Raw genomic sequence first — 68034 nt, forward strand, 5'->3', positions numbered from 1 at the left:
TGAACCACACGGTCACACTGAATCAAGGAGGGGGAAGCTTGATGAGAAGATGTTCACCTTGTCGTCTTCCACCACGCAGCCGATCTGCAGCTTCTTGATGCCGTATCCGACCGGGACCAGCTTGGCTGAAATGACATCATCTCCATTAGTGACGATCGCATTGGCCCGCGTGTCAAACACTGAATCTGAGCGGTTTCAGATCTTGAAGAGTCCATCAGAATTCAGTCGAAAGATGGTGTGTTTAATCATCATCAACATTCAGCATCGGTCAGAACTTCATGTAGAACAACGTACATTGTCCCCAGAGGAGTCCGTCCATCTGAATGCCGCGCACGCACTCCTCCAGCTTGGCCATGTCCGTCTCGTCGTCCCACGGCTTCACGTCCAATAGCAGCGAGGATTTGGCGATGAGGGCGGGCTCTGAGGAAGGAGATATATTGTTACCAAGACAACCACAGAGAGACAAATGGATTCTGATCGAGCGAGACGTCTCAGGTAAAAACAAGTGTCCATCAGGCAGTCAGCCGAAAGATGGTGATTGGTTACTCATCAATGATCCAGTCATCCGATGGTGGAGCGCTCCGGCTGGTTACTCACTTTTGGATTTCTTGGCGGCGTACTCGGCGAGCCGCTGCTCCTTCAGCTTTTCGGCCTCGGCGTCCTGTCACACACGGCAGCACAGTGGTCAGACACACGCACACGTCACTCTCGCCTCACAGGACGCCACAGCAGCCTCACCTCCTCATCAGAGCCGAACAGGTCGATCTCGTCATCATCGTCCTCGTCGTCATTGGCTGCAGCGGGGGCGGGGCCCGAGGTGGCGTCAGCGACTCCAGCTGGTCCGTACTGCCCCAGAGGCTTCTTCACACCTGGCAGACTGATGGACGAGAGGCAGTTCATTCACCTTGCTGGTCACCACCGGCAAGTCATCACAAGTACAGTGAAGCGGTGATGGGGCCTCACCTGCCCTTCTGGTTCTGGTAGGACCGGATGTGGTTGTACCAGCGGAGCGCGTGGCACAGGTCTGTAGGGGGCGGGGACGAGATGGCCTCAAAGACCGCCACATCAGCCTGAGATGGGACAAACCTGAGGATGAGGGAGAAAAAAAACCTCATTACCATCACAACCACATTCTCTCTACAGGGGTCTATGGACATCACGTTACCATAGCGACCAACAGGCAGGTAATTAAGGCCAATTAACGTTCACAGAAATAATGACGTATTTCACTTCTTTGTAAAACAATTGTGTCGGTAAGCAACATTTATATCTGCAGGTGAAAGAATCAATCGTATAAAGTAAAGTAAAATGTACAATCTCGTTCATGATTATGCTTAAACAACGTCACGTGGCAACACGAGCTGCATGCTGCTACATGCTAACCGGCTAACAGCTACCACGCAGTCCTCCTTGATGAAACGCGAATCAAATAAACCTCGTCGTTTGTCTAACACCCGTCACTACAACTCGCGGACGTTTCAGCGCTGCGGGAGTTTTTATTTCAATGTTTACTGGGGGATCTGCAACCGCAGGCTAACAGCTAGCCACGCTAGCTCAGCGCGGAGCCAAGATGGCGGCCGCAGCTGCGAGCGGAGCGCAGTTTCTCGCGTCCGCGTTCATTCGTGCGGGGGCTTCGGGTCGTCCGGAGCCGGACTGTGCTCACTGACCCCTCGATGTAGCTGCGCTCCGACAGGAAGCCGTTCAGCACCTTGAGGCCGGCGGGGGATTTCAGATCACCGAAGCCCATCGTCGAGGAGATCCGGAGGAGCCGTGTGAGGAGGGAGAAGGAGGAGCGGGGGCGGGGGGAGCCGCATTTATACCCGGGCCAGACTCCTCCTTAAGGGACACTTCAGCTGCTCCTCCCAGGAGGAAGAGGAGGAGGAGAAGAAGAGGGGGGCGGGGGGGGTCTACTTTATTATATTAAATTGCACTTTATAAAAAAAATCCAAGACAACTCTGTTATTTCTGGACTGGTGTGGTTGTTTAGGTATTGTACAATTAACTTTAATTTATTTATAATTAACTAAAAGTAGCATTGATGGGCTGACAGAAGATGTGAGTCAGGTGAATCAGTCTGAGGTGTGTTTGGTTTCAATCTCAGCCCCGCCCCTGTGACAAGAATGCAGTCCAACCTGTGTGCAGTCACGTGACCCGTCCTCCTATTGGCTGAACTGGCATGAGAGGAATTAAATTGGTGAGTTTATTGAGCTGCTTCAGCACACTGAAATAATCCCAGAAGAAGAGTGATGGGTCAGGGTCGCCCCTCCTCTCCTCAGGTAAACCACACAGACAACCAGCCGTAGTTCGTCTTCAGGTCAAGAACATCTGTATCCAGCTGTAGCGAGTCCTCGGGTAAACCACACTAAAGTTGTATTTGTCCAGGTAATCCTCATGGGCCTGGACTCGGCCGGGAAGTCCACATTGCTGGCACACCTGCTGACTGGACGGGTGAGTTTGCTCTCGGGTGAAACCGTTCAGAGGCGAGTCTTTCCTCGGGTGAATGTGATTCTGTGTGAACTTTCAGGTGATGGACACGTCGCCAACCATTGGTTTCAACGTGGGGACGTTGGACCTGGACAAGAAGTCATCCATGACGGTTTGGGACGTTGGAGGACAGAAGAGTATGAGGCCAAACTGGAAGTGAGAAGAGCCGCCCCACATGAGTCAACGACACGACACACCGACGACCAAACAATCTGCTGGATGTCAAAGGTCTGTGTTTCAGGTACTACCTGGATAACTGTAAGGCGCTGGTGTTCGTGGTGGACAGCAGTGACCGAGCTCGCATGCACGAGGCCCACAGAGCTCTGAAGAAGGTCCTGAGTGACGAGAACCTGAAAGGAGTCCCTCTGATGGTCCTCGCCAACAAGAAGGACCTGCCCAACTGCATGAACATCCGAGAGGTAGACCAGCCTGGACCGCTCTCCGGTCTAATGACCAGACTTCTCTGAAACTTTCATTTTATTTGAATATCCTTTATTTATACGGGCAGTTTCATAGGACTACTTTTTGCTTCTGGTTTTGGACTAAATTTGGACATTTGGACAAGTTCACCTGTGTGTTTGGGACCAAGCTGGATGATTAGACCAGTTAAGCTGCAGGTTTTGGAGTCTGGTTTTATGTTTAGTCCAGTGAATCTGCTGGCTTTAGTCTCGTTGACCTGCTGGTATTCTGCTTCTGACACGGTTCCACTCACCTGGTCCTTGGTCTCTGTCCTGGTCCTCAGGTGTCCACCCAGCTGGACCTGCCCAGTCTCCTTGACAGAGAGTGGCAGATCCAGGCCTGCAGCGCCATGAGAGGACTCGGCCTCCAGCAGGCCTTCATGTCCGTCAACAAACTGATCAAGAAGAGCTGATGAAGGGCGTGAGGATTGTTTTAAAGACTTTATTGATGCTGGTGTAGAAAGAAGGAGGTTTTAATGAGAAATAAAGACCATGTGGACTCGGGTCTGATGGTGTTGTTTGAAGCTGCGCTGATCCGGCCTGGAGCCTCACGTGAGGCGAACAAACGTCTCTACAGCCTCTTCCTGTCCGGCGTTCTGAGCTCGCTCAGGCTCCGGAGGCCGAACCAGGACTGGACCAGCAGGAGGACCGGCACCAGGACCCAGACGCCGTTAAAGAAGACCAGGTAGACCCACAAGTAGAGCCAGCTGGACGTGTTCAGGTGAGGACTCCCCGACAGCCAGTCAGGACAGAAGGTCATCCAGCCGCCGTACAGCTCACACACACACAGAGTGATCTGCAGGAAGTGTCTGTCAAAACAAGTCAACACCGAATTCATCGTATACACACATTTACTGTATACAACTATTTAAAAAAATGGAATAATGCTAGATAATAACATATTAATGTTGAATTTATTGGGAGATATCAGCAGAGTACCTGCAGTGGCATTGCCTGAGGTATGTGTGGCTGTATTACCTGTAGTATTTGTCCTGCAGTACTGCATGTATCAGCAGTACGCCGAGCAGAGAATCAAGGACCACAGTCAGAATCTCGATGGAGACGATTGTCGGATCAGAAACTAACCAGCGACTGTCGGCTTTACTGTACTCCTTCCCTGCAGGTGAGACACAGACGATAAAAACATGTTATCTAGCGACTACGTGTAAAAAAAAAGTAAAATCAGAAATCATTTGTACTAAATTAGTTGAGTGATTTCACATAACGTGGAGTTTATTTACTCAGATGAGCTACAACAAACTAAAATGTATAGGAATTGTGATGGGAGTCGAAGAAACGTACAGAGTTCGGCCAGGGGACCTTCAGATGTCTCCACCGTCCCTCCCAGAGACATGTAAACAAAGGGTCCTTCCTGAGGACAAAAACAACCAGAGACTCGATCCTCCTTTCTCTCTGCAGCAACCGTTGATTCAAACTAACCAGGTTTGTCTGAACCAGACCACGATCTATACCATACAAACTCAACCAATGCATGTAAACAGAAGAAGAAGAAGAAGAAGCCCCGCCTACCAGCGTCAGGTGAACGATGACGTCATAGAAGAGCCACAGCAGGACCCACCTGTCCACCGAAGAGCACCGCCCACCGTACCTGTGTGTGAGCAGCACAGCTGCCAGCAGCTGGAAGCCGCATGCCAGCAGAGAGAGGAGGGAGACCAGAGAGACACCAGGGGGCGCCAACGAGTCCATCGGCACCACGAGCAGACAGACTGAAGAAGTGTACTACAGTACTACAGTGGTGTGGCGGCCATCCTGCAGGATTACTGTGTGTCACTGTGAGGATTGAATGTGGAGCTTCGCCTGCCTCCGCCTCCAAACTCCGCCCCCTGTCCTCCTGATTGGCTGTTTTTTTCCACCCACTGTCTTTCCATTGGCTACTCAGGAGACCACCTCACTCACTGGCTCCGCCCCCTCTCCCTCAGCTGAGGTCAGAGGTCACTGGTAGAATCAGGTTGGTGACGAGGGAGTAAAGTAACTTTAATTGAAGGTATTTCTACTTTGTTCCTCTTGTGCAACACGAGGTCCTTCGGTGGAAAGTAGCACAGACGTGGTTTCATGGATTTATTGATTAAATGTCATCACACAGAAAACAATCTTTGGCAGCAAGAACGACAATCAAATGAACAAACACTGACCAGACGAAGGAGCAAGCGGCAGACTTGCACGTCGGTAAACGAGAAGCAAGAGACTGAAATGGTAAAACGGATGAGAATGTCGTTGGAGCGCCGGAGAATTCCCGGGTATGTGAGGCGAGGGGCGTCAGGAAAAGGTCGGGGGAATGTCGGGAGAACACAATAACATGGAAAAGAACCAGGAAGTGTGAAGCAATATTCCTGGATTGATGGAGAAACTCCTGGAGAACGTTTGTGGTCTCTGGTTTCTTTATAGCACCCCGTTCACTACAGCGACAGTCTGTTGCTTATTTTTAATAGAACTCTGGAATAGTAGAACATAATGAGAAGACGAGGTGTCCCACAGAACCACAGGATTTCGTCAGGTTATATATCAGTCGAAGAATTAAATTCAACATCATTCAAACTCAAATCTGCTGAGACCTGGCGTGGAGGAACGTTTTGAATACATATAAAGTTTGAAACTCTCGATATCAGTGTGTGAAGGTCCCCCGTCGGAGACGCCGTGTCTCCAGCACAAAACCAACCTGAGCTCTAATGTTAAAGGAACCGTTCTGCCAGATCCATGAGACTCTCTCTGTGCTCGGTTCACTCAACATCTGCAGATGTTCAAGAAACCCAGAGGTCAAATCTGTGGAGGAATTTGGGAATGTTTAAGGAATGCTGAGTGAAAATAAATTCTCCTCAGGAATGTTTTGGGCAAATGTGAACAGAACTTTAATGAGCAACCTAAAGGAATGTTGTTCTGTCCCTTTAAGAAGATGCAACTAAGATTACAGCTCAGGTTTGTTTTGTTAACCGCCGTTCATCTAAAGGAAGTCTACTCCTCTTCCTCCTCCTCCTCCTCCTCCTTGCGTTCCTCTGCTCCTCTGGGCTCCTCCTGAGGGAGCGTGTCGGACAGAGCGTACTCCTCTGAAGACATGGAGACCTCGGCCTCCACCACCACCGACGCTTCCCCCTTCTCCACCTCCTTCTCCACCTCCTTCTCCACCTCCTTCTCCTCCTTCAACTCCTCCTCCTGATCAGCTGGAGCCAGCTGGGCGTGGACCTCCGTGAAAGGCACCTCTTCGCCGTCGCCCCCCAGTGCTGAGAGCTGGACGTTGGCCTCCTCGATCTGAGCGGCGCACTCCGGAGGCTGAGAGTCGGAGCTGCTGCGAGGCTGAAAACGCAGCAGAGGAAAATGAGCGGAGTCCCCTGGAGCATCGGAGGAATGTTGCAGGGTTTCATTCCGTTGCATTGACAGAAACCTCCGGATCACGTCTGGTACCGTTTTAAACACAAGTGAATGTTAACAGAACGACGAGCGGAGCACGTACCTTCTTCAGGCCGAAGGTCAGCGGTGAGACTTTCAGACTGGAGGTTCTCTGCTTGATCTTCTCGCGTTGTTCCGCAGAAACGATCTTTGTTCCAATCTTTGTCATCTTCTTCTCGATATTCTGCCTGGAGAACGCCTTCTTCAGACTGTCCACCTGCAGGAAGACAGACCGTTACACTCGTCCGTCTGCACACTCGTCTGCCTGCACACTCGTCTGCCTGCACACTCGTCCGTCTGCACACTCGTCTGCTTCACCTTCTTCAGACTGGAGCGTTTCAGCTTCTCAGCTCTCGACTTCTCCATGTTCTCCAGATCATGAGGCCACGGTTCCTCGTCCTCCAAGTCCGCTTCAAGGCCCACGTCCTCGTCAGATGATAGGTCGATGTTCTGGAGGCCGCCCTCCTGCGACTGGTTCCCATCAACGGTTCCAAGTGCGGGATCCTCACCCTCCTCTGGAATCTCATCACGAGGAAACGGAGGAGGATCCTTCACAAAAACAGTCGCTGGAATCTCGTTCTCCTCCTGAGTTGGAAAACAGAAGGACGTCGGGATCAAAGAAACCAGAGAACATGAAAACAACAAAAGACATGAGGCGCATGCCAGAAAAACAGGAAGTCATTACGGCAACCTTGTGGAAAGCATAATGAGAACGTAAGAAGAACATTTGGAGTACAGGAAGTGGAGACGTCATGTGAATGTCCGAATAAAGATGATTAATGGGAAAGTTGTGGGACTTTCTTCTTTCTTCATTGGTGTGTTCAGATCAGTTGGTTTTGGTCTCGAGAGCAATGTTTGTGAACACACACACACACACACACACAGAGTGGGAGTGACGAACGCTGGTTATTTTAGGAGAACAGGAATGTTGAGTGTTGCCGAGAGAGAAAAAAATCTGCAGCACGCGCATGATACCGTGTGTGCGTGTTGTAGTTTTTAACCCAACTAATGTCAGTCCCTGATACAGTCTGCTGACTGTTGCCATAACAACCAACTAAACCCCCCGATCCGTTCCCGTGGAAACTTTCCAACTCCCTTCCTGCTGACGACCAAAAAAGGCAGCGGACGGGGACGCGGGGGAGGAGGGACTCCATGTCCCAGCATGCCGCTCTCACCTGGAAGATTAGCACCTTGAAGTTGTTCCTGTGGATCAGGTGGGCGTGGTTCGCCTCCAGCTTCTTCACCTGAACACCCTGACGCTCCATCCTGTCGCGGACCTGCGGGAGACGCCAGTGGAGGGTCAACGCTCGTCCACGGGTGACCCGGGCGGGTGGTGCGTTCACTGACCTCCTTCATGGTGACGGACAGCTTGCGGCTCTTGTCCAGCAGCTTGCTGACCGTGTTGGAGGTGTGGCTGTGGCTTTTGGAGAGTTTGGTCATGTCGGCCTGGATCCCTCTGACCACGCCCTCCATCTCCACCTGGTGCACCTAAAACGCCAACCCAGCCGCCAGCATGTCACTAACCAGCTGGTGAACAACACTCACCAGCCACTGACCAGTCAATAATAAGGGAGTTACCAGGAGATATAATTTAACTTTCCAAGCGGTTAATGAGATTTCAGCAGTCATTACTACTATCGGCTGGATAGTCAGTACTGCAGTGTGTATTACAATTAATAGTACAGTGTGTACTACAGTCATCAGTAGTACAGTCTGTACTGCAGAGTACACTACAGAGCGTACAGTCAGTAGCTGTCAGTCGTAGCCTTTTCAAGATCTGAGACTAGATTCAGTCGACCCCCTAACCCGATCCCTGACCCCGCCGTTCACCTCCATCTTGTGCTGGTTCTCCTGGACCGCGTCAAGCATGAGGACCAGCTTGTCGAGCAGCGTGAGGACCGTGATGGCGTTCACGGGACCCTGATTCATCTTCTCCAGGTCCAGTGCTGACAGCAGGGCCGAGGGCGACACTAGTTCCTCCTGGTCCAGGTCCAGCACTGGTTCCTGGGGCTGGTCCTTCTGGGGGACCAGGAGGTCCTGGCTTTGGTGGGTCTCCGTGGTCACCATGATGACACTCGAGCCTGAGACTTGAGACTCCCAAAACTCTCCAAACTTCAAGCTGCTGGAAAAGAAAGACTGAGTTGCCCCACCCGCCCTGTGCGTGTGTGTTTCTGTGTGTGTGTGTGTGTGTGTGTACTGCATTGTGATTGGTTGGCTCTCAGGAAAACTTTCCAGCCAACAACCTGGAAACATTCACACCTTTAACCCTTAGACTGCTGAGACTTGCGTGCCTCCATGTGAAAACATGTAGGTAAACACATGTACACACACATACATGCACATGTTGATGCACAAGCAAGAACCATCACAAATTAATATAATATAAACAACGTAATCCAAAGCAAGAAAAACAATTAGTTTGATAGTCAAGTTCAAGTTTAAAGTTTTCATTTCAATGTCCCATGTAAAACTGGCAAACACTGCAATTATTATATATGTTTAAAAAAATAAACTCATCATAAATCACAAAATGGAGCTGTAAAAATATTTAGAAAATAAAATAATCAGATCATCCTGGAGTGAATTGAAATCAAATGGAGGAGCTTAAAGGGTTAACATTCGCTCTCTCTCTCTCTACACCCTGAAGCTGGTGTCTCTCCACCACACCCAGAGAGGAGGGGGGGGCTGTTGCCATAGGGACGGGGTAGGAAGGCTGTTTGTGCTGGAAAGAGAGAGAGAGAGAGAGACACGGAGTCACTGTCTCTTGATCATATTTTCAAGGTGAAGTCATGTGGAAGGGAAACTCTCTCCCCCTCCTTTCCTCTCTTTGTGTGTGAAGCTCACTCGCTCTCCTGTCAGAGGAAAAGCAGCTGCCAACATCACAGTCCACGAAACAAATGTTAACTCCCTGAGTCCTGGTAATAAAAAGTAAAACTCCCAGAATCCATATTAGAGCCACTTAAAAAAAACAACAAACCCTACAATACATAACATTGGACAACAATAAGGAATTTGAATAAAAACAAGGATTGAAAAGCAAATGGTCGCGTTATTCGAGTAATATGTAACGCTAAATGACCGAAAAGGAATAAACAAGGGAAGTGGGTGTAATGTGTCTTCCCGGCCAGCAGGTGGAGCTGCCAACGTTTGAGGTGGCGCTGCGTGCATCACGTGCCAGAGAAGAAGCTGTCCTCTCAGCTGACTGAGTGACGGGGACCTGAGCTAAAAGCTAACAGAGCGTCTTCATCCTCCTCCTCCTCCTCGGCCCAGGAGGAAACATGGCCTTCATCACAGCCAACTGGAACCCGCTGGGAGACGCTTTTTATCGGTCAGTTTGTCTCCGGTGTTCAGGATAGAAGCGGCGAGTGGCAAGTCTGCTCGAGCTCACCTGACAACGGTCGTTCGCTGCTAGCTCACTGTGTGGCATGTTGTTGTTTACAATAAGATGGAGCTGTGTGACATGTTAATAGTGTGATGGAGCTGTATGACATGTTGTTTAAAATAGTATGATGGAACTGTGTGACATGTTTACAGTAAGATGGAGCTGTGTGACATGTTGTTTACAGTAAGATGGAGCTGTATGACATGTTAATAGTGTGATGGAGCTATATGACATGTTTACAGTAAGATGGAGATGTGTGACATGTTTACAGTAAGATGGAGCTTGTTTACAGTAAGATGGAGCTGTGTGACATGTTAATAGTGTGATGGAGCTATATGACATGTTGTTTAAAATAGTATGATGGAACTGTGTGACATGTTTACAGTAAGATGGAGCTGTGTGACATGTTGTTTACAGTAAGATGGAGCTGTATGACATGTTGTTAATAGTGTGATGGAGCTATATGACATGTTTACAGTAAGATGGAGATGTGTGACATGTTTACAGTAAGATGGAGCTTGTTTACAGTAAGATGGAGCTGTGTGACATGTTGTTTACAGTAAGATGGAGCTGTATGACATGTTGTTAATAGTGTGATGGAGCTATATGACATGTTGTTTACAGGAAGACAGAGCTATATGACATGTATTGGAGCTTGAAGGATGGACTGAGAGACAGTTTGGTGGCTGCAGCACCGTATGGAGGACCTATAGGTAATAAAAACACACAAACACACACACAAACATGTACCCTATCCCTTTGACCTGTCTGTCTCTGACCTGTGTCCCCCCCAGCTGTCCTCAGAGAGCCTCTCCGCCGGTCCCCCAGCTCTCGCCCTCAGTTAGAAATCTTCTCCTCATCCGGGGTGTCCATTACAAGTTTCCCTGTGAGTCCACACTCTGGTTACATTACTGGCTGGAGTTACTTTATTGCCCGTCTCACCTCCCTGTCCCTCTCACCTCCCTGTCCCTCTCACCTCCCTGTCCCTCTCACCTCCCCGTCCCTCTCACCTCCCCGTCCCTCTCACCTCCCCGTCTCTCTCACCTCCCTGTCCCTCTCACCTCCCTGTCTCTCTCACCTCCCCGTCTCTCTCTCCTCCCCGTCTCTCTCTCCTCCCTGTCCCTCTCTCCTCCCTGTCTCTCTCACCTCCCTGTCCCTCTCACCTCCCTGTCTCTCTCTCCTGCCTGCCTCTCAGTGGAAGAGCGGCCCGGTGGTCCAGCTGGGCTGGACGGTCAGCGATGAGCTGTTGTGTATTCAGGAGGACGGATCGGTCCTCATCTACGACCTGTTTGGGTCTTTCAAGAGACACTTCAGTATGGGACAGGTCAGTCTTAACCAGCTAACTCACCACTCCAGTATGGGTAATGCTTTCACTAATCCTCCAGTTTCCTGTGTGTGGTTGGAACAGGAAGTGGTCCAGTCTCAGGTGTTGGAAGCCAAAGTGTTCCACTCTCCTTACGGCACAGGCGTTGCCATAGTAACGGGCTCTGCCAGGTTCTCCCTGGCAACCAACATAGATGATCTGAAGCTCCGCAGGTTACCTGAAGTTCCAAGTAAGACCGGTTTGTCCCACTCATTGTTGTCTCTGACCCGACTGTCTCTGACTCATCTGTCCTTCTCAGGTCTGCAGGGGAAGCCGTCCTCCTGGCTCGTCCTCTCTCAGGACAGACAGACTAAAGTCCTCCTGTCGGTCGGGCCTGAGCTCTTCATCCTGGACAACACGTCCTGCACTGCAGTGGTGAGACGGGCAGGTCCTGCTGAGACGTGACAGGTGAGTTACCTGTCCATTCGACCAGCTGATTGTCTCTCTGTCCTCAGTTTCCTCCGGGTCTCAGTCCTCAGACGGGAAGCATCGTCCACATGTCTGTGTCCTTCAGCTATAAATATCTGGCTCTCTTCACCGACACTGGACATCTGTGGACCGGTACTGCCAACCTGCAGGTGAGCTCCTCCAATGAGCTGCCGGACTTCTGCCCTGAGTGGGCGGGATTAGAGCGCATGCCTGACAGGCGCTTCTTTTTGTGCAGAAAAAACTGAGTGAAGTTGAAACCAAGAGGCCAACCAAACCCAAACAGATGCTGTGGTACGTTTACCAGTCGCACGAGCCGCCTGCCTGTCTGTTGACTCATCTGAACCCGTCTCGTGCTTCCTTTCCATCCAGGTGCCGGAGACCGCAGAGCCAGCAGCCGTCAGTGGTGTTGATGTGGGACCGGCTCCTCCTGGTGGCCGGAGTGTGTAACGACACCATTCAGTATCCTTTCAGTCCACACTGGAGAAACCACCAACTCCTCCTTTTTCACATAAATGTGGATGTGTTGAAGTTCTCCTGGGTCTATTAAAGTGTGATCTTTGACCTGACCTCAGATTCCCGATCGAGGACCCGTGCGTCCTCGTTGGAGAACTGGACGGAGTGCGGATCATCAGTTCGACCACTCAGGAGCTGCTGCAGGAGGTCCCTCTGGTGTGTCAGGACATCTTTAAGATCGCCTCCATGGCTCCTGGAGCGCTGCTGCTCGAGGCCCACCGGGAGTACGAGGTACCGTGTCACAGCGGTGGAACCATGCAGTGGTACGGCGGGACAGTCCCGCCATGTTTTCAACTGTCTTCTGTCTAGAAATCCAGTCAGAAGGCTGACGACTACTTGAGGGAAATCAAGGAGCAAAGCATGCTGGGAGAAGCAGTGCGACAGTGCGTGGAGGCCGCGGGCCACGAGTACGACTCCAGTACCCAGAAGTCCCTGATGAGGGTGAGACGGCTGTCGTCTTACGTGGTTAAACGTTTCCTCGCCTGGTCTGGTCTGTGGTGTCACGCTGCGTGTCGTCCACCAGGCGGCGTCCTTCGGGAAGTGTTTCCTCACCGACTTCAGCCCCGATGCCTTCGTGTCCACCTGCAGAGAGCTTCGAGTTCTCAACGCCGTCAGAGACGCCGCCGTCGGCTTGCCGCTGACGCACACTCAGTATCCTCTCACTGCACCGCGGCATCATGGGAAATGTAGTCTGCATGTGTCCTGGAGTGAAGCAGTATTCTTTAACCTCCCACTTCAGGTTCAAACAGATGACGGTCCAGGTGCTGATCGACAGGTGATTCAATCGTCTCTCTCTCTCTCTCTGTGTGTGATCACCTGTCTCCCTCTCACCTCCCTCTCTCCCTCTCCCGCTCACCTCTCTCTCTCTCTCTCTCTTGGCGTCTGTCTCAGGTTGGTGTATCGACAGTTTTATCCGTTAGCGATCGAAGTCTGCCGCTACCTGAAGATTCCTGATTATCAGGGAGTGAGCCGGGTCCTCAAGCACTGGGCGTCCTGTAAGGTAACCTGTCTCACTCCGGCCTGAACCGCTCACCTGTCTCACCTGTCTCACCCGTCTCACCTGTGCGAGGGCTTGTGTGTGTCCAGGTGCAGCAGAAGGACTTGTCGGACGAGGCCATCGCCCGGGCCGTGTGCGTGAAGGTGGGAGACTCGCCTGGAGTCTCGTACTCGCACATCGCCGCCAAAGCCTACGAGTGTGGGCGGACTGAGCTCGCCATCAAGGTGCCACGACACGCAAGCCATGCTGTTTTTAGTCGCGTGTCTGAACCCCGAAGACGGCTGACGCTAACGCTGACGCGACCGATCACATGCTTGTTTGTAGTTGCTGGACTTCGAGGCTCGATCTGGAGAGCAGGTCCCTCTCCTGCTGAAGATGAAGAGGAGTCAGCTGGCGCTCAGTAAAGCTGTGGAGAGCGGCGACACCGACCTCGGTGAGTCCTTTAGCCCCGCCCCCTACATGTCTGTTGGCACCATGGTCTCAACCTGATGTGTGTGTGTGTGTGTGTGTGTGTGTCAGTGTACACGGTGGTGAGTTACCTGAAGAACGAGATGAACCGAGGAGATTTCTTCATGACTCTGAGGAACCAGCCAGTTGCCCTCAGCCTCTACAGACAGGTACTCATCTTCATCACGCTCGTCATCACACACTTCCCAACATGTTCAGTTTAAACCTTCACCAGGCAGGAAGTGAGGCTCAGCAAGTCGGAAGTAACAAAGAAGTTAAACACATCAAACGGGAAAATATTCTATTGTATAAATATATAGTATTGTGACGTTGCTGGTTGCAGAGCGACGTAGGGGTAAATCCATTTTATATTATTTACTTATTTTATATATATATATTATTGTGGGTTTTCATTTGAAGGAAGGTCACACACAGACACACAATAGGTTGTATTCTAATCCCAGGTTGTGGTTTTCAGTTCTGTAAGCTGCAGGAACAGGAGACTCTGAAGGATCTGTACAATCAGGACGACAATCATCAGGAGCTCGCCAACTACTACGTCAGCGCCAGCTACAGAGAAAAGGTACCAACAACTTCCAATGAATGGCGACTTCACCAAACATCCGCATTACTCACTGTGTGTGTGTGTGTGTGTGTGTGTGTCCCCTGCAGAGGTTGGAGAGCCGTCTGTCGCTGCTGCAGAGCGCCGTGGACGAGTACAACAAAGCGAAGAACGAGTTTGCAGTGAAGGTAAAGTGTGTGACAGAGACGGTGAACGCAGGCCGAGCTGCCACTTTGCTTCATGCTCCGTTTTGCTCTTCAGGCCACGGAAGAGGAGATGCGACTCCTCCGATTCCAGCGCAAGCTGGACGACGAGAAGGGGGCGGGGCTTCTTGGCATGTCGCTGCAGGTTTGTGCGGATGTCGGCGCCGTGAAGGAAACGTGGCTCGGCAGTAATTAACGTGTGTGTGTGTGTGTGTGTGGTCTCAGGACACCATGGAGGTTCTGCTGGCGTTGGGACTCCACAAACAGGCCGAGCAGCTGTACAGAGACTTCAAGGTTCCGGACAAGAGGTGAGACGGCGACGCCACGTTTCTCGCTCTTCTGGAGTGTTGTGATTGGTTCACCGACGGCCCGCCTCTCCTGAGCAGGTACTGGTGGTTGAAGCTGAGGTCTCTGGCAGAGAAGGAGGAGTGGGACGAATTAGAAAAGTTTGCCAAGAGCAAGAAGTCTCCCATCGGCTACCTGGTAAGAAGTCCCGCCCCGTTAACTTTAAACAGGTAAAAAGCTACAATTCCCCGACATCTTGGCCGTTTCTTCTTCAGGCATTTGTTGAAGTTTGCATGAAATCCAACAACAAGTATGAAGCCAAGAAGTACGTTTCCAAGGTGACGCCCAAGCAGAAGGTCAAAGCTCACCTGGCCATCGGGTAAAACACGTGACGTCATCACACAGGTGAGGTATCGCGATGAGACCGGTTGGCTCACGGCGCTTCGGTCTGTCCATCAGAGACCTGGAGGGCGCCGCCGACGCCGCCATCGAGCGCCGGAACGAATCGGAGATAGGGGCGGTCCTGTCCAGGTGCTCCGCCTCCGACCGCCTGCTGATCGACAAGCTGAACCGAGGCGCCGCCGCCAAGAAGTGAGCTCGATTCGGCGTACCGTTACCATGGCAACGCGTCTTTCTGCTTCGTCACTGTTTTGTCTTTCTGTGTTTGTGCCTCAATAAAAAGCTCCACGAAGCTGTGCTTCTTTTCTAAAGACTTTGTCTCCCTGTTGACATTTTTTTCCTCGTGTGGTTTAAACTGAAGACATTCAAACCGTGAAGGAATGTGACATTTTGTAGTAAACGGAACAGTAAACAAGCCAAAATTGGGAAATTTCTTTCTTTTTGTGCTCATGACCATCTGCGATGCTATACCTCAGCGTGACATTGCATGAGGCATGACATTGCAGTGCCACAAAGGTCACAAGGCACAAGGGTCGTTTATCCAAAGAACAAACTTCGACTAAGGTGTGTCATGATGACTCCCCCCAATAAGTACAGAGTTCATCTGACTTATCAGCCTCTTAAACATTATTTCAGACATTCAGAGACTGAATGAACTCACTTCTGAGGAAAAACCAAAAACATAGTTTCTTCGGTCAAAAAGCCTGTTGTGGGTATCAGACCAGTGGAAATCCTGCTGTGGTCTCTCCACCTTATCCATAAATTATTAGATTAAATAATGCTGTTGTTGAACTGTGGCCTGGATGTGGTGTGTTTGGTCAGGGTGGGCCGGCGGGGGGGGCGGAGCTATTAGCTCTTTAATAACTGGGGAAGGCGGTTTGTGCTCGGAGTTCAGCAGGAGCCGCAGCAGGTGAGTTTAATCGCTCAGAAAAGTTTGAAGTTTCAACATGCATGCTGTCCTGCACGAGCCCGGTGAGTTTTGGCACGTGAAGGTAAGTATGACGGCACGTCACTGCCATGGAGAGGCGCGTGCACGTTCGTTTTTGGTGGAAGTCTCTGTGCAAGTGAAGCGCCTCTGCTCACGTGACATCCTGGGCATGCGCAGTAGTGCGGTTTGTTTCCGGAGAGTCGGTTGTTTTGGCTTGTTTTGTTTACTTACTAAGATACACAATGTAGAAGGTTAATAGAATAATAGAATAGAAATAGAATAATAAAAATAAATTCCAGTTCAACCCAAAGGTACAATTTGATCCCTACATTATTTATAGTCAAAGCTATTTTTTTAATGCAGAATCACACAAAATATAATAAAAATCAGCATTAAGGTACAGGTTTTTTTTGTTTTTTAAATCACATGCAACAGTCTCCATTGATTCTAGTCTGAAGTAACTTCACCTGTCAATTCTTCCAGTGTATACTGTATATTATACAGTACTTTAAGTACCATGAATTGTAAAAGCTGTCTGTCTTGTTTCCATGGAAACAGTATAACAGTGGACGTGGTTCTTCTGCTTGCCGATTGGTCCAGAGCCGCGATGTCTTCGGTGAAAGTTGAGTGCGTTGTGAACCCGGGCACTGTGCTCGGCGAGGGCCCGGTGTGGGAGGAGTCGGATCAGAAGCTGCTCTTTGTGGACATCCCGGGTCAGAAGATCCATCGCTGGAGTCCCTCGACCAATCAGATCGAGAGTCTCGGAACAGGTGGGCCAATGAGCTCTTTGGTCTGTGTTGCGCCCGACGCTGTCTGCAGCTGACCCGTGGTACTCTCACCCGTCTCGCATCAGATGACATGGTGAGCTTCGCGATTCCTCGCCGGTCGGGTGGTTACGTGGCCGGTGTGGGACGCAGCATAGTGGCGGTTGATTGGTCGACCAAGAAGACGACAACACTGGCAACGGTCGACGAGGACAAGCCCAACAACCGGCTGAACGACGCAAAAGTGGATCCTGCCGGACGCCTGCTGGCAGGTGTGTTGTCTGTTCTCTTGTTCGCCTGCTGCTGGCCGTACAGCTGTGTTGCCATGGTAACAAGGGTCATGTGTTCAGGTACGATGTCGAGAGACGAACTGCTTGAGGAGAAAAAAGGAGCATCTCTGTATTCTCTCACCTCTGACCTCACGTTGACCAAACTCCTGGGCCAGGTAACCTCACCTGTCTCCGTTTACCTGTCCGCCTGTTTCTTTCCGAGCCTGTCTCACACCCCGCCGGTCCGTCCCTTAGGTGGACTTATCTAACGGGATGGACTGGTCTCCGGATCAGCGCACCATGTTTTACATCGACAGCTTGTCTCTGTCCGTCGACGCCTTCGACTACGACGTGGTCACCGGACAGTTGGGTGAGTTGCCGTGGAACATCACGCAGACCACAGGAGGTGCGGAGCACCTGTGTTCACATCACCTGTTGCCCAGGTAACCGCCGTGTGGTGTACCGTATGAAGGAGGGGGAGGGGCTTCCCGACGGGATGACACTGGACGCAGACGGCCGTCTGTGGGTGGCGTGCTACGACGGAGGACGAGTAATCAACATCGATCCTGCTACTGGTCAGTGATGCTGGTTATCTCCACGCTCCATATGCACAGTCACACCTGAGCATGCATGTGTGATTTCCTTGCAGGTGTGCGACTGCAGACCATCACTCTGCCGGCCATGAAGACCACTTCCTGTTGTTTCGGCGGTCCAGATTACTCCGACCTCTACGTGACCACCGCCTCCCTGGGCCGCAGCGAATCAGAGATCAAACAGCAGCCGGATGCCGGCGCCACCTTCAGGGTGAGTGCAGCGCTCACCTGCTCACCACCTGATGTCCTGAATGGGGTGATTGTGATGGGTTTGTGTGTGTGTGTTTCACAGGTGAGGGGACTTGGGGTCAAAGGTCGACCTTCACATTCATTCGCTGGGTGATGAGCAGGAGTCGAACCATCAGCAGCCAATCAGAGCTCAAATTGATGAACAGTTTTATCTTCGTAACCAATCAGAACACATGAAACTCAATAAAACAAGATATGTTGACATCATTGTGTGTTGTGGAGAATTGTGGGTAATGGGCAGGAAGTGGGTCACGTTCCAGCCACTAAACTGGTTTGATGCTGTGTGTGTGTGTGTGTGTGTGTGTGTTCAGCATGCTGACACTGCAGAATAATTGAAAAACTCCATTTAATGCACTTTTACACTGGAAGACACAAAGACGGGGTGCATTTTATTTATACACCTGAAGTGCAGAATCACCACCAACAAACACAGAACGAGCTACACGCTTCTACAAAAACGTCTGTACACGTACGAAAAGGTTGTGCTGACTTTCTTTCTTTCTTTTTTTTTAATTGGAGGAGGGGAAGGGGGGGTGCATTGTTGAAATTAGACTGCAGGGACAGTTTTCTGTTCGCTCTCCCACATGGATCCGCCCTCGTGAGCACGAGAGTGTGTGTACATGTGGAAATGTGTGTGCGTGTGTGTAAGATGTCGGTTCCGTAAACAGTCTTCAGAGTTGCAGCTCTGTTAGAGACGATAAATACAGTGGAACACAGTAGAATAGAGTAGAACCCTGTACAAAGATCCAGTTAGAGCCGAGGACCAGAAGCAGGACTTAGATCCAGATGTGCACGCTGCTTTTCAGGTGTCCTGGTGCTCCACAGTGCCACCTGCTGGAGCTGATTGAAACACGAGGCACTGAGTTTTTTGTTTTTTTTGTGTTTTTTTTTTAGCACCATGATGGATTTAGTGTTTGCACTGTGACCAGTGGTCTTCTTCAGCGGACATCCAGCTTCAAACGAACTCCAAAGTGTCTTTAAAGTGCTCTGAGGAACTGTTCTCTGGACACAAACCGATGATTTAAAAAAAAACCCGAAGAAAAACAAACAATCAAACAAACCCAAAACAAAGAAATTTGTTCAATCAGAAATGTTCAAAGTGCCGATTGGTCCCGTTGATGTGGAGCAGCGGTCGCCGTCCCCCGTCGCTCAGTAGTGCTCCTCGGCGTGGGCGGGGTCGCAGAAGAAGCGCGAACTGCGTTTGGCTGATCGGGCCGTGAAAGGGACGGTCTTCAGAGCTGCAGACACACACACACACACACACACACACACACACACACTCAGTCAGACACCAGCTCAGACAGCTGCTGAGACGCTGACCCATGACGTCACGTTTACCAGTGATGATGTCCTCGATGGCGCCGTCCTTCCCTTCGTAAACATGGCGGCTGTCTTTTCCCTGCCGTCGTCTGAGCTCGGTGAGCAGTTCCTGCTGCTGACGTTTCCCCCGGTGAGACGGAGACTAGAGAGAGAGAATAAGAATGATAAAATAATAAATAACTCAAGTCAGTGTGACGACGTCACGTGACGACGGGTGTCTCACCTTGGTCTCCTCCTCCTCATGCTGTTGCTCCTCCTGCTCCAGTTTCTCCAGCAGCATCTGCTCCTGACGCCTCCTCTGCTCGTTCTCCTCCTCGGCCAGCTGAACACAGAAACACGTCAGGAGGGAATCTCTTCCTTCTTGCCGCCCGGCCGATCGCGCGACTCACCCTGTAGGCTTTGATGAACCGAACAAAGATGGGGAAAAAGACGGACGGCGGCATCGTCTTGGAACTCTCGCCGAAAAACTTCACCACGTCTTCAAACGCGTCCTGATGTGTGGTGAACACACACACACACACACACACACGGTCAGAGACACAAGGATTACGGTGTGTGTGTGTGTGGTGACAGTGTGTGTGTGCTGGACCTGTGCGATGCGTGCGTCCTCCTGCAGTTTCCCGAGCCGCGACTCGTTCCTGCTGATGAAGTCTTTGAGCGTGGCGTTGTGCGACACGCTGAACTCCCTCCAGGTGAGCTCCATGCCGCGCTGCAGCTCCTTCACGTCACACAGCACGTTCTCCAGGCTCACTGGGCACAGGTCAACGGGCGGCGGTCAGTCCACCGCGGGACACGCAGCGCCACCCAGCTGTCAACACTCACCCGCAGCAGCTTTGTCCACGTAGTGAAGCTCGTTGTAGAAGAGCGACACGTTCGAGTATTTTTCTCGGACCACGTTGCCGATGTAATGAAGCAAAGTCTGTTTCCTGTCCGTCGACTTGGTCTCCAACAGCTACACAAACGCACAAAGGAAATACACAGTTGAACCTCTGTTAATATCGATACTAGTTAAGTTAAGTTAAGTTACTTGATTTTGTTGTTTGTTTTTGGTGAGTCTTCTGGGAACATCAAATCTCTGCAGGAAACCCGGCACATGTCGAGTTCACCTGGAATGACCTTTGTCGATCCTTTGCAATCAAAGCGTTGTCGGGAGACGCGTCGGTTTAGGACTTACCAGGTCTAAACTCTGCAGTTTGAATCCGTACACGGCGCCCCGCTTGCTGCTGTTCATGTAGTTTCCCAGGGCCAAGATAATCTACGACGACAGTGAGTCTGTGAAAACCTCCAAATGCAAGAAAAACTCACTCCAATCAAAAACAATTCCACATTCGCAGAAGCAGCACTGACCTCCAGGATCTTCTTCAACTTCTGAGAGGATTTTATTGACACAGACGCTGCAATCATGGCATGAAGTTGCTGGAAGACAACACAGAGAGGCGGGTTACCCTGACCTGTCTGTATCTCTCGCCGCCGCCTGTCTGTGTGGCCGCCGGCCGCTCTTACCGGGGTCAACATCTGGACGTTGTCGGTGAAGTTGCCCATGAAGGTCATGATGGACATGCGCTGGCTGAGTCTCTCGATGCGGCTGAACTGCATCATGAAACGGTCTTCGTCGCACAGGGCCTCCAGAGGTTTTCTGTCCCTCTCGTATTGCCGCAGCATCTTCACCTCCGCCTCCGTCGGCAGGAAGCGCATCAAGCACTCCACGAAGTCCACGCGGACTGTCCGTAGGTCAAACCTGCACGGCCAATCAGAGCCTGTGAGAGAAAGTTTCAATTCGACCAGCCGGGTGAAGCGTTCGGGACCAGTGAGACCTACGAGTGGATGGCCCGGCAGATGAGCTCGGAGCTCTGGCCCGCCTTCCTCAGGGTGATGGCCAGGTTCTTGGCTCGGTTCGCCTCCAGCAGGGAAACTTTGGACGGGACCTTCTGGGGGAGCTTCTGCCGGGACAGCGTGAGGTCCACGGCCGGACCCTGAGCCTTGGTCTTAAAGAGCTCCTCGAACTCCTCCACGTCCAGGTCCTGAGAGACAGACGGTCAGGAAGCCCCGCCCACTGACCCGTTAACCTCATCCCAGTCAGTCACTTACCTGCAGGATGGACTCGTCGTCGATGTCGTTGAAGACGGTTCCGTTGATCTGACTTGGCTTCAGAGCCACCCAGTTCAACACGGGCATCCTGAACTTGGTCTGGATCGGCTTCTTTATCTTCACCGCTAAATGGAACAAGTGCGATACGGAGGTGAACAAAACGTGAGGACGTCTCATGCTGCGTGTGCACAGACGTCACGTTCTTCTCTGAACGAACGGCCGTGGATGTTCTGACTGTGTGGCGGGAATCTGAACCGTGCGGTGTGTTTTTTTCACAGGTGCTGACGGGGAATCAAACACGGGACATTATAAAGTCGGCTAATCACAACACAGAGGCCGTTTCTGGGGGCGGGAGGATGTGGGGAGGCAAGCAAACTGAAGTCAACGTACAGAATAACTTGAGAGGACCCTCTGTAAGCAGCGGGAGAAAACAAACAGCGCATTAGCAGCCACATTCAATCACTGTCACCACGACAACAGGCGGCTGTGGATCAGGTCGCAGCCACCAGTTTTGGCCTCTTTAATCAGTTGAAATAGCTGCGTCATTTCTGCCGGGGACTCCGAACTCACCCGCCAGTCCCGAGGTGAAGATCACCGTCGGCGAGCCGCCCGACCCCGGGAGGGGTGGCGCCACGGGCGGAAGAGGCGGGGGCAAGGGGGCAGAGCTCAGCTCGCTAGTCCGACAGGGTGGCGGTGGGGGAGGAGGGGGAGGTGGGGGTGCTGGGGGCGGAGGAGCCGGGTACGGCCCATTGGAGACTGCATAGAGGGGACAACATAGGCAGCCGTCAGTGCGAGGGGCAACTTCTGTGGTTTGTTTTTCCTCTTGCCTCCGTCCGGAAGTGTGAAACTCACGTGTGCCAGGCATTGGTGGTGGAGGAGGTGGAGGGGGTGGGGTTTGATCACCTGGAGCCCCGCCCAGCCCTGGCCCCATGCTGTGATAGGCTACAGTCTCCGGGCTGCAGAAAGCAAGGAGGCGAGGGTCGGCGAGCTGATCTGACCGTAAAGTGGAGTTCTCTTCAGAATGGAGTTTCTTACCTGGGCGACAGGTTTACACCTGGCGGAGGAGACGGGGAGGCGCAGTCTGCCACGCCTCCGTCCCCTTCCCCTCTTTGGGGCTGGGGAGCTCCGGGTCCCCCGGGGCCACCGGGGCCGCTGGCCTGCTGGGCCTCCTGAGCCTGGCGCTCCAGGCGGCTCTGACGTCTTATTGTTTGGTCCTTCTCGCGGACCATCCGCCGCAGCGTGTGAACCTGGGTGTTGGCGCTGGCGTACACATCCTGCACGGGTAACGGGTGGGGAGCGGCGGTCAGAGCGAAGCATCACCACCAGCACCGTAATCCAGATGATGCTGGTCACTCACCCGCATCTGGTCCAGCTCCTTGTTGGTCTGCATCAGCTGTTTCTCCAGTTCCACGATCTTCAGCATTGCCTCGTTCTCCACTTCCAGGACGCGCTCTGACATCTGAGAGAGACAGACGGGTTACACCTGTCTGTGCTCTCCGTCCGTCCGCCCGTCCCTCCGCCACCCGAGTCTGTCTTACCGTGGACAGGTTCTCCTCCAGCTCCTCCACCCTCTCCAGAGCAGCAGTTTTGGTCTCGGCATCCTCCAGCAGCGTCCCAACGTCGAACACGTTGTCCAGGTAGGCCTGAATCTGGACCTGCAGCCTGTCGCTCTCCGTGTGCTTCAGCCTCTGCAACGGGAAGCGGAGGTTAACCCGGCGTGCGGTCGGGGGGGCGTGTGCAGACGTGGGTACGGGTGTGCTACCTCCAGGTGTTCGTCCAGGTTGAGCTTGGTGAAGTCGTACTGCAGGTGGACTCTGAAGTTCATGTCCTCCACCGAGTGAACCACAATGTTGATGAACTGCATACAGGCCACCTGGTGTGAGACAAAGTGTTTGTGAGATTTGGCTCAGGCTTGTTTTCAAATCACTGGTTTTGTTTTTGAATAGACAAAACAAAGAAAAGTCACCAAGAAGTCGATGTTGTCGTCTTCGTTCTTAAAATGCTCCATCAGCTTTTCAAAGCGCATCGACTCGGAGCAAACCTGCAATTAATGAGTCAGTCCATGAGCTCACTGAGGACCGTTCAGTGGTTGTTGACGATGTCAAGAATCACGACGCGGAGACGCTCGCAGTGTCATCGTACCGTCTTAAAGTGGTCGAAGGCAGACAGGATGATCTCGTGTCCTCCCCGAACCAGACAGACGGCCGCCAGCAGCTCCAGAACCAGAGCTTTGGTCCTGGTGGAGAATCGGAGAGCCAACGTGTTATTTGAGATGTGGAACTCATAGTTTCACTGTGGACATGTTTGTTGTCGTTTTACTTCTGGGAGAACTTTAGTTTGAGCACGTGTGTGATAGTATTTGTCTGTAGATACTACCTGGGGTTCCTGTTGTTGAGGCTCAGTGCGATTTCGTTGACGGCGTGAGGATGTGACATCACCATATTGAAGCCATACTGAGGAAGACGAGGACACGCGAGGCGATTCAGTGAGAAACGCGGGAGAAGCGTCAACTTGTTTACATTCTCTCTTCACGCCTCGGCGGTCACAGATGCGCTTTGCGTGGATTACCTGGTAGTTCATGATGGCTCTCAGACACATGATGCAGACGTGGACGTCGTCCTTCTTGCAGACGAGCCGCGAGTTCTTCAGAGTGCGTCGGCTGGGCAGCGTGTTGGAGCGAGTCACCAGGGCGGAGCTGGGGAGACATGGCGGGTGAGCGGCGGGACGGGTTGCGTCAGGATTCAGCCCAGACGTCTATCTACCTGATGGAGTGGCGAGCCGCTCGAGTGACGGACGCCGACGGAGACGGGAGGCTGCAGTCGCCGTGGAGATCCTCGATGGACCGACTCCAGGGAGAGTCGATGGAAGACACCTCGCCTCCAGTGTCCGACTGCTCTCCGTCAAACCTGGACGGCGAGCAAAGGGTCAGTGTTTGTCCGGCGGACGCACTGTTCACTTCACATTGAAGGTCCCAGACTCACGTGACGGCGTACTGAGCGAAGGAAAGGTACTCCACGAGAACGTCCAGACCGCGATTCTCCTCGTTCAGGAACTCTCGGACCCACCTGGAGGTGGGCAGACGGGAGAGGCACAGACGGGTGAGGCACAGACGGGCGAGGCACAGACGGGCGAGGCACAGGCAGGCGACGGCTGCGAGGCTTTACCCAATGTGGTTTGTTCGTAGAGAAATCTCCAGCTCTCTGAGCATCTGAGTCGACTCCTGAACCCGTCGTCTGAACTTCTGCAGGAAGAAAATAAAATAAAAAAAATAAAAAGTAATTCAAGCAGGTGAGCCACAGACATCGCACTGCAGCCCCTGTTGATTTTGCCACTTACACACACGTATTCGCTTTTACATCTCACCTTGCGTGTGACTGCTGGGTCGAGGAAACCTCTCAGCTTCTGGATGTAAGTATGGGGAGGGTTCTTCACCTGGAACCTCTCCTACACACACACACACACACACAGAGTGAACCCCCGTTCACCGGTTTTACCTGATCCGTATGTCCTGAAGTTCCGACCCCGAAAACTTAATTGGCAGCAACTCACCTGGTCACAGATTAGCTCCCACTTCTTCTCGTTGTCATAGGAACGCAACAGACGCACCTTGTCAGGCGGCAGGTTCATGGAATTCTGAAACGCGAAGATGGGAGACGGTTTGATGTTGTACATCCATTAAGACAGTTTTCAAGGACTCTGCAGCTCCTCCGACATCAGACCAAACAAACGGCATCGTCTGGAAATTCCCAGGAACTGGATCCACGTCAGACCTGTTTGGTTTGATGAGTGTGGAGCAGTGTGACGTGTGTGATGTATACATGTGTTGTACATGTGTTGTATACACAGGGGTCGATGCGTGTGATGTTTGTAGCTGTGTGCACATGTGTGCATGCGTGTCTGTTGTATGTGCATGTGTTGCGTGTGGCTGTGTGTACATGTACGACGCGGTGTGTGTGCATTGTGTTGTGTGCGGCCGTGCAGGTGTGCAGTGTGGTGCTCTCACCAGGGCGATGGAGAACCTCTCCTCCAGCTCGGCCGGGTCGGGCATCGGGAGTCGAACCGGCGCGGCTCTGGACCGGATCACCGCCAGCTGGCTCTCCATGCTCTCCGCGTTCCCCATCACACACACTCTCCCTCACACACACACACACGGAGGACACACGGACACACAAACAGCAGCAGCCACACTGCGAACACACCCACCTACAGCCGCACGAACATGTGGTCGGCCATCACAGACGGGCGGTGGAGCTGCGCGCGGCCTGCCTCTCTCTCTCTCTCTCTACGTCGGTGTCTCTCTCTCTTTATCTCTGTCTGTATCCTCCCTGTCTGTCCTCCTCATACGATGGAGACCACCTCCCTCCTCCTCCTGTTCTGTCTCTTTGTCTCTCTCCACCGCTGCCGCTGAGGATGAGGAGGATGAGGATGCTGCTGCTGCTGCTGCTGCTGCTGATGCTGATGATGATGCTGATCCTGATCCCGACGAAGCTCCGCCGCCGTGTGTTGCGTGTGCGTCAATATCAAATGTGTGTGTGTGAGCGCGTGTCGCAGATCAGCCGGTTAATCCTCCCCCTCTCCTCCCCCACATGAAGAAAGAAAGAGAGAGTCGACCTCCCCCCCCTCTTTGTCTCTCCCTCTCTCACTCTCCCCCCCCCTCTCTCTCGCTCTCTGTCAGTGTGGAGCTCGCTCGACCCCCCCCTCCTCCCTCTCTCTCCCTGCTCCTCAGACAATGAACCTTCTGCTGCCACAGGCTCCACCCACCACACACACACACACACACACACACACACACACACACACACACACACACACACACACACACACACACACACACACACACACACACACACACACACACACACACACACAAAATAATCTGAGCTGATGTGGAACTTCTTTATTTTGTAAACATGTAAAAGCATCACCTGAAGAAAACAAAAAAAAAGAAACTTTGCATCAACATTGTTTCCATTCTGAAGACTCACGCATGAACTTTGATCTTTCAGATTATATCATGTGATCAATGGAGATCTCGACCCCCCGCAGAGCTTCCCTGGTGCCTCCGGATCAGATCGGGGCACCTGCCGGCTGTGATGGAGCTCACCTTCCTCAGGTCAGAGCGGCCGACCAATCAGAGTGCAGCACGGGACCACAGCGGTCTTGTCTCCAGTCCTGTGGACCTCAGAAGACACAGCAGAGCGGCGTGAACCCAACTCTGATGAATGGAGTTGACAGTGAAGGCCGCCCCCTAGTGGCAGGCAAGGAGAAGATCAGGTTCCTGTCCACAGGTGCGACATTTTGTTTGTTTGTAGAAATTCTTTATTAATTTATGAAGTGTGTGTGTATGTGTGTGTGTGTTTTCAGAATGAATCTGGTCTTGATCTTTCCCCATAGCTCCCTCTAATGACCTCATATTCACCAGTCACACCTCCATCTTCATCACTCTAATCATTTCCATCTTCTTCATCACTACCATGAACTGCACCTCTGTTATTATAGCTATTGTCATCTTCATCATCATGATCACTATTGTCATCTTCATCATCATGATCACTATCGTCATCTTCATCATGATGACGATGATCATCATTGTCATCACCACTATGATCATTATCATCATCACCTTCATCACTATGATCACTATATCATCATTATCCCTGTCCTGATCACTATCATCTTCATCATTTTCAATATTATTATCATTACCATCATCACCACTATTGTCTTCATCATCATTATGATCACTATCATCATTTTCTGAATTACTATCACTATTGTGAACATCCTCATTAACATCATCATCATCATCTTCATCATAATCTTCATTATCATTATTGTCATCATTTTCTTAATTATTGTGAACTTTATCATCACTCCATCGTCATTCTTTCTCACCATTAAAATCACCATCATCATCATCTTCATCGTCACAGTGCATTGTGGGAGCTGAACGGGCAGTTTGATTGACCGGTGTCTGTGATGACATCACGGCTGAGTAAAAGGCCCCTTTAATGTTTTCTGCCGCTCCGCAGGAAGTCCCGCCTCCTCACAGTCTCACTGAACCAGCGGCAGGTGCAGGAGGTGCCGGAGGAGGAGGAATCATCTCTCTTACTGGACTGCTCACTCTCACCCCCTCCATCCTCACACCCCCTCCCCAACCCTCCCTCCCTCCCTCCCTGTCCGCTGCAGAGGCTCTCACGCCTCGGTCTGGTTGTCGCCATGGGAACGGTGCTGTCTCTGTCTCCGGGATGGAGGAAGGCTGCTGGCGGCGGGTCGGAGGAGCTGGATGTGCGGAGGGTGCAGGAGAAGGAGGAGGAGGAGAGGAGCGGGAAGAAGAAGAAGAGGAGGCACCCGGTGCTGCTGCACGCGCTCCGGTGGAAGAAGCGGCTGGTGGCCGCCCGGGCCAAGAGGAAGGGCGGGAAGAAGGTGAAGCCTGCGGCACCGGAGCAGCGAGAGCAGGCGGCCACCGACGGCCCGGCCCGCACGCTGAAGGGCGGGCACAGGCAAGGACCCATCCCGGTGCCCATACCCACCGTGCCAGAGCTGAAGCAGGGCCGCTCGGAGGGGATCCTCTCCCCCCGCAGGGTGGTGGTGCAGGTGGGTGCCCCCCGAGAGCCTTCCGATTGGGCGCAATCCGACAGAGTGGGCTCATTTCATCCTGCAGAGATGTGAGAGGAAGAGGCTGAGCCGGGACACTTCGGACTCCACTTCTGCCAGATGAAGACGATCCGCTCCTCGTCGACACACTCCACACTTCCATGCAGACTTCACATGATTCAGCAGCTTTTCTCAAGGAGTGACTGCAAAGCCGATCTTTACGCTTTGCTGTGTCATGATTTCTTCATTCTCCTCATCGGTAGAGATTCTGTAACACATTCTGCTTCTTCCTCTGCTCTTCTCTCTCTCTCTCTCTCTCTCTCCTCCTCTGCAGGCCTCCACAGGCGAGCTCCTACGTTGCCTTTCGGATTTTTTGTGTCGGCGTTGTGTGAAACTGAAAAATCTTTCGGCCAGTCAGATCGTCGTGTGGTTTAGAAATGTCGACCGCGCACTGCTGGTTCAAGGCTGGCAGGTCTGTTTATTTGTTTGTTTGTTTGCGATCGCTCCTCAGACTGCAGCCACCTGAGCTCGGCTCGCTGTCGTAGCCGTAGCAACGCCGCTGGATACAGGGACGTGACCAGCGGCTGCTTTGTGTGTGTCTCCGACAGGATCAGTGCTTCATCAGTCCAGCTGGTCTGGTCTTCGTGTACCTGCTGTGCAGAGACGCCGTGGACGAGGACACGTCCTCGGAGCAGGAGCTGCACGCCACCTTCCTCACCTGCCTCTACCTGGCCTACTCCTACCTGGGCAATGAGATCTCCTACCCCCTCAAGCCTTTCCTGGTGGAGTCCAGCCGCGATGCCTTCTGGGAGAGAGCGCTGGAGCTGATCGACCACCTGAGCAGGGACATGCTGCGAATCAACGCTGAGCCACACTTCTTCACCCAGGTGTTCCAGGACCTGAAGAGCCAGGGGGGAGCCAGAGACAAGGAGACGCAGGGAGGAGGCAGAGACAAGGAGACGCAGGGGGGAGTCAGAGACAGGGAGATACAGTCGGGAGTCACAGACAAGCAGATCCAGGGCGGATTAAGAGACCGGGAGGTACAGGGAGGGGTCCAGAATAAGGAGACACAGGGACAAGCCGGGGACAGGGAGACGCAGGAAGGAGTCAGAGAGAAGGGGGGAGTTTGGGCCAGGGAGACACAGGGAGGTGCTGGGGACAAGGGGAGAGACGAGGAAGAGAATGGAGACGATGAAGATGGCGTTGACGACCTGGATCGTTAAAATGTCCTGGTACCTCCACCTCACCTCCTCCTCTGCAGGCCTCCACAGGCAGGAGACCCATCAACCCACCGGGGTATGAATGTAAAAGGTCTGCAGCAGCTGTTACCATGGTGACAGGACAGTGGGTGGTGACCTTTGACCTTAAACAAGGACACACGCATGCTGTCAATCAAAGCCAATAGTATCATTCGATTGTATTTAGCTATACATAACCAGCCTGAATTATGTTCAACAGGGGGCGGAGCCAGTGAGAAATGGGGATCACACACACACACACACACACACACACACACACACACACACACACACACACACACACACACACACACACACACACACACACACACACACACACACACGTGTGATGTCATGTCAACCTGAAGAATGGAACTTGTGTCATAAAGGAAATGTGTCACTTGAGTGTGTGCCTTCTCGTCCTTACACACACACACACACGCACACACACACACACACACACACACACACACACACACACTGGGCCACCGTAGTGTTGTGACACAGAAGTGGGCACGCTGTGTGGGATATTTCTATAATTAGATGGTGAATTGATGTCCCTATGTATGCTGAATGAGATATAAATGTATGAAATATAGGTTGTGAATATGAATAAAGATGGAAGACAGATGGTGTATTGATACAAAGATGGCTGATGGTTCAGATGGAGTAAAGTATATGCAGAAAAAAATTCAATTCAACTTTATTTATATAGCACCAATTACAACACAGACAACACACATATACAACACAAAATAAAAAAATAAAATAAAAACACCACTAACTATAACAATAATAATAATACGAAAGAGAAAATGTAAAATCTAAATGCTGCAAAGACTTTGATTGGACTTTGATACCGTGTGTTGCCACGAATTGTTTCCCCCGTCAGGAAGATGGGGGGACTTGGACGTGGTGCAGGTAAAGGCAGAGGGTCCGAGACAAGGAGTGCGTGGAGGGGACCGTGGCGACCTCACGTGAATTCTTGGCCACCCTCTTGGCCTCTCACGCCACGCAGCGTTCTGCCCCAGTGGCCACGGCTGTCGTTGTTAACCTGGGCGGAACCTTCTTTGCACGGTCACAGGAGCACCGCCGGACACTTTACCTGCAGCACCGCGTTCAAGTCAGTGAAGTTCAAGAAAGAAACATAAAACAACCATGGCGTTTTGGTAATATATCATACTAAACCACTGCCACACATTCTGTGATAACAAATATTCCACGACTGTAGATAATTAGACAAATGTGGTGTGTCAACCTGAAGTTGTATCACTAATTATGATAGCGGCTAGCATCGGCTAATGTTTTTAGCAAACATTTCATAAGTTCCCCTCTAGTTGTTTATCGAAAAAAAGAAATGTGTCTTTGTGTCTTGTGGATTTTATATTGCTCGAGAAAGCAAATAAATTTAAGTCTGTTTTTTATTTTCTAGTTCAAACTGGCGTGTTGTATCCGATATAATGCAAAGTCACTGCACAGGTGTTACGAATTAACTAATTAACGAACCTTTGCTGCTGCAAGTCAATGGGAAAAAAAATTAATGCATAAATCCACGGGCGAAAAAAAAAAAACAGAATTTGCGAGCACGCAAAAATTAAATAGTGTTTGTATTTCAATAAACGAATCACAAGAAGCAACATTTTCATCATTATTTTTATTATTATTATTTTCTTAACAGACAAATAATATCAAGAACTGATGGACCATCAGGCCGAGGACTGCACTTTGCCCAAGAAGACTCCAGGGTGAGCGTAGAGAAACTTTGAATCCTATTTTTCCTCACACACTGTTTATATGCATGTGTTTTGGGCTCAGATTGTGTTGTCATGACTGGTGTGTATTTCGCAAAGTAAAACAAGTGTGTGTAGAAGATTTCATAGAATGTTTATGTTCACTGGCTTTATTTTGCGTTTTCATTGTGGACCCGTGTTAAAACCAACACTCCCACTGACTTGTTCAAACCATCGACAAAACTGAACCTACAATAACATTTTACAACCTTTTTTTGTGGTTTATCAGTAATTTGAAAGATATTTATCGTCTTTCCCTTCTATACATCCCAAGATAGCAAGTTGTCTGAGAGGAACTGTCAATATTGTTGGTCAATGAAAATATGCATGTTGGTGGAGAAGGATTGCCCGTTCACACAGAGATGGATGATATATAAGTGGTAGATTGATATGTAGCTGGATGGTATTAAAACACATTCAAGAAAATCACATAATATGAGCACAGAGGCACATTCTTGTTCCCGAATCCGTTCAAAACACAATCATGTGTCATGCAGTCGTGTGTTTTGTGTATATTTAGCATGCAGTAGCACGGTTCAGCCAGCAGGTGGCAGTATGAGACTGAGAAATGTCCTTCAGACGCTGTGAGCGCTCAGACAGCAGAAGAGAAATTGATCGTTTTAGACGGAGGACAATTAGATTTTCAGCAGAATCACTGAGAAAAAGAAAACAAAATTCATCTGGAACTTTAAAAAGGAAAAATAAAACAATCTCATAGTTTTGTGTCCACGTTAGACTTATGTAAGGTTAATTATAGAGCAAACGTTTAAGGATTTTATGGAATTCTTGAATTTATTTTTTCTAGAGATGTATCAAATGTTATTAAATGACCACATCAAAAATATTTTAAACAAATATTTGTGTCGTTTAGTTTTTATGTTAATTGTAGTTGTTCTACTTCTCCACTAGATGAAGCCATGTCATTTTCCAGTCATATAAAATGTGTTTATGAAAACCAATTAAGTGATAGTTTGGGAAGTGTAAGCAATTTATTGACATAATTTCAACAATGGATTCAAACTTGATTTATTTAGAAACATGTTTTAAGTGATTACCAAATACCTGGTCTCCAATCACCCAGAAATAATAATAATAATAAGGTTATCAAGCCTGTTTTCACGTTCAAGGACAGTTTTACTTTTTGGATGCACTTTAAAAAGTGTCCTTGTAAAATATTTGTATTATTCCCAGAAGGGTTTGAAGAAACTAAGATGTAAACATGTCATTTCCAGGTGATGTGTCATTTATAATTTAATTAAATGTATTTTCAAAATGAAGTTTGCATGTTCTCCCTACCCGTGTGTGAATTTTCTCCCGGCTCTTTGGTTTTACCTCCACAGGCGTTTGAGGTGAACTTGTGACTAAATGACTAAACTGGATCGACTCCAGCACTGCAGATGTGTCTTATAATGTTATTCATGCCATAAATTTTATGGTAGCAATGAATGTGCATCGGCAGAGTTTTGTTTTTCTGGAATCACTGTTTAAAGACAACAAAAAAGAACTTTAGCGTCTATTTATAAAACGGTGATTACAGCAGGTGTATAAAAGAAATAGCTTAATCAAATCGGCATGAAATTACATTTTTCTGAACGTTCTTCCAAAGCAACGTTGTGCACATCCTCGGGGAGAGGGTGAGGAAAACATCACTTATTGCATTTATGAGAAAGATCAAGTTGCTTTTCCCAGATGGGGAGATTATGAAGAGAGAGAGAGAGAGAGAGAGAGAGAGAGAGAGAGACGTGGGCGACCAAATGTTTTCCACTGTAGTTGTGGTGCAGGAGACCCAGAGACTGATGTGGAGCTGGACTGGCTTTCATCCACCAGTCTGAGGTGTTCCTCCACCAGTCTGAGGTATTCCTCCATCAGTCTGAGGTATTCCTCCACCAGTCTGAGGTATTTCTCCACCAGTCTGAGGTGTTCCTCCACCAGTCTGAGGTATTCCTCCACCAGTCTGAAATATTCCTCCACCAGTCTGAGGTATTTCTCCACCAGTCTGAGGTATTTCTCCACCAGTCTGAGGTGTTTCTCCACCAGTCTGAGGTATTCCTCCACCAGTCTGAGGTATTCCTCCACCAGTCTGAGGTATTCCTCCACCAGTCTGAGGTATTTCTCCACCAGTCTGAGGTGTTTCTCCACCAGTCTGAAATATTCCTCCACCAGTCTGAGGTATTCCTCCACCAGTCTGAGGTATTCCTCCACCAGTCTGAGGTATTTCTCCACCAGTCTGAGGTGTTTCTCCACCAGTCTGAAATATTCCTCCACCAGTCTGAGGTATTTCTCCACCAGTCTGAGGTATTCCTCCACCAGTCTGAGGTATTTCTCCACCAGTCTGAGGTATTTCTCCACCAGTCTGAGGTGTTTCTCCACCGGTCTGAGGTATTTCTCCACCAGTCTGAGGTATTCCTCCACCGGTCTGAGGTGTTTCTCCACCAGTCTGAAATATTCCTCCACCAGTCTGAGGTGTTTCTCCACCAGTCTGAAATATTCCTCCACCAGTCTGAGGTATTCCTCCACCAGTCTGAGGTCTTCCTCCACCAGTCTGAGGTATTTCTCCACCAGTCTGAGGTATTCCTCCACCAGTCTGAGGTATTCCTCCACCAGTCTGAGGTATTCCTCCACCAGTCTGAGGTATTCCTCCACCAGTCTGAGGTGTTTCTCCACCAGTCTGAGGTATTTCTCCACCAGTCTGAAATATTCCTCCACCAGTCTGAGGTATTCCTCCACCAGTCTGAGGTATTTCTCCACCAGTCTGAGGTATTCCTCCACCAGTCTGAGGTGTTTCTCCACCAGTCTGAGGTATTCCTCCACCAGTCATTGATAGTAAAATTTAGTAAAATTGAATTTGACTTTAGGAGTAGTAGTGGTGGGAGTTGTCGTCATACTATTGGTGGTAGAAGTCTGAGTATTATTATTAGTAGTAGTGGTATTAGTCATTGTAGTAGCAGTATTCTTCGTTATGGTAGTGGTGGTTCTCGTAGGACTAGTTGTCATAGTTACTTAGTAGTAATGTTAGTAGTTCTTCTTGGTGGTAGTACAAAGCAACATTAATAGTAGAAATATTTAAAGTTGCAGTAAATGTAAACCAATCCAAGTTTTGACTACACACTTTTTTATTACTAACACTGCTTGAGACAATGCAAAATGGACATTTCCATTGAAAAAAGCTGAACATCAACAGTGATAATTACTATGCTAATGATAGTCTTGGTTTTTAAAGCACCTTTAAAAGCAGACTTTCTGAGTACTATAAAAATCCACGATGCGCCTATGTTTAGTAGTTGTATATGTTCAAACCCAAGCTGTGGTGGAGAAACGCGTTTAATAAGCAGTGAGTTCAGCTCTGTTTTCTCTCTGGGGATCAGGGAGGAGGAGGAGGAAGAAAACAAGGTCCCTGATGGGAAATGTATGAAATCATAAAACTCCAATTACAAATAGATGTTGCAGGTGGAAAGAAAGTGGGCCCAGAACAAAGTGTATTACAACACCTCATCACGGAAGGCCCCCCGGGCCCGGCTGGTGACGGATACTGCGTATTGCACACGGAGGCCCGACTCTTCCTTCAAGGGTCAGTGTGTTGGACGGCGCTCTCGGGCAAAGTCCTGCATTGAAGCAGTGTCCAGTGGTTCCCGGGACTGTCCAGAATCATCCACGCATCGGGCCGCGCTCTGCTGACACGGCTCTTATTCATCTGCTGAAGGAGAGTTTTCTCTTTTCATTTCTCTGAAGCTCGGATTTCAGGGCGTCCGTCCTTGAAATTTATTGCTTCGGCGTCGACTCAAACGGAGCATTAAAGGCTCTCTTTCTTGGAAAAGCGCCCGCAGCTTCCAGACTCTGCAATTTTTAACTGGTACGTTGGTGTTTACAGTTTGTATTCTTCACATGCAGGCTGAGATACCCGGGAGCTGTCGCTGGAATACAAATGAGCGCTCCCCATAGTGCTGCTGTTGTGGAAAGCAACATGCTGCAAAGGTGCAGAGTCATCGTATTGATCCATTTGTGGATCGGCTACATTAGCAATTCATTTGATCGTTTCTCAATCGGCCGCATGACACGGACACCAACTGGATTTTTCCGGTTCATGTCTGCATGAAGATTGAGGTTTGACTCGGATACTCAACATTGTGAAGAAAAACTGCGTCTGATGTCAAATGAGAGAAAAGGGGACATATTTAGTCTTTCTATTTATAGTTTCCTTTGAGCCAACAGCAAACTGCTATAGAGTCATTTAGTGAATTTAGTCATTTATATTGAAGATGTTCAATCAATGTTTCAGTTAATCTTGTTTTCACACATTTTCTCTCATCCTCTGCTTTAATGATCTTATTATGTTTAAAGAATACAGATCCAGCCGTGGAATAAGTGCTCCTGCGTTCGCTTATTTGGTTTTAACCAGCATAATGTTATCAGACACTCCAGTTAGAACTTGCATAACAAATCATCAGGACATGTTCTCTCCTGGTGAGGACGGCATAGTGGCACACAGAAGAAATACCCCGGTGGGCTGCATAATTGAGTTTAACTCATCAACAATGTCCCCCCCCCTGGTCCTTAAAGGTCTCTCTCCTGCACACACCTGCATAACTGGTGAATTTACTTGTATGAACGTGGCAGCCGTTCATTCATTGAAAAAGCCCTTCAATCTGCGGAACACAAAGCTGCCATGAGTCACCGCGGTGAGCAGCACATAATGAGAAGGTCCAGGATGAGGGCTGAGTAATGATGAAAGAGGAGCAGTTTCAGTGCACGCTGTAAATGAAAGGGATTAAGAGTTGGCTGACCCCCGGCTGAACCAACCGTAGAAACACTCTGAGAGATTTGTCCGCCATGTTTGTTACAGCATTTGAAACGGCGATTCGGGAAATGTTCGCGGAGTCTCAGATTGAGCAAAAGTGTTATGCAGCCGTTGTATGTTTTCTTGGATTTAAAGAGACTTGCAGTAATTTGTCTTCCTGCACGAGCCGGTTGTTGATAGATATCGCTCAGTCCTCTGGTTCACGCTCACCAGCGCCTGAGACGCCGTTCGTCCAGCGAGGATGTAGATTCCTTCCACTTTATAGTATTTTGTGTGGAGAGAGAAACAAAACAGTGTCACGGTCGCTTGTCACAACCCAGAAGGCGCCTGAAACGAGGAAGTCTTGTTCAATTAATCAAACTTGTTATGGTCGGCACGCAAATAAATCATTAATACGCAGGCAAAGCTGGCATCAATAAAGTCTAACAGCCTTAATGAGTGAGGGGAGAGGGAAAAAAAAATGAGATATGAGCAGATGTTCAAAGTGGAGACCTCATCAACAACAGTTACGTAAAGGTGCGGGTGCGGCGGCGGGACACCGGGTGGCGCTGTCGGTCTGAGGGAGGAGCGGAGGCGAGGGAGCAGGGAGGCGGTGGAGGCCAGAGGAGATACTGAGGCTGAGGAGCTGAAGGAGTGAAGCAGGAAGCGTCTTCTCTGCGTCTGAGCGATCAGGAGGGAGAGAAGTGAAAAAAAAACCAAAAAAACGTCGGAGTGGGTGGAGGATAAATGTGGTATAAACATCATATCGGTTTTCCTGCTGTGTTAATTACACCCATTATTGCCCCGCGAGTTTCTGGGTCAGATGATGGGCTTTTTTTCTCTCTCTCTCTCTCTCTCTCTCTCTCTCTCTCTCTCCTCGTCTCGACAACAACCTGGGAGGAGAGATTACAGAAAAATTACAGCAGATATCTCAGACCTGGACGAGGACGGGCCTGGTCTTGTTGGCGGGTTGAGATCCGGCTCCCCCGGGGGGGGGGGGGGACGAGGTCACGCGTGGCGGCACGCTCACCAAACACTTTTCTTTTAATCGCCAGACGAGGAAGATGTCGCCACTCTGAAGCAGGGGAATGCAGACTGAGTAGAACCAGCGGGCGACGTTCTGCCAGGTGACAACAAACCTCCGGGTGGAGGGGAGGAGGGGTGGAGGGGTGGAGGGGATCCGCACGTGCAGACGAATACAAGGCGAGCCGGAGCATAACCAGACCAGATAAGCGTCTCCTCGCAGTCAGTCGGGCGGACTGTGTAACAGATCGGTTGCTTGTCAGGATTGACTCGCTCCTAGACGGCCTCTTGAAGCCAGACAGGAATGATGCAGCAGATCTGTAATGACTGCAACACACTCACGAGCGTGAATCATTTATTTATGGCCGCATAAATCAAGCGGCGTGGCGAGATAAACAGCAAGGGCGAGTTTGCGAGATCTGTCAGTTACACGGCGCCACAAATAAAAAAAAACAGCAAATCGCGGATAACAGAGGCGGCCGTGAATCTGTCGGCGCGAGCAGCCGCTGACGGTCGGAGACTCCATCCTGTGACGCGTCCGTCTTCCCAAGCCTCCTCACCTGGACTCCGCTGAAGACCGGCAAGACGCCTGGAGGTGTTGGGCATTTAGCTGAGGCCTCATCCCCGATCGGCTCGGAGGAGTGCTAGCGAAGTGGCGCTCGCACGCAACTTTCTACCTCATTTCCTGTGTCTGCACCGGGCTGGGACTTGATAGAATGGACGCTTTGTGAGGAAACATGACTTCGGTCCCTCGACGGTCGTCGTAGGAATAGTGGGAAATGCGTGACGGTGGTGATGTGAAGGGTCGTTCAGGACGTGGTTGCGTAATAAAGAGTGTGAAATTCACATTCACGTTTATGATTGGACACATGAAAGAGGCCGATTTGTCTGAAATTAAATCTCCCCTGAGTTTTCCATTGTCGGTTTACATTGAGAGGCTTTCACATGTAGTAATATTCGCTTCTCGCACATTTAAATAAACGAAGGGAACAAGTAATATTATTGAAGTTATAATTCCTCCTCTTCTTGTGTGCACCGTTCACCTGTAAAGGACGGCCATGGGGAGAGCAATTCAGGTGGTCTGGAGTCAACATTTGATGAAACAATTACATTTATACTTTAGCATTTTAACCACACTGCCACCAAACACTGGACAGAGATGACGTTATGTAAGCAACAGGTACAATACGTAGGTATGTGCCTCCTGCCTCTGAGCAGCGATAAATCAAGACGGAAGCAAATGGTTTTTTTCAGCCGGGTTCGAGCGTCGGTAACTCCAGAGTCCTTCCTCGTAATGAAGAGGGTTTTTCCTCTCACATTTAAAGTACTAATTAAAAAATAATTGAGCAGATGTATTTTGCTAACCTCGCCTTAATTACGTTGATGAAAGTGGGATCTGTAGCAGCCACACATGTCGGACGCTCAGTTTGACGCTCATGCGTGTGGATTGGACGGGATGGTTCGGGGCCAAGGCGCTTGTTCTTTTGGTCCACTGCGTCTCCTCTTCCCTTTCCTTCCCTTCCCTTCCCGGCGTTTTAGAAAAACAAATGGCTTAGTGGCACGAGGAACACTAAAAAAAACGTCCTACCGTAGTCGTGCGTCGCGCTATTTTCCCCAACCAATAAGTGATGAAAGTATTTTCACAATCCCGAGTGTCACCTGAGTAAAAATCTACACAAAATGTGTCATAAAACTTAATTAAATTGTATTTATTTCAGGCAAAAGCGTTCCACAGTGGAGCACAAGGGAGACCAAGGCTTGTGACATGTCATATCAAAAATACATTTAAACATAAAGAAAGCAAACTCCCAATTTTGCCTGAAAGGGCATTAAAAAAATGGAATTAAAGATATTTATGGCAACATTTAACTTGCACTCTCATACAGGGGCATCTAGTGGCCCTAACTGGCACTGCATTTATATTTTGATAAAGAACTGTGATAAAATAGAGAAACTACTTCTTATTTAAGTATATTTTCAACTCACAACCTGATCAAAGGCCTGAAATGCTGATGTGCTCATTCCTCCTGCACCGATATAAAATGAAAACCTCCATCCTGATGTAGAAATGAGTGAATGTCGGTACAACCGCCCTCTTTGTTATTGTTTAGCGGCCGCCGTCACCTGGTAGCTCCTGGTGATCGTCTGTAGCGCAGCTTCACGTCAAGCCAGTGTTGTATTAAGAGCATGTATTTTTTGAGTGATTAACTTAACCCAGTTTCCAGCGATATAAGGTGTGACGAGCCCCTCCACCCTCCAGTGGAAGACAGGCAGCCATTTTTCATGAAAGAGCTTCTCGCGTCGCGCTCTTCAGTCCTTTCATCGGTGCGTTTCAAAGACATGACAAAAAAACACCCTTTTATGTCAAGCGGCCGTGATACGTGATGATTCAAATAAGTCCCTCTTTAAGCAAAATGAAATGATCCCTAATGAGTCCTCCTCCTCTTGTCGCGCGGGATAATTGCAGCTCGCCCATTCCCCGTCATTGTTGGGAGGCGCGATGGCTCCATCTGCATTAACGCCGTCATCTAAATGTATACGGGCTGCCGTTCATCCTGCTCTTAACCGCAGCGGCCTGCGGCGAGTTCGCTGATTGCCGCAATCAAGAGGGAAACCGACGACTGGCGTTTACCGGCGTCGTCCGGGATAAAAGCATGCATGATACCGCTTGGCTTTGTTTACGTCTCGCCCCCGAAAGAATACCAGACGACGTACAGTGTTGTGGGGAGTCTTCATGGAGCGAGGCGATGGGGTTTATATTGCGCAATACTCAACTTACTATGGGATCCATGTTCGCTGTGGCAAGATGGATTGGTTTCTGGCATGTAGTGCTATTTATACACGGTCGCTGTGACAGTGCTGTTATTTCCTGATTATCTATCTTCAAGCAAAGTTTGATTAACTGGTGTTTTCAGCAGTTCTTCATGCCTACAAGATGAAAATTGCTTTCCATGTGAGCTTCATATTAATGTTAAATATCTTTGAACAGCAGGAAGAGGAGATGTAAAAAAAATATATGTGCATGTTAAGAGGAAAATAAAGCGTAGTCTTTACATAGAAAGAGCATGAATTTACATTTATGGGTATATTTTCTTTCTGGTTTCATTTGCTTACATGTTTGAATAATTCATTTCCCCAGTGATCATCATGCAGATCGGGGCTATCAATAGCAAACAGTCTCCTCCAGAGAGCATTCGCTTATTGCTTTGGCTGGATGAAGTAGCAGCTTTATGTCAATTAGGAGGGAAGAAATGAGTTGGTGGAAATACTGCAGTTCGACGCTTCAGAGTTTGGAACGACGAGCGGTAAACTGGAAGCAAACGTCGGGCGGAAAAGTCTGCAAATACGACGATATGAGACTTTGGATGACTGTAGGTCAAGGACTCTGCCTTGGGAGTGACATGAAGGGAAATATCAGGGGTGGGCCGAGGTCCGTGGTCTCCTGCTGCCGCCAACTGACGAGTCACTGGACAAATGACATGCTTTGAATGAAACGCACCGAGGTCTCACACGTCGGCCCCGAGCAGAAGTATTCTGTTCTGAACGCCATCTGTGAGTCTCTCCGTCTCTTTCTTGTCTCGTCTTTGTCTGACTAACAGGCTGCGTGCTTCGTGTGAGGGGCCCCAAAGCCGACGGGCTGCTTCCTTTATTTCTGAACCGTTCTGCACGTTGCATTATCATCATTCTAACTTTGCATTGCTTATCGCAAGCAGATGGAATATTTACACGGCCCACAGCTACTTGTGTGATTATCCGCACAGTTGAGTGTGTTTTGGATGCAGTGTGTGTTCTGAACCATGCCGGCTGGGGTCATTTGCTCTTTTTAGCCCTTGTTTGTTAAACTGAGCGTCGTCACGTCGGGTCACGTCGGCTTATTGTTGTTTTCCCATTTCTCATCGAGTCACTTGTTGCATGTGATTCTGCACATTGAGCAGATTAAAGGCCCAAACAACTATTTCATAGTTCACCTTTTTTTTTTTTTTGTCAAGGTCTTTTTATTATTTTTTCAACATACAAACAAAAACATAAACATCAATGATGTTTCACTTAAGAACAGTGAAACATCCCCCTCCCCATAGCTCCATTTGAGCTATTCTCTCAATGGTTCATAGAAAATAAAACAAATCAGAAGTTCAAGCTTTCTAAGGTACAGTGTATACAGAGTGAATATATGCATATGTACACATGCACAAAGAACAGATAAATGCTCATATAACCACACACATACACACACACCAATGGATAATAAAAAAAAAAGCCCTGAGTGAACATTGAAATAACTCAAAAAGTGGTGGGATCATCAGCTCTAATTTACAATGTCCTTGGCTTCCATTTTTTCAATAAAAGTTATAAACGGCTGCCAGATGGTATAAAATTTTTGGGCACTGCCTCATAGTTCACATTTTTAAACACTTACAAAAAAAAACAACAACAACTCCTTGCACAGAAACATTTAAAAAAAAACAAACAAAAAAAAAGCATGTCAGATCTGTGTATTGCAGGACCGAGAAAAGAAAACACAAGTAGGCTGTCAAACAGTTGAATTACGATAAATTCCGGACTAATGACGCACCTTAATAGACGCTTCATCCACTAAATATAAAAAGAATATAAACAATAGGTCGGAGTTACGTGATGCACCTGAACACATCACTCATGAAGCTCGTTAACCCGTTAAAATCGTCTTTGTTTAAGGGTTCAACGCGTGTGGAGACGTCTGACCTCAACACTGCCCTCATGGCTACAGACGGTACTGCAACCGTAAGAAATACAGACGTGAGGACCGAGAGCTTCGTGCACAAACGTCGTGAATACAGTAATCCGGTAAGTTAAGCTCGGCAGAACCCGTTTGTCATCTTGCATGTTTACAATTCAACCTTCAAGTTATTAAAAATGTGATTAACGCAGCGTCAAACAGCTTCTCATCCAAAAGGCTGCTCCACAAAACACATGCCTGGATGTGTTTTTACCCCAGGCCAACATATTTCCATTGCATCGCGCCAAATGTACAATACATTGTCTGCATTTGTTGTAGAAATGTGAAGCAGCAGGAGAACCAGCTCCAGCCTTTTCTTTGGCGTGGAGTCAAAACGCTGCGATGTGGTGTTTGTGTTTTCCACTTGTGCGTGCTTGATCATTTCCAGCAGCACGGACCTGATTTATTGCAGTTTAAAAAAGCTCATTGCTGCAGATAAAGGCTTCCTTCGTGCGTGAAAACAAACTTGATGGTCGGAACAGTGCAGGGTGAGTGTGACGCAATGGAGTCCAACAGTGACGAACGTGGGCGACACATCGGCTGCCATTTTTATTTATTTATTTTAAATGGCGGTTCGATGTGTTCCTGTGCTTATTTGTGACTTCGGTATCGACCACCGCTCGCCCGCCTCGTTGTTTGCTCGTCGCTAAGCAGGGAGTCGCCAGTGACGGATACAAAGCGCTTTCTGCCGACTCGGCAAAGTTGCACCGGAAAACCTCCCTGGCTTCCTATCGAGCGCGTTGGCTTGTTTGTGTGTGTGAGGTCAGTGTGTGTACCCCTAAATGCAGCGCTCAATAAAACCAAGCCACACAAATAGTTTGTCTGAGTGGAAAAAACAAAACACAAGTTCTTAAACATGCGGGTCACTTTTTTGTCACCTCAGAATACAGTTTATTTTTTTCTTCTCAAAAGCGGCAAACCGCCGACACGACGTCAACGTTTTCAAAGACGTGCTTAACAGGAACTCACCATGCCAGTTAGGCAAAGTTTCCTCTTGTTTGTGCCACCTTAAAAAGACATCAACTGTTTCAAAAGAGGTTTCAGAGCGAGCCGGGATCTGAAAATCACTTCACAGCGATTTGCTTTTATGACTTTTTATTTGATGCACTTTCAGAGGAAATAATGTGAAGTCTGCAGAGAGGCACCGTACATGTCTGTTCCACTTAACCCAGTCAGACCGGAGGCACATCTCTGCATGTTGGTGAGGGATTAAACGCACGTCTTCCTGCGCATGAGTGGCTATAATGCATCTAAAATCTGTCACAAAACCAAATATGATACTGAAGGAATCACACAGTGGAGTACAAAACAAGTTTAGTATTTAAGTCTAATGTATAAAATTGGTATTTTAGCATGATTACACTTTTGCGCGCACATTTAGATGGGTAGATGTACATATTAAATGCAAAATGTTTCATATTATTTGAATACAAATATCAAACAAATTGAATATCATGTAAGATTATAGGATTTTGTTCTAATCTTTTAGATCTGAATAGAAATATTCACATGTTTTTGCAACAAAGGCTTTGGATAAATTCACTTCATGTGTGGATGCCAAGGTTTTATAGAGACGGACAATACTGCAGTACATGCTGCAGTTTTCATTATATTTTAATCAGGATGAAACATATTTGATGCGCTCATTAAAATTTACAGCCACAAAAGTGCCTGATCAGTTGGGTTTATGTAGATCCTCCTACTGTGAGCTCCAAATCTGGGGAAAAAAAAAAAAAAAGTGGGATATTGGGTCAAGTTTTGCACAGATTTGAATAAACAAACACATTGTTCAGGATTTCCAAGTTTCACTTACAGTTTGGTCTTTTTTTTCTCCCCTCCAGATCAACTGATTCACATGACACACACACACACACACACACACACACACACACACACACACACACACACACACACACACACACACACACACACACACACACACACACACACACACACACACACACACACACACACACACGCACAGTCTGACTTCCTCTGTTTGAGCGTCGTGGCTGCGGCTGTTGTTTGCAGCCTTTGTCTCTGTCCTTATGATGACAGATAAAGCACTCTGATGCTCAGCCAGAACACACACACACACACACACACACACACACACACACACACACACACACACACACACACACACACACACACACACACACACACACACACACACACACACACACACACACACACACACACACACACACACACACACACACACACACACACACACACACACACCTCCCTCTGTTGTGTCTTGCATCCTAGTTTTTGCATTCGCCTCGACGTGTGATTCGTCAACATGTTTGTGTGTTTGCCTGTGTGCTAATGCCGCGCGCATCTTAAACGGGGAGCTTGCGTTGGTTATTGCAGGATAGATTCATCATGTCATCTCTGACAAGAGTCCATCACAGAGTCGGTTCCAAGGTTAACTCCGACTCGGAGGAAAATGAGCCGTCTCAGTGGAAGTGCAGCGGCCGCAGTCATAATGAAGAAGTGCCGCCATATCATAGTCGGCTGATTAAAAACATCCATCAGTCTGGGAGCTTTGGTTTTTGTCAGTCCGGGAGTTCAGCCATGTGCCTCCCTGCAATTTTACCTATAAAAATCTAATTCCTTCCATCACTGAGGTCAACGCTCATGTCCACCAAACAGCAGCTTTCCAAATGAGGCACTTCAGAGGAGTCGAGTCTGGAGGCAAAGGACGGAAACTTTGCTTCTGTTTTTAACGTGATTTTAATGAGAACACGGGCGTGAAGGAAAGCGTTGCTCACGCTGGGATTGTGATGTGAAAATTGAGGAAAATATGTGGTTTGTCAAAGTCTCTTTGTCATCTTTTCTTTATCGGAAGACCATCTGCTCCTTCAGCCACCGATCACCAGTCACTTAGCATGGCACACACTTCCTGTTTTTATCCTTTCTACTGTAGCCTCCTAAACCTAAACCTTATTACGGGAAAAGCTAGCAGCAGTGGGGCGCAGCGCCACGCAGCCCTGTCACCCAGTATAGGGAACGTGAACAAAGAGCAGTCGCTGCCATCGCCGAGATGAAATGAGGCTGCATCTCACCTTGTCTCATGTGAAGGTAATTTGAATCCTGCGAGACAAGAGGCAGCCTCACACTCGATGAAAAGCACCGCGTGGAGAAGTTGCCGCAGTAAATATGTCGTGCCGCTCAAGAAAGTACTGACGTTATTGAGGCTGTGGGGGATCAGTGGTCCGATATAATTAAATTGACACAGACTCCAATCTGCACCGTGTCTGCAGGGCGACAGGTTATCATCCGGGCCGTCCTTCATCAGTCTCTGCTCCATGGATGATGAGGAGGATGATGATGATGATGATAGCTCTTCGCACAAAAGGTGGGCAACGCTGTTCACGTGCATGTCGACACGAGATGGTCGAGTCAATGTTCACATGCAGAGGAGAGTCTGCTGTGTGGAGTGTTTACCTTTGAGGGCAGTATAGTGGATATAAAAGCACTCATCAATGTTCGGTATGAAACGATATTGAGATGTGTGTGTGTGTGTGTGTGTACAGAGCTGCATGCATTGTGTGTTATCTGGGCGTAGACAACAATCAGTTGCTTGAAGGGTCCAGTTCTGCGTGTCTCCCGGCGTGCGCACCACCCACCGCCGCCGCTGGATTGGAGCGCTGATGTTTAGGACTTCATTGTTGCTTCATTGAAGTGATTCTGCTTTGTCATGCTTTGTTTCCTGTGAGCCCAGACTTAACTCACAAATCTGATGGAGGAGAAACAAGGGATTTGAATAAACTCCACTCCCCCCACTTAGCATGGACGGCGATATTTTCGGCATGATCCTCGGAGTCGATTGTGTCTAGCGAGTGCAGAGCCGGGCCTTCAGCAGCCTCTCTGTTGAGGGCTTTGCTCCCGCAGTGCCATGACTCCATTAGCAAATGCAATCTCAGAGATCATAACTAATCTTAGGAATTAATTGAAATCCCCTTTTCTTTTCTTTTTCTTTTTCTTTTTTCTTCCTTTTGGGGTGCAATCGAGCTCATGCGAGCCTCAGTTTTCCACTGACAATGCTAATCCTCTTTTTAAAATGAGATTTGAAATTGTGCAAATCAACAAACTACTCTCCCCTCCTATTTATAATTATTTCATTATGCGGCGCCACAGGCGTTAACTTGGAGGAATTGATTGTAGCAGCTGGCGATGCGTTCGACCTGATGAGGCCACTGTGGCTCTGGCGGGGAATCGTCCGCCGCGGGAGAGCGCCACACCCCGCCTTTAAGAAGAAACGATCCGTACGGCCCGCTCAGCGTTTACCTCGCCGCTCTTTGCCACAACATGACATTTTACTTTAGCATCAATGACGACGACAATAAAAATGGCCTCGGTGTCAAAACGGGAAAGTTCCCCCCTTGACAAGTTGGCTTTTATTACCCCGCGTCGGCGCTTGATCCTCTCACCTCCTCTTCCTCGTACATCCGCTCCGACGCTAACAAGCAGCTTTGGTCCCCCCCCCCCCCCCCCCCCCCACCGCCCCACCGCCACCTCCACCCCTCCGTGTGCGGCGCCATAAATGCACCTGGCTTTGATGCGCCGAGGCAACAACAAGTCGTTTAGCCGTCGCGGTTCATAGAGCAGGCCGTTTGCTAGTTAGCCCCGGGGTAAAGCTGTCTGCCGGCGAGCGGTGCCGCCGCCGCGCTTATGAAATGTATCAGCGACGCCACATAAAGATAAAATCCAATCATGGCGCACATGTCACAAGTTAAATACAGACAGCAAGTGTTAGTTTAATGAGAATGAAAGACGACTGATTGCAAGTCTCAAGTGGAGGAAAGAAATTTCTGCTGCACCTTGTCGTGGAATTGCTCTTATTACTTGTTAATTTTCTCATCATTATTCCCTTTTTTTTCCCTCAATTTATTAATTTTCCCCTCAGAGGCCCTGAAGACATTATGTGCAGATGAGCTCACTTTGTCAAAGTGTGGGACAAAAGATTAAAAACAACAATCCAACACAATCCACACTTAATAACGGGAGGAGATAAATGGCAGCATCGGAGTGAAAAATAATAACCGGATGTCAGAAGTTGTTCTTAAAGTTGTCTGCTCTTCCGCGCCTGTTTTTCTTTGGGTGAAGCAACAAGAATGAGATATGATGTTATTACTCCTCTCGAGCAATTCTCCACCCCAAAACTGCATTACTCTGCAAAGAGATATGTCACAGCTGTTGAGCGATGCCTTCCTCTGTCGCGGGGCGTTTAACCTTATTATGGTCTCGGGAGAGGACGCATAGGATGTAGCGCAGGTTCTAATTTATTGAAATGGTATTCCTCGCCGGCCTCGCTGCTTCAGATGGATGGAAGCGTTCAGGAGTTCTGACACCAAGGCCTCGCTGACTTCCCGACTTTGGGCTTTTTTTTTTGGGGGGGGTGTGTTCGAGGGTCTCTGCTATATTCTGGCTGCGCATCAAATCAAATGAGGCAACATGGCGTCCGAAGGTGGATTTCTCTCTCGGCCAATCGGATAACTAATTTTCTTTTTGCTCTCTCCGTGTGCGGTTAAAGCGCTGAAGCCGCGTCGGCGTCAATCACAGCCGAATGTGGCAGGAGCGCGATGGAGGGCAAGTCGGGACACATGTGCAGCGTAGTGGCGGCTCCGGGGAGCGTAATGTGGCTCCAAAGGTCACCGTAGATGTGATGGTGATTCAAGAGTGTCCCCCGGGGACGGAAGAGCTGTTCACTCCACTGGTTTTATCAGTTATTGCTCTCATCTTCAAATTGTTCCTTCTGAACCGCCGCCATTTTTCACCCATGACGGCGTCGCTGGCTCCACCAACATGCTGGTCGTTTCCTAGTTTCTCCTCTCTGGGCGTATTTGGCAAATAGAAATGACATGTTGTTCTTTTAAAGTCGAAAACAGGCCGAGGACATCTGAGGCTGCATGTCAGTGACTCCTGAAGTGGCCTCATGTTGATTTTTGCGTCAACTGTTGTGTTTTACCAGTTGACACGACATCGTGTATTACGTGGCGTTCTTCTATTATCTATCTATTGGCAACATCAACGCCATTCAGTTAGCGAATGCGGCTGGCAACCAGAGCATGAGAACAAATGTTTCCAGGAGACAGACGTTCCTACAGGCGTCGGCTTGTTCCACGTATTGAAATCATCTGGTGTTTGTGTTCCTCCGATACGTGTTACGTTACCGTCGCTTTGTGTCGCAGCACATACTTCACCTCGAGCTGAATTAAGTGTGAAGTCAATAACAGGTTTCCATAGTTTGGCAGCTTGGTGGTGTAAACAGAGTGATAGTGTCACCTTAATCAGCAGAATAGATTTCTCCCAGAGACGCCATGCTTGTTGTGACAAGATGTGTTCATGCATACGACATGCACGCTGTAAACTGTGAGTTAACTCGGTTATCTCAGTCTGAACTTGTTTGTGAAGGTTCGAGATCTGTTGCAGCCTCGAGCGACGTGAAATGCCTCGTGAAAACAGCGACGCTTAACTTTGCAAATGACCAGAAATCAGACGCCCAGTCAGGTGTTCCACTTTCAAGTCCCAACAAATGAGACCAGCTCCGGTCTTCATTTTCTCATCATGTTAACCCTTCCATCGATCCCCCGGCGTCATATCCGTGCAATGCTGTGTCCTCGGCGTAGCGCGGCGGCGCTCCGGGTCGTTAATCAACGAGCGGCGAGCCGAGGGGCTTCCAAAATGTCGGGGGTGGGTCGTGGGGGGGGGGGGGGGGGGGGGGGGGGGGGGTCGGGGGTTTGCTGCGCTTTGGGCTCTTTGTGCGCTGTGACGCCGGGGAGCTGATCGCAGCACATCACTCCTGTCAGTCCCAGATGGCGCAACGGCGGCAAAGAGTGGATGTGTACTGGTGTGTGTGTGTGTGTGTGTGTGTGTGTGTGTGTGTGTGTGTGTGTGTGTGTGTGTGTGTGTGTGTGTGTGTGTGTGTGTGTGTGTGTGTGTGTGTGTGTGTGTGTGTGTGTGTGTGTGTGTTGGAGGGAGCCCAGTCAGTCTGCAGGATTTGGCCAAGCTCACGTAAAAAAAAAAAAAAAAAAATCCATGCCAGGCTAAAATTAAACTTTTAACGACTCTGCAGAACGGAGCTTTGAACCGATATCAGAAAGATAATAAGCTCAACTTCACACTGAAGCAGGCGGTGGATTGCAGCTTTGTCTTTTGGCGCCACGCCGCCTCCCAGCATCTGTTTAACATCACAATACTCACTGTGATAAGGCGACAGAGGAAACGGAGGAAAGTGTGTGTCGGGGGTACATAACCAACCCAGATTCTCTTCCCCCACATAAGGCCAAGAACCTGTCAGTTTGAAAAGTGGTAAACACAATTTTTGAATTCTATTTCTAAAGACGATACTGAAACTCAAAAAAAAAGGGTGAGAAAAGTTGCGCGCGGCCATTTTCAGCTGCGAGATGCAGTTTCTTGGATTTTCTTGTGAGGGCAAAAAAAAAAAAAAGTACAGAGACTGACAGAACTGAGGAAAAATGTGTGCAAAGGAAAGAAACGCTTTGTATGACAAGAGCAAACAGTTGTTAGAAAGCAGCTTCTTACTGTTTGAAGACAGAAGTCAAGATGTGTCACTTCATTTTTTTTATTCCAGAATAGTTCTAGATTCTACTGAGACGGTTGGAATAATCTATCCGGTAAGCCATATCCAAAGATCCAGAAGTATTTGAATGAAGCTAAAATGTCTTCTGATCCTGCCAGGTTTCCCCGCCACTCTGGGTCCTGGGGAGATTTCACGCTGGGGGTCGTTCTTCCGTTGTGGTCGGCGAGGAACACCAGGCTCCAGGGTGCAAGGTACATCTTAATTTTCCTCTTTATTCTCTTCAGCAGACTTGTAATCGCCCACCTGCATTACATTAGCATGGATCGTTTACTGCACACGTGCACAAATCTGCTCAAGCTAATACACACAGACACTTATATTTGATACAATTTCTACTCAAGCGTTTGACGGTCACCTGATTCTGGGGGTCAATTCTCTCCACCGATTCACTGCCAGAAATGTGGTTTGTTGCCCAGAGAGGATTCAATCTTTTTTTTTTTTTTTTAAAGTAATGAGTTTATAGATGCCTTATTTAAATTCCTTCATTGATCTTCCTCCCCTTGCTATCAGGGGACCGTGTGCACATGCATGGATAATGACTTGGTATTATGAAACGGCTGCTTTAGAAAGACCCGGCATTTAAAAAGCATTTGAACCTTGGAGCCTGTGGGACCGGTGCTCCTGGTCCCAAACTGCAGATCTGGTGATACATGTCTGATCGCCCTGTCTGCACACCAATCACCTGTCAGTCCAGTCGGCCGTGACCTTTTTTGACCAGTTGTTCCCGTGAAACCACGGCATTGTTCGCACCTCAGGGGTTGATCCCCGCGACCACAGCGAAAGAGGTAAAAACTTCACTCGGCGCTGGCATTTTTATCTCCAACTGAAAAGGGAGACAAAGTGCACAGTGTTGCATCTTTGTGTTGGACGCCTTTCAGAAAGAAATTCATTATTTTTTATGCAAAGAACTTGCCGAGACCTTGCAAAATGTACAAAGGGTCAAAAACGGCAGCAGTAATTCACTTTTGACGCCTGTCATGTTCTGCATTTTGGCCGTTGGCGTACATAGAGGACTTTGATGGTTTCTGAAACGGCCTTGATCCAGAGATTGTGTTAAACTCTTATTGTCCGTCACTTTGACAGATGGGGTCATAAAAGTCTGTCGTAATCCGTTACTACAACACACGGGACATTTGGGGAAACTTTGGACAACGAGCCGCTTTGCCAGTGTGCGCTGGCTAAACATTGTTCAGATAATGAGGTCTGGCTTTGAGGCGTCAACACCCCGAAACACTAAACACATCAAAAGCTGTCCTTTTTGACAGACTATCAGGTATCAGACTTGCTGTTAATGGGCACAGTTGTGAGATGCTGACCAAAGGAGCCACAGTAGACTCTTAACGACTGATAAACACCACACATGAACCCAGTTCTTCCGTTCAAACACAACATGGGTCAATAATGATAAATAATGTGGAGAATTTAAAGGCAAATTACTTGAAATGCAAATAGTTGCCCATTAATCTGGATTGGATCTGTTTTTTTGGTGAAACTCCTGCTACCGCAAATGTTGCCGCCCCACATTAGCTGTAATGATTACAGTTACTTAGCATGGAGCAAGTGTGGCTCAGGTGGTGCAAATCAAGCGGACGGACAGTGGTCGTCTTGCCGATATTCATTCAAATGGGCCACATTAGCACGGTGTTCACACCAGCGCTTCGTTGGAGAATGGAGAGCGGGTCAAGATTGATAAACCGGAGCAACAGTCAACCAGTTACTTTGGGTTGAACGATGTGCTGTGCTGTAGTGGAGGGGAGAGAAAAGCAGAGTGGGGTTGTTTGTTGTTTGCGGGCGATGCGGTGGCGGTGTGTGCTCTCAGAAGGAGGCCGTGTGGCTGGAACAGAGTCGTTTCAGATTCGGCGTGTCGCTGTTGGGAGCACCAGAGTGGATGCATAGGGGAAGGCTGCACTAGCTGACAGTTTGCCTGAGGTGTCGCATAAATAAGGAATGGTTACGCCGAGCAATGCACAGCTCGCCTCATGTGAAATAAGCTGGAGGGGTTTTAACAAGGCTGCGAGTGTGAATGTCTCTGTGTGTTTGTATGTGAGGGCGAGCGAGCTTTGGATACGTAAGGCATAAACAAATGAAGAAAGAGCACCAGCGCTTAGATGTCGGGTCCCTCCCTCCAGGAGATTGTTTGCTCCTCATGAATACTGTACACAAAAACACACACATAAAACTGCATGCGAGCAGGCGCACGCACACACCCAGATAATGCCTCCTTCCATAAAGGGAAGCCGAGCAAAGTCGGCTCTGTGATTTTCTTTTACCTCATTCATCAGCCACAAACACCCGGGCGTGTTGACACACAGATATCTCCGCTCTCACTTTCATTTTTCGGTCCCCGTCCTCTGCACCAGAGTCGGCCATTATCTTGGTGTGCCCTTGTTTGAGTGTGAAACATTTTCATCTGCTATGACTCATTGCTTTGCGAGTGTACCAGCTGCCCAATGCCCAAGCGTGCGATCATGGCATAAAGTGTATGGAGGCGCGCGGCGGCTGGCCGGGAGGCCTCAGCGACGGGCTAATTAAGCTCCTAACAGCGAAGAGGCAACAGGCTTGAACTGCAGATGGCATGTGAGGGGATATTGTCATAATACAAGCTTATTTCTCTCAGTAATAGACCTGCCCTGCGAGCTTTGTGTGATTGCTGTAGGGGGGGGGGGGTGGGATAAAGACATTCCCCACGGTTCAGGTCCGGTTGTCTGGCCGGCTCGACGGTGCGTTTCCTGTTTTCGCCAAGGGGGTGACCCAGAGTTACTCTGCATATCTGGAGCTCGACACAACGCCAACCATTCCCCCACCAGCGTGAAGTTCACAGCGATGTGCTCACGCTCGTCTGGGAAGTCATTATCTGATTAACTTCAAATGCAAATTCACGCTGCGATGGCGGCGTCGCGTCGTCTCCTGCAGGAAACGCAGAGTAACTGTGTTTGTTCCACTGGCTGATTAATTAATTTCACACTACTGTTATCTGAATCACGTATTTATAGACTCCTTTTAGTAATTCCCAACTGAAGTCAGTTAAAACTAATGAATCTGCAAAAGGGACTGTGGCAGTATCTTTGCAGTGTTTCTTGACTTCATGCGATTGCGAAGTGGAAATGATGAGTTTGGTGGTTTTCTGTGTGAGGCGACTATGTACTTTTGCAGAAAAGGACAATCTGTTGCATGGCAAAGCCTCAACTCCGAGGGCTTTGAAGTGCTGCATTGCAGATGTTGGCAGGATGAATACTTTCCTGAGACGTTGTACGTCGGTATCACTGAGGCAGCGGAGTCGGAAGGGGTTATATGTGATGAGATTAGACAAATCTATGGGTGAGGTGGAAATGATTTTGCCAATTAAATACCTGTTAAATTGTCTTGCTGACAAGCAGATTCCAATTGGGTTTTGTCTCGATCTAATAGTCTGGCGGAATGAAATAAACAATGATAGGGCAAAAAAACAAACAGGCAAATGGCAACTTTGATTACATTTGATGAAGCGGATTTGACTGAGCGTCCCGTCTTTTCAACATTTACTCACATGAAGATTTAAAAAAAGAAAACCTCAAATCAAACATTTTTCTCTCAAACCCTCGACCTAATAAAAAAAAAAAAAAAAGACACATTGGTTGGCAGAATGTGTACATGTAGATAAGATGAACACAATCCTGCTTTTTTTTTTTTTTTTAAATGTGCTTTGAGGCTTTTGCTGTGAACACGCGTCTTTGTTCTCCACGGTCAGTCGTTTCGAACTGCCAAATGATTTCACTTTATCTTGGCCACCAAACACATGTTGGCAAACCTAATCAGTCCTCCTTCACCTCGCCACTTTGAAGTAAAACTATATTCAGCCCGGAGTGTGTTTAGCTTCATTATGGCTGAAGACTACAGAAAAAAAAACCCTAAAATAAAATAAAGAATTCAGAAGCAACAGGTTACTTGTGTGCAATCCACACTTTAAATCTGGTATTTGCGAAGCGTCTCTGGGTGTGAAACGCGACGGGCGCCTGAGCTGATGCCCTGTGACACAGACCTTTTTGGGCCTCGCACATCCTGAATAGCCGTCAAATTTCCTGTGACAATGCGGCCGGCGTTCATCGGCGATCCGGCCCCGAGCGAAAGGGCATCAAATCAGGCTCCATTTGCACGGCGCATTGTTTAAAGGTCTGTCAGGGGAACCTGGGAGAACCGAGCCGGGCCGTGTAAGACTCAGAGCTACAACTCGTTTGCACGTGTGTGTATATATGGATGTGTTTCACGCTTTCATGTCGACACTTTTGTCTTCCACTGTGCCCCGTTTGAAGACGAGCCCAAACAGTCAAGCTGCAATTTGACTTGATATCCAGCGATGCCTTATAATCCTCTTTATACTGTAATACAGTGTGTTCTTTCACGCTTCCCCTCGCAGGCAGGAATTATGATTGAGCACATTGTTGATTGTGAGAAACAAAAATGACAAAAGCATGAAAAGAAGAGCTGAATAGAGAGAGAGAGACAGAGAGAGAGAGAGGGAGAGAGAGGCAAGGAGATAAACATTTTCCACCAATAAGCTTGGAAATTGGAATTGCCATCTTGTATTATTCAGCTAATCCTAACGGTACTGGATGTTTGCTTGTGCTAAAGCGTCCGCCCTGAGCCTGTGGTCCAGTCAGTGTCAGAAACGGATCCAAAAGACATTAAACAATCACTTTTCACTCCACCTGCTTGGCTACATTGTTCAAATCCGAGCTGCAAAATAGCCCCTGATGAATCGCAAGCCCGAGACAGTGTGATCCTGTCGGAGGCCGCCTGAGCGCTAATGATTTATGGGTGACATGTCCAGGTCTAATTGGAACTTGGAAGTACCTATCCCCTTTGTGCGAGGGGCTCTAATGACCAGGCCGCCGCGCCACATTGGCTGCAAACGCTGCAGACGGCCGCGGACGCACAAAGAATCGCACCCCACTTGCTCTTACGGTGGCCTACACACACACACACACACACACACCTCTCCAGAGACACGTTGCCAGGAAACAGAAAGCACCCCCCCCCTCTCTGCACCCCCTTCCGTTTCATTTTATTATGTCTTTTTCTTTTCTGAAGCTGCTATCAAGGTGAAAGCCAGAGTCGGGCAGCAGGGAGATCAAGTAAAAGCAACACTCCCGTTTTCTGATGAATATTAGCTGTACCAATACTCCACGTTGAGCTCATGAGAGCACTTAATGTGGGTTTCCGGCACTATTGGTAATGAGCAGCCGCGCTGCTTGGTGTTTTTCTGCTCGCCAGTGGGACAGAAGTCGGATCTTTTCTCGTGGAGGATGGTGGGCGCACCCACTCCACATTTTTGGTGCTTTCCGGCTCATCGACGCAATCACATAAGTGAGACGAACGACTTCAGGCCCCCCCCACACACACACAAATTTCCCATTTGTCATCGTGGCACTGGCACATCTCAACAAGCCCTCGACTCGCAGACATCAACATGAACCCTTCTCACACATGAATGGACGGATGCACTCACTCGGCTGTCGCCGGTCTTCCATTCTGATTTCCGACGGCGAGGAAAAAGCGATGGCAGCTGGTCGGGGAGAGCTCCAGTTTTCTCCCCTAATGCATCATCGGAAACAAAGCTGGAGGCTCACCATCGCAAAGGAACTGAGTTTTAAACACAAGTAGTTGTTTCACTCGGTCATAAATGTCTACTTTCAGTTGCATTTAAAAAAAAAAACGAGGATTTTTCTGCGTGTGTCGTGGTGATCTCCCCACATTAGAATTGAGCTCGGTCTGTGGTTCAGTAGCTTTATCGTCTCCTCCGTTTAAAGGCCTTGAAAACACATTTTCTCTACCAGCTTCTCACTCTGAGTGATGAGGTGCTCGGCGAACGCAATTTTCAGCCGGAGCCGGAGCAGTGTTACTTATTTCATATGACAGATTTCTGTCTGTGCTGTGAAGCAGGGCCCTGCTTGGGAAGAGAAAAGGTGGCGCCACGTCTGGATTCGCCAGATACATTTCGTTTTATTCACAGCTCAGTTGGTGATTTTATAAAGAGGCGCTTGAACTTGAGTTTTTCCCAAGTTTTTTTCACCAAGTTTTCCCAAGTGTGCTGATCCGGGCACTTTGAGCACATCTGTGATCAGCTGGTTAATTTTCAATGGGAAACAAGTTCAAAATCTACTCCGAATGGGCAATTCCACTTTCAAAATCTGCTTCTTCTTCTTTCACGTTTGACTGTTGCCTTTCGGGGTCTCCTCATTCTATGACCTTCCAGAGTAGTTGGAGGTTTAAGGCCCTGCTTGGTAGCTGCATCGCATTTTTTTGCACTAAAAAAATGCAGCTTTTTTGAAAAACCCGCCGACGCTGCGGGGAAAATGCAACTTTTTGAATATACGCAGGCTTCGTCTCCATATCGATAGCAGAGATGCTGCTAATGCACCATAATAAATAGTTGTTCTGCACATGCTCAGTAGACGATATGAACAATGGGTGTGTGGTTTTGTTACAAAAAGAAACGGCACCCACTAGTGGCCCAACATACGTTCAGCCCCAATCGGCCAATGAGCCGTTTGTGTCATTTTATCCAAGAAGAATCCAGCTTTCCGCCGTATTTGTCCTCTAACCCGCATTTATCACCCCACATTAACAAGTGCTTCACCTCGCAGTGCCGTCACCTTCAAATTTCCATCTCCCAATTAATCACATAATTAAAAAGTAAAAACGGCGGCGGAGATTTGTTTCCTCGCCCTCGGTTGTAAATCTGTCCTCTCCACGTCCTTGAGTCGTCGCCTCCGACTAATGACGAGCCTTGTTGTCTCTCCATTTGTTTGCCTCATGTCCTCCGCCGCGTGGCGACACAGTTGGAGGGAGATTACAGTTGTATTGGGGAGCCGCCTGTCACTGTACAAATGCCCGTCATTAATTTCACAGACAGAAGGCAATTTCAGAGAAGTGGATAAGTTGTGATAATGGCGCAGGGCCCTGTTGTGCTGTCAAGCTGGGGGAAGAAACATCAGGTCAAAGATGTTTCTCCTCCTCGTCGGAACTTTTACATCCCCCAACAAAGACGACTTACCGGTTGTGTGATGGTATCTCCGCTAATTTGTCCTTCGACGGGCTGTTTTCTCAGAGAAAAGCACGATAAAATTGAGCAAAGTGACACAAGCGAGCATGAGAAAGGTTAATGTTTGATATAGAATCCAGGACGTTATGGGTTTCCATCAGATTTCAACACTGCCGCCGCCCTCTTTTGTTCCATTATAATTCACGTGGTAGGCTTTGTGTTCATCAGGAGCATTTCTGGGGAGAATCGGAGGCCACTTGTAGATTTGTTTCTCCCATTCAGAGCTGCTTGGATCCAGCCTGACTCATCCTCCTCCTCCTCCTCCTCCTCCTCCTCCTCCTCCTCCTCCTCGCCGCGAATAAGTCAGTGTGCGTGATTGCATTAGGGTTTGTGAGAAATGTAAAACAGGAGCTCACCGCCGAGTGCATCGTGGCAAATTACTCCGCAGACGACGATGGTTACAGACGGGACCGGGAGAAACACGTTCCTTTTTTTTTTTTTTTTTTTTGTGAAGCTCTCCTGCGTCATGCCGCTGTTGTTTTCACACCAAAAGTGAAAGGATTTTTCCAAAAGAAAGGCAACCTCTCTCTCTCTCGCTCTCTCTCTCTCTCACTGCTGACAGCTGATGAGATTTGTGCCCACTCAGCCCAACAGAAAATTCAGAAAGGTTTCTTCGACGCTAATAAGAAATCTCTTCAGAAACTGAATTTCCTCCAGTCTTCTCTCCCTCTGTAGCCGCAAACACAATCAGCCTTGACTGATTTGCACATGTGCGCACACTGTTTAAACACACCAAAGGACCAGCATGCACTGCTTCCTGCCAAAAGATTTCACCTTTCTTCTTCCCCTCCCCACCACATTTATTCTCGGAGTTACCTTTCAAGTTCGACTTCTGTTGCTGTTTTTCCTCCACCTTTTTTCATCCCTGCACGACGTTTATGGACCAACATAAATAAGTCTGTGTGCTAAAATGAGAAACGGTGCAGAAAACACAGAGGACGTCCTTCTGCCGCTGCTGCCGATTTCTGTTTCCTCTGCCGTACAGGTCTTCATCACAACACTGGACGACTACTTGTTTACTGACTGGGGGTGTTTTTAGTTGGGAGCAAAATGTTTGTGTTGTCGCAGGATTTGTGTTACACAAAGTCATTAATCTGTGGTACATTGGAAGAGAACTTGGAAATGGGATCGTCCCAACTTCCGACGAGGAGGGAGTTTTTCTACATGTTCAATAATTACCAGTACGTTGAAGCTCCAACTGGGAAAGTGGAAGGTTTTGGAATGGTCAGACCAGTTTGGTACATTAACTGGGAAAGTTTGGACATTTAGGTATTGACATTGAATTCAGTCAATAATCTATAGAACTCATTATTATGAAAGGACTTGTTTTGTGAAGAAGTGGAAAATCCCCAGCGTCCCACAAGGAAAGTGGGTAAACAGATTTGATATAACCTTTTTTAAATTATTTTTGCATCGAAAAGACGAGTTTTAAATTATGGAGTCCATAGTCAACTGCCTATATTGCACTTAAAGTGAAATGAGTGAATTCTTGGAGCCCATTAAATCCGGCTCGTTCAGCACATGTCAGGGGGATACAGGGGATCGAACTAAAATTAGTTCACCACCACCGTGGTAATAAATTACCCCCCTGACTTGTTTACTGAAGTGCTGAACCAGACAAAGATGTTGCTGAACATCCAGTAAACACGGGTAGAAAACATCATATTTGTAGATGTGAACAGTAAAGTAAAGTTAGTGGTGTGAAGCTTTAAGGAGCATCTTTTTGCAGCTTTATGCAGTGAGGCAGAATGTATTTCTCTCTGAACAGGAAGTGTTGCGTATCCAAGCAGTGCAGTTCAAGTGTCTATAAATGTGTGGACGGATGGGGTGTAGATGCATGCATTACTGTATCTACAAATGTATTGCCAATGAAAAAGAAGAAGGCTGAATGAATCAGATGTTTTGCCCTTTTTTTTTTTTAAATATGTGAATTACTTTCTGAACGCTCACTCCGGGCATTACGCCTATTTCTTACCGCAGCACATCAACAATAAATAATCCATTACAGCTCTGGAGCTTTTAGAGGAACAAGCCAAAAGCTCGTTGGGACCGTGATCGGGAGCGTCGGCCGGTCCGGCCCACTTTGCTCTGCATTTTAATTGGCTTTAAGGCCGAACGGGGGAAACAACGGCGACCGCAACAGGCGAGGTTGAAGCGCTTCAGCGGCCCGTCTGTGGAGCGGGGAGCCTCGCTCTCCTCCACTGCCTTGCTCTCCTACAGGCCTGACAAATCCTTATTAGAGCCTGCTACTGTACATAACTACAATGTATGTGTGTGTGTGTGTGTGGCTTTATGATTTTGCTGCACTGGCCAGGGAAGCCTGTTTGACCAATTAGACCAGGATGTATTTGCTCCTCTGTGTGCGTGTGTGCGTGTGTGTGTGTGTGTGTGTGTGTGTGTGTGTGTGTGTGTGTGTGTGTGTGTGTGTGTGTGTGTGTGTGTGTGTGTGTGTGTGTGTGTGTGTGTGTGTGTGTGTGTGTGTGTGTGTGTGTGTGTGTGTGTGCAAGTCTGGCGTGTGGGTGTAAAAATATTTAGAATCCTCTTGACACCCAATTAGAGAGCAACCCGACATGACCTCCAACTTCAAGAGACACCAAAAAGCTCACTTGAAACAACAACTTGGAGCTGCTTGACAAAATGGCCCCACTAATGAGCGCCTGTAAACACAACTTTATTCTTGCTGATTGCTGTTTAAAAAAAGAAGCAGGAAGAGAGAAAAAACATGTGTGTGTGTGTGTGTGTGTGTGTGTGTGTGTGTGTGTGTGTGTGTGTGTGTGTGTGTGTGTGTGTGTATACGTGGGTGCATGACTTAAAATGCCATGCATAATGAATGTGCAGAGACCGGCCATTGTAGCGCCGGTCATCGTATAGTTTCACTCCAAGCTGTTCAGGGGATTGCGTCACACCATATATTATTTGCAAGAGTTTTGTTTTTTTTAAGTCAATGCAAATTTCTGGTTTTTGCTGAAACTTTTTTCCCGCCCTCCTACTCTTGACAGGAAAAACTTGCAAAAAGCTTCTGCTAATTGAAAGTGAGAAAAATTGGAACGCTTGGGGAAACAGAAGTTGGTTCTGTGATGGCATGATGCATCTTGCTTTTATTCCTTCGCTCGCAGGTTGTTGAAATGGGAAATTAGCGGCTGCAGCAGGAACGGAGGACCACGCAGGCGTTTAAACTGCAGAAAACTAGTTTCTTGCCGCGAGGTGAGCTTTCTCACCTTTGCAGCATCGATTCCGTAGAATTGGACCGTTGCGATTACTCATGCATTAAAACAAAAGTCAAAAATTCAATAATTCATACCAGTAGAATGATGTTCCTGCACCGGGGGAGTAGCGGCATTTAGCAAGAACTATAATTTCCACCAAAACACTCTGCTGCAATCAGTGATTCCCAGAATGAAAGCAGGACTTTTGGACACGGGAGCGACCGGCTCCGGTGTGAGCGCCTGGATATTGGAGACGACGTGGCTTCTTTAACTAGCAAATGAGCGAAAAGGAAGATAAAGTCGGTGTAAAAGGCGGAGCGCCTCCCGCAGTGGCAGTGGAACAAGGAACCCAGCTCGCACGCTTCAACAAGCTTTTTCCGTCACACGTTTATTTACTGTAACAAATCAAAACGCCCCCCGCCGTGCTCAGTCAGGCACCCTATTCTCCAAGGACGCTAAATCCTGTTCAGGCTAGTAGAGAGGAAGATTTTTTATTTATTTATTTTATTTAAAAAGATAATATTTTGGGGGTTGTTTGATAAATAAAAAGCAGTTGGCATTTGCCTTCAGCTTGCTGAGCAGTAAAAAGCCGTCAGTCTCAAATTCTTTCAATTCCCCCTTCAGTCATCTGTCAAGAGACTTTATTGTGGTTGTAGCCACGTTGATGACTTTTGTTGTTTTTCTTTTTTTTATATGTGTGTTATCTATTACCTTTTTTTTTTTTTTTTTACTTCCTGCCGTTTATTCAGTCAGCAGCTGAGCGGCTGATAATTTATGCAAACACCTCCAGAAAATGAGAAGTTCCCTTTATGTCTGTGGGAGTTTGTCGCCTCCGCAAGTGACGAAATGAGTCAGAACTCCGGAGAGCCGCGACATGGACGTACTGACGGGGGCGGGCGGTGAGCGGCGGGCGGAGGCGCCCCGCCTCCCGTCGGCTCTGGTCCAGTCTGGCCCGCTCCAGAAAAGACGAACAAAACTGGTGATCAAAGCAGGCCCGGGAGTTCCCATGGCCACAGTCTTCAGATCACAGGAGAGACGCAGGTCTGGGGGGGGGAGCAGGGTGGAGGAGGAGGGGGGGCGGCTGTGGTCGGGGGTGGAGGATGAAACGGAATATGAAACAGTCAAATGGAGATCAACTCTGCTGATCCTGCTTTTTGATCTCCGTCTGGGCTGCTGCTTAATAAATACGGCTCTGCAGAGGAAGCGAGCGGTTACCGTGCGAATCTGCATGGACGCCGGCTTCTTCCTCTCCCCCACAGACGAGCGTGCAATATGCAGATCATTTCTCTTCCACGTCCATTTTCCTCCACGAGCTGTCAGTCACCCCGCGTCAAATCACCGCCTGCCTCTCGTCTTATTGTGTTTTAAAGTGCTGGTTCCTCGCATGTTTGCCAGGGAGGAGGTGTCAGAGGGGATTTATATGTACAATATGCAACTTCTAACCTTGAGGCAACTCGTTGTTCGCATATCTGCATCCATAAAGCCGTCAACACCGGTTGACAGCAGGCGCCACGCAGTTAAAATAGCAACAGCAGCACTGCTGTTTGTGTTGGCTCCTTCCAAACTGCACAGTGTGTCTCGGTTTATTTTCTTTTTGTTCACTTCTTGTTGTTCTGCCGGTGAGGTCTAGCGTTTTACAGCTAATTATTATAGTGCACGTATTGACTTGTGTTCTTTTCACGGGGCTGGAATTGAAGAGACAAAGAGGTCACGCCTCTGTAATTAATCAAGCTTTTTGTTAAATAAGCTGTAATGTGGAGACACACACACACACGCACACACACACTTACTTTTTTTTCATGCCATCAGGGAGCATTGCATTGACTTGCATTCATTTGCTGCACATTTGCTGTAAACTCAACTCCAAGCATGAGTCCCTGTGGGTTTGTGTGCAATCAGATGGATGTCCTGTACAATGGAGAAACATGCACACACACATACATGCTTTCATACCTTAAAGGGACGCTACATATATTTACTGTCAAGAAAAAAGATTTGGTTTATATTTTCCTTTGTGGAAATGAGGGGCACCTCTCTGTCTTTTATTAAACCCCCACAGCAAAATGACTCCCCATGAGTGAACACACAATCAGCTTGTGTTTGCATGTTGTTTAGATTTTCCATCGACTGCCATTCATTTTCTGAAGTACATCTTCTCCTGAACCAATTCGTGATGATTATGATTTTCTCTATGAGGACGTGGGTTTTGTAAGTCCGCTGCGCGTCACACTGAGACAATAGCATCAATACTCGTGGAAGCCTAATCTTTAACCGTAACCCTGTGACAATAAATGAGATGTTGTACACACAGACTGGCTGTTTGTCCCCGCGAGGATGACAAGTGTGCGAACGGATGATCCGAGCGCCCGTTCACACAATTGGCCCTTAAACCAGCGGACAGGCCATCTTTCCTCATCGCGGGCAGCTCCCACTTCATCAAACGTCCCAGTGCCACGTCGCCACAGAGCGTTTATTGTAAGTCCAGCACACACGCTCCATCACCGCTCCGACCACGGCAGAAGGGACTCCAGACGTGGTCGTCGTCCTAACGGCTTTCCATTAGCAAGGCCGCGTCGCACAACTTCAGAGCAGGGTTCCTTGAAAGTAAGATCAAACCAAACCCTTGAATAGAAAATAATTATAGTAATGATAATTTGAGTTATGCAGCGACGGGGCAATCATGGAAATTACATTTTTTTTTGGAGAGGCTTTTCACCATTTGCATTTAGACGTAAATGAATCCGCGTGGCGAGTTTGAATCAATATGCTGCTTCCTCGGGCAACAGATTGCAAATACATTTTTCACCCAAACTTCTTTTCCCGGCTCTTTTTAGAAACAAAATCCGCAACAACTTTCCTCTCCGTGCAAGACGAAGCGGCACATGAAAAGAAAAGCATGCAGGAGGAAATAATATTATATGCTAATAGGCGGCGGCTCGTGGGAGCAAAGGCTTCAGTTTGGCTGAGAACTAAATTTATTTCCGAATGTGTATTAATCAAACTCATCATCATAAGATCTCAAAGGCAGTGGTACATCAGTATTCATGCATCAGCACACGTAATAAGCGCGTCGCCCTGCAGGACTGCCGTCGGCGGACACATGATAGAATCGGGCATGCTAATCAGACGAAGCAAAGGTCGGCTTATTGACACCACTTACAATAATATATGTGTTTGTGTTTCAGCGGTAGACACCGCGGGTTGATAAATGCCTGTATTCATCTGGCAATAATGGCCACAACAGGCTGCAATCATTAATATGGATCAGGCTGCACCACATGCACGAGATTGTTGGTGATAAAGCTTCCTCCACAATGCAATGATGCGTTGGGTATACAGGTGGACGGCGCGCGGTTGCTTCATATTCTTATAGAAGTTCAACCAAGGAGCGGAAAAAAAAAAAGGAATTTGTTGTTCCTCCCCAAACCAGGTGTATGAACTTAGAGGAAGATTCAATGGCGTTTGTTTTAAATGACGATGCTCAGAGTTTTGATATAAAAACCCAATCTGTTGGAACAAACTCAAGAGACCGCCATGTTTTTCCACCAGATGACAGGCGATCATTACGCTCTTCACTGTGGAATTACCTGGAGTCGGTGTGAAACGAGAATCCCTCGGAGGCTTGTGCCAGAGGAACATAAAGTTGGGAGGAATAATTACACAGGGGAAGATAAATGGTGGAATTCTGCTCGTAGCCTTGGGAGCAAATGTTGCCCCGCAGACCAGCCACAGGTTAAATATCCTCAATAGGTGTGGCCACGTGGGTAATTCAGCTGTGGCCCGCTGGTTCGGAGGTAAAGCCTCATTAACCAGCAGGTTCATAATTCAGCAGCCGGGTCATTTTCAGCAGGCGGCGGGAGAAGGGCCCGGAAGCCTCCGATCTGGATTCAAGTGTTCTGCCCTCCACCCTCCACCCTCCATCCTCCACCCGCGCCCAGGCAGAGTCACTAAACCTCCAAGGTGCTTTAACGTCGCGGCTCCTCACGCTGTCTGGTCGTGAATGAAAAGCTGCTTCGCTTCAGAACGTTGGCGTCGAATAGCTTTTCAGGGAAATGTACTCATTTCAAACAAAATAATTCTCCAGCGCGACATTCTGAGCAGAGAATGCAAAGGTTTTGTTGCGTTTTAGGGACCTGTTTACATACCGACGGAGAGCAGAGACACTGAAAACCGCTCCCAAGGTGGAACTTTTTGAAAACACCGTGGGAAAAAGGGGAAATGCAACTTTTGGGCTCTGTCCACATGTCGACGGTGGAAACGCTGCTTCTGCGTCGTAGCAAGTAGTTGTTCTGCACATGCTCAGTAGAGGGACTGAGATCCAGATTCTCCTGGGACCATAATAACAATCTAACTTGGTCGGCTGTCCATACGAAAGTCTTTGTACTCGCTATTTTCCATAAATGTTTAGAGCAAATGTGTGGTTTCATGACGAGAACAAACAGCAGCGTTGTTAACTCCACCGTTTCAGGGTTTCCGTGTTGTCGTGGAAACGAGTTCTAAATTCGTCACAAAGATTTTTATATATATATATTTGAGTTTTTTAATTTAACAAGGCAAATTACAACATCACAGTAGAAATGCAGAAACAAATATTGCTTAATTAACATCCATACAATTAAACATCAAGGTGCCTTAAGAACAAATAATATTCCTTAAAGTATTTTTGAAAAATATTAGGAAAAAACAATACAATACACAAATCTACAAAACAAAACAGACTCAGAAAGGGGTTATAAAGTTGTTTAACAATATGTGAATGTCCACCTAATCTTACATTGTCCACATAAATTATAGATATTAGGGCTCAACTCCAGCTTCAGAGATCTTAATGTTGGTCACCATACAGCCTGAAATTTCTGAGGATTTCCTAAGACCTCATACCTCAACTTTTCAATGTGTAAAATCCCAACAGATTCCCTGAGCCAAACCTCAAATTGTGGTCTTTTTGCGACGACCGTGCCATAGGAAATAATTGTGGCTGAATTATGACCGTCACAAAGATTTTTGGGGTTAAATAAAATCTTGGAAGTATTTTCTCGCGTTTGTTTGACTCATGAGCCCGTTCAGGTTTGTCTTTGAGGCTGCACAAGTTCACAGGCGTACAACAGGCGTACAGTCCAGCGATGCTTCATTGTGGAGCAGCAGCAGGATGCTGACGGGTCGGGCGACTCCTCCCAGCCTCCGTCGGGGGAGGTGTGTGTGCACGTGTCAGTCGGGCTTCACAAAGCATTAGCGTCAGTCGCCTGCTCTTCACCTGGGAGGGGACGTGTCCCACTTTGTCCCCGGATGCCTTCGCAGACAGTTTGGAGCTCCAGCTTAAAATAGTAGTTCCTTGACAAGAGCTATTAATGGAAGCTGTGATTTCTTTTTCTTTTTTTTTTTCTGTCCCAGAGTTTGCGTACAGATTTTGGCACTTTGTCGCTCGCTGCTGTTCCGTTCAGTTCCACAGCTGCTCGCAAACATTTGCTTCACACACTCGAGCTTTTTTTTTTTCTTTTCTTTTTCCCGCCGCCTGTTTCCCGTCGTGTTCCGTTGCTGTCCCAGTTCAAATATCATTTGCAAATAATTAGTGTTGTTTGTTTTAATCTGCATGGATCATCAGCTGAGTGGGGCTTACAACAGGCCAGTGTCACCAGCAGAAATATAAGGCTTTTCAGTCACGTGCCCACTGCTCTGCAACTGTACACGCATCAGTTAAGTGAGTTCCATCCAAACCTCGCAAGACATGAAGTGCTGTTTGATGTCAGCGCAACAGGGCTCCATGTTCTAGTCTGCAACTGTACATAATGACGAGACGCACTCGATGTATATTCACAGGAAACGGTTGCTTTTCAGGCCCCAGCCAGTGCTTTGTGAGACCCAGCTCTGCTCAAGGACGCGCTGTGCTCGCAGGTGGAGGATTATTGTACTTGGATGCTATAGACTCGCTGGATTCTCATTCAGATTTGATGACTTGGACGCTTTATTCAGAAAGAGACATTTATTTTCATGCTTTCTGCACCTCGATGACTGGAGGATACTTAAATATGATTATAACTGCAGGAGGTTCCCTTTGAGCATTTCTCTGTCACACTGAAGAACGATAAAAATGCCAAATTCACTTTTTTGTGTGGTTCTTAAATTCTTCCTGAAGTCGACTGTTGGATTTGTCAATCTTCGTGTCAGATAAGAGCATTTATTCGACCCTAAAAATCAAAGCACGGGTCAAAATCTGTAAAAATGTCACTTTACTTTCGGATTTTGATCGAAGAAAGTCTGTATTTATTCGCATTGTTCATCTTTACATTAGTCTGGCCTCCCTGTAAATATATTACTGGCATCCATTCCCTCCTTAACAAATCACATTTTTGGGGGGGAAAGTATATGTCCATTGCCTGCTATGTTGATTTTGTCACCAGAGAGTGATCAGAGTTTTAAAGTTATAAAGTCTGCAGTTAATTTTGAACAATAGAAAGCTACAGATGGAGATGGATGATGAGGCGTTGCTTTACAATACAATCTGTACTCCGGAACAGACTCTGGAAAATAATGGAATAATTCCTGCTTTAACCAGGTGGTCAAAGTGGTTCATCCTCCTCGCTACTCATTTATGCAGCCGACTGGCCACAACAAGCTCCACCTTCCTCCAGTTTTACCTGTGAGATTTGTGGATTTGTGGATCTGTGAGCGCGACTGAGACATCAAATGGGAATTTGAAGTCTCAGCCGCATTAACGCATCCGAGGCGCAGCACTTAACTGACACACTGCTGCAATCGCAGCCTTGTTGACCATTTTAATTGAGAACATTTGTAACGTGAACAACCTCACATCCCGAGCCAGTGGCTCCACTTTGTTCCTCTATCTCCATCTAATGACTGCTTCCACTCTATTCTTCTTTCACCCCCTCCCTCACCCGTCCACCACCTCCACACCTCCGGATTAGCTTTTCGCCCGCCACAGATCAGGCGCGGGGAATTCAACGGCACTGTGGGGAGCTTGTGTATGTGTGTGTTTATTTGTCCCTGAGCCTGTCTGAGTGCAATGTGCTCTCATATTGGTTTTAATTTTTTTTTTCCTGCAGTAGCACTTCCTGTGTTGTGGTTTTGAGCGCGTATGTGCCGGTTGTACCTCTCATACGTGCAGGAAAAAGTGAGAGCGACTTGGTTGCTGTGATGATTAATGGGGGAAACTTTCAGTGCTGATTCCATTCGGATAATAGTAGCCAGGCGAGAGCGTGGGGCGGGGGCGGGGGTTGTGCAGGAAAAAGCAATCTTACTTGTCGCTCTTCTCTGCACAATTGATCTAAAATAGGACCCCCCCCCCCCACACACACACAAAAAATGGGAATGTGAAAAGCTTTCTCAATTCCTGAATCTTGTTTTGATTCCATTACTGCGCACGCTTATGGAAAGCAGCTCTCACTAAAACATCACACTCATGACGGCTCACCGGGGCTGAAGTGAACGAAGCAGCGTACCTTTATATTCCATCCTGATTGATCTGGGCATTCAGCATCTGGCATTTCCACTTTTTCTTTTTTTTTTTTTCCCCTTCTTCTTTCTCCCCATCCTCACTTTCTAATTAGCTGCTGACGCTGACATAATTAGTTACCACAGATGGACCGAGGATGTCTGGCTGACACTATCTCACTCACACAGCCTCGCGGCGCACTCACAGCTCTGCATTGTGACTCGGGTGAAGGTGTTTAAATCCGCCGCGGCCTTTGTTTGCTCTGGGAGCTGTCACCCCGCGCTGAACAACAGCTGCATTAGTAAAACTCTGAGCCATTGTGGTCACTGGCGAACGCACACATTTTTAATCACATAAATAACAAAGAGGGTCTGTTTTGGTACGTGGAACATTATAGTATCGAATGAGTGTATTATCAGCCTTTATTTGCTTTGTGGCATTATATTCACAGGGTTTGATTATTTGATTTCACCCAGGACTGCGCTGCATTGAAGTGAAATTGGATGAAAATGAAAACATCGTCTTGTCCTACAGATGTGTTCAGACTTAATGCACCTTCTCGTTTTTTTCTTTCTTTCTTTGTTTTTTTTTTTTTTTTTTTTTTTTTTGTCTTTGTAGATACGAGGACGTGACAACGAAGACATTACCCAGCTTACACCAGCTTTGTGTACCGCAGCCGGCGCTTGTCTCAGAAACTTTGCGTCGTGCAGTCCTTTGTGCACAGCATTCGCTTTATTAATGCAAACATCCAGTTAGCTCATCAAATGGAGGTCAACGCCAGCTTATCAGAACAACCTTGAAATGTGTGTTAAGTAACTGTGGCAGTAGCGCCGTTGTTGTTTTCGGTACTTGACTCGACTTAGTAAAATTGTACTGAATCCTGCCTGGGAAGATAAAGCTGAAATAGTTTGCTGTATTCAGTTGGCCGGTTCACCATTTGGCATTAAGAGTGTGATGTTGTTGAACTGTCTGATGTTGTTTGGCTCCTCTGAAACATTCAGTCTTAATTGAAACCCAACAGCCTTCCTGCTTCTTGACCAGTGTCCTCATCTTCCCATGGCTAATATGACGTATCTCACACTCCTTTGCTCTCAAATGGTTTTCTTGAAATTTGCAATGAGACAACGTTCCATGTTACTATTCATAAAAAGACATTACGAGTCTCTCAGCTCAGGTCTCAGTGTTGTGTTGCGTCTGCTACTCTTAAGAATTTGTAAAACAAAAATGGATCTTTCTTTGACAATTTTTATATTTGTTTGGTTTATTTTAGTTGATGAGATCCCATTGAAATGATACCACAACAAACCAATTAGGAAATAATAAAGTCCTTTTCAAATATATGACTAGTTGTAATCAATAATGAAGCAAACAT

General features: G+C 48.2%; 8 protein-coding genes across 8 annotated transcripts in view; 4 read left to right on the forward strand and 4 right to left on the reverse strand.

The window, feature by feature from the left end:
* Positions 1-1798, reverse strand: part of eef1b2 (eukaryotic translation elongation factor 1 beta 2) — a 1952-nt gene extending 154 nt beyond the window's left edge. Inside the window, exons 1-6 of the mRNA XM_080519491.1 lie at positions 1668-1798; positions 964-1086; positions 739-877; positions 598-661; positions 295-420; positions 58-125 (exon numbers count right to left, since the gene is read on the reverse strand). Coding sequence (XP_080375617.1) covers positions 58-125; positions 295-420; positions 598-661; positions 739-877; positions 964-1086; positions 1668-1747 — 600 coding nt within the window. The 5' untranslated portion in view covers positions 1748-1798. The remainder of the gene's footprint in view (positions 1-57; positions 126-294; positions 421-597; positions 662-738; positions 878-963; positions 1087-1667) is intronic.
* Positions 1799-2233: 435 nt separating this feature from the next.
* arl11 (ADP-ribosylation factor-like 11) lies at positions 2234-3441 on the forward strand. The gene is made up of 5 exons (XM_080519583.1): positions 2234-2276; positions 2383-2448; positions 2525-2640; positions 2726-2903; positions 3227-3441. Exons 1-5 carry the CDS (start codon positions 2247-2249, stop codon positions 3353-3355), a joined length of 519 nt encoding a protein of 172 aa, XP_080375709.1. The 5' UTR covers positions 2234-2246; the 3' UTR covers positions 3356-3441.
* ebpl (EBP like) lies at positions 3388-4908 on the reverse strand. Its single transcript, XM_080519582.1, has 4 exons — positions 4473-4908; positions 4245-4314; positions 3921-4059; positions 3388-3751 (listed from the first exon to the last, which is right to left on the reverse strand). Exons 1-4 carry the CDS (start codon positions 4647-4649, stop codon positions 3514-3516), a joined length of 624 nt encoding a protein of 207 aa, XP_080375708.1. The 5' UTR covers positions 4650-4908; the 3' UTR covers positions 3388-3513.
* A 100-nt stretch (positions 4909-5008) lies between these two features.
* cavin2b (caveolae associated protein 2b) lies at positions 5009-8496 on the reverse strand. The gene is made up of 6 exons (XM_080519580.1): positions 8175-8496; positions 7692-7832; positions 7520-7621; positions 6663-6929; positions 6409-6561; positions 5009-6251 (listed from the first exon to the last, which is right to left on the reverse strand). Exons 1-6 carry the CDS (start codon positions 8409-8411, stop codon positions 5913-5915), a joined length of 1239 nt encoding a protein of 412 aa, XP_080375706.1. The 5' UTR covers positions 8412-8496; the 3' UTR covers positions 5009-5912.
* A 1041-nt stretch (positions 8497-9537) lies between these two features.
* On the forward strand, positions 9538-15217 carry vps16 (VPS16 core subunit of CORVET and HOPS complexes). The gene is made up of 24 exons (XM_080519579.1): positions 9538-9672; positions 10351-10439; positions 10521-10612; positions 10922-11050; positions 11135-11279; positions 11349-11464; positions 11545-11667; positions 11754-11809; positions 11888-11977; positions 12091-12262; positions 12341-12472; positions 12555-12682; positions 12771-12806; positions 12923-13031; positions 13118-13252; positions 13353-13461; positions 13548-13645; positions 13954-14058; positions 14148-14225; positions 14299-14385; positions 14466-14548; positions 14627-14723; positions 14801-14904; positions 14985-15217. The coding sequence occupies exons 1-24, from the start codon at positions 9623-9625 to the stop codon at positions 15118-15120; spliced, it is 2499 nt and encodes an 832-aa protein (XP_080375705.1). The 5' UTR covers positions 9538-9622; the 3' UTR covers positions 15121-15217.
* Positions 15218-15796: 579 nt separating this feature from the next.
* rgn (regucalcin) lies at positions 15797-17898 on the forward strand. Its single transcript, XM_080519861.1, has 8 exons — positions 15797-15834; positions 16411-16622; positions 16706-16888; positions 16967-17061; positions 17141-17255; positions 17329-17460; positions 17535-17689; positions 17771-17898. Exons 2-8 carry the CDS (start codon positions 16460-16462, stop codon positions 17819-17821), a joined length of 894 nt encoding a protein of 297 aa, XP_080375987.1. The 5' UTR covers positions 15797-15834; positions 16411-16459; the 3' UTR covers positions 17822-17898.
* Positions 17899-18876: 978 nt separating this feature from the next.
* Positions 18877-25255, reverse strand: fmnl2b (formin-like 2b; the record flags this gene model as incomplete). Its single annotated transcript, XM_080519529.1, has 28 exons — positions 18877-18965; positions 19066-19189; positions 19271-19369; positions 19437-19538; positions 19637-19797; positions 19870-19999; positions 20222-20302; positions 20395-20463; positions 20551-20785; positions 20866-21068; positions 21136-21260; positions 21526-21546; positions 21706-21891; positions 21988-22091; positions 22171-22409; positions 22493-22594; positions 22674-22823; positions 22898-23008; positions 23102-23176; positions 23278-23371; positions 23512-23588; positions 23704-23830; positions 23898-24041; positions 24117-24200; positions 24300-24376; positions 24499-24579; positions 24685-24768; positions 25139-25255. The coding sequence occupies 28 exons, from the start codon at positions 25253-25255 to the stop codon at positions 18877-18879; spliced, it is 3291 nt and encodes a 1096-aa protein (XP_080375655.1).
* A 2081-nt stretch (positions 25256-27336) lies between these two features.
* On the forward strand, positions 27337-28955 carry LOC308147796 (cyclin-dependent kinase 5 activator 1-like; the record flags this gene model as incomplete). The annotated part of the gene is made up of 3 exons (XM_080520129.1): positions 27337-27732; positions 28067-28204; positions 28341-28955. The coding sequence occupies exons 1-3, from the start codon at positions 27355-27357 to the stop codon at positions 28953-28955; spliced, it is 1131 nt and encodes a 376-aa protein (XP_080376255.1). The 5' UTR covers positions 27337-27354.
* Between the last annotated feature and the right edge of the window lie 39079 nt (positions 28956-68034).

This window comes from Blennius ocellaris (assembly GCF_963422515.1).
Source record: "Blennius ocellaris genome assembly, chromosome: 24".
NCBI classification, from domain to species: domain Eukaryota; kingdom Metazoa; phylum Chordata; class Actinopteri; order Blenniiformes; family Blenniidae; genus Blennius; species Blennius ocellaris.

Excerpts from the sequence above, each read along its gene's own strand:
- ebpl (XM_080519582.1), bottom strand. The coding sequence starts at position 4,649 with ATGGACTCGTTGGCGCCCCCTGGTGTCTCTCTGGTCTCCCTCCTCTCT. Across the intron at positions 4,315-4,472 it reads TCATCGTTCACCTGACGCTG|GAAGGACCCTTTGTTTACAT; the intron begins GTAGGCGGGGCT and ends TTTTGTCCTCAG. Across the intron at positions 4,060-4,244 it reads AGGTCCCCTGGCCGAACTCT|GGAAGGAGTACAGTAAAGCC; the intron begins GTACGTTTCTTC and ends TCTCACCTGCAG.
- vps16 (XM_080519579.1), top strand. The coding sequence starts at position 9,623 with ATGGCCTTCATCACAGCCAACTGGAACCCGCTGGGAGACGCTTTTTAT. Across the intron at positions 11,978-12,090 it reads GTGTGTAACGACACCATTCA|ATTCCCGATCGAGGACCCGT; the intron begins GTATCCTTTCAG and ends ACCTGACCTCAG. Across the intron at positions 14,226-14,298 it reads AGAACGAGTTTGCAGTGAAG|GCCACGGAAGAGGAGATGCG; the intron begins GTAAAGTGTGTG and ends TTTGCTCTTCAG.
- rgn (XM_080519861.1), top strand. The coding sequence starts at position 16,460 with ATGTCTTCGGTGAAAGTTGAGTGCGTTGTGAACCCGGGCACTGTGCTC. Across the intron at positions 16,889-16,966 it reads TGCCGGACGCCTGCTGGCAG|GTACGATGTCGAGAGACGAA; the intron begins GTGTGTTGTCTG and ends TCATGTGTTCAG. Across the intron at positions 17,256-17,328 it reads CGTGGTCACCGGACAGTTGG|GTAACCGCCGTGTGGTGTAC; the intron begins GTGAGTTGCCGT and ends CCTGTTGCCCAG.
- cavin2b (XM_080519580.1), bottom strand. The coding sequence starts at position 8,411 with ATGGTGACCACGGAGACCCACCAAAGCCAGGACCTCCTGGTCCCCCAG. Across the intron at positions 7,833-8,174 it reads AGAACCAGCACAAGATGGAG|GTGCACCAGGTGGAGATGGA; the intron begins GTGAACGGCGGG and ends TTGGCGTTTTAG. Across the intron at positions 7,622-7,691 it reads TGTCCGTCACCATGAAGGAG|GTCCGCGACAGGATGGAGCG; the intron begins GTCAGTGAACGC and ends CGTCTCCCGCAG.
- arl11 (XM_080519583.1), top strand. The coding sequence starts at position 2,247 with ATGGGTCAGGGTCGCCCCTCCTCTCCTCAG. Across the intron at positions 2,277-2,382 it reads GTCGCCCCTCCTCTCCTCAG|GTAATCCTCATGGGCCTGGA; the intron begins GTAAACCACACA and ends GTATTTGTCCAG. Across the intron at positions 2,641-2,725 it reads AGTATGAGGCCAAACTGGAA|GTACTACCTGGATAACTGTA; the intron begins GTGAGAAGAGCC and ends TCTGTGTTTCAG.